Genomic DNA, 72089 nt, shown 5'->3' on the forward strand with positions numbered 1-72089 from the left:
TTACTGCTTTAGATTTTTAGGGGTTCCATCTCATCCCCCCTACCTCGTCAAAACTTCCCAGTGATACAAAAGAATTTAGCAATCCGAAATTTCTTAGAACAATTTAAAACAAAGAAAAAGAATAAAAAACAAACACAGTTTATAAGCATAAGTCAGGTGATAACACAGCTGGCAGGACAAGATGAGAACACCTCCATGAATCTCCGGTAGCACCCCCCCCACCCCCAAGCACAATAAAGTTGTTCACCCCCACCCCCTGTCCAGACAGTGTTGTTGAGTTTGCTTGCGTCTATGGTTTTAAGAGATAAGTTTGAATGAGTTGCAACATTTATATATATATATATATATATATATATATATATATATATATATATATATATATATATATATATATATAAAATTCCTATTTTTTCGGGTGCCTCCCCCATTCTGTCTGCCCCTTTTCCAAACTTTCTGGACGCACCCCTGCCTGGATGTAAGTTTGGGTACCAAAAGACTTCCATTTGTCTCTAAAACGGAGGTTTAGTGTTTTTAAAGCAAGAGGAGACAGAGAAAGAGAGAGAGGGAGGGAAAGAGAGAGAGAGAGAGAGAGAAAACAAGACAATTAAAAAGATTGACAGGTAGGCTCCTCTGTCAGGGGTGACGCTTGCGGAGAGGGGAGGAGTAAAAACTGTAGCAGGAAAAGCCACTCGATGCGTCTGTCTATCAGTTGAGACTGTCTGAAACAGCTTCCAGATCCACCGCGTTTCCCCCATTTTTTCCCACCTCCTCTCCTTTCGGGAGAGCGACCTCGGATCAGTCCCCTGGAGTTTCCTTCTTCTTCTTCTTCTTTCTAAAAGACGCATACGGTTTCTTTTTTTCTCCTGTCGATGTGATCCGATCAGATCGGATCTGATCCGAGTGTTTTATTTTTTACATATATATATATATACAGATATATATATATATATTTTGGGGGTGGGGGGGGGGAGCGAAGCTCGGATGCGTCTCTTCACCGCATGAAGCTGAGATCCTTAAAATAAAGAAAAGCCACACCGACTCTGTCCGAGATGAGGCGTGGAAATTATTCGCACCACTCTTAAAAGCGTAAGTACGAGAGAAACGAGAGTGCATGTCTCAGTTTATTGTTCCCCTGTTTCTCTTTTCCCTTCTTCTTTTTCTCTCAAATGGGAGAGGAGGGGAAGGGAAAAGTCTCCGCCGGACGGCTGACGCTGGATCCGGGCTGAGGTGGTGTGCAGGGGACGGGGTTGACATGAACCCATCTTAACGCCTTGCTCTCTGTCTGCTTTCTTCCTTTCTTTTTAGGAGTCTGGGTAAAGAAAAGAAGGAAACGGGAGCAGGAGTGGAGACTGCTCCCTCACATCGGACCTTATTTGTTTGGTGAAATCACCTTTTTTTAAAAAAAAAAAAAAATAAATATATATATATATATATATAGTTTTGGCGTGCGTAAAAAGGCGCAGCAAAACTATCTCTCTCCCCCTCCCCTTCAACCGGGACTAGAGATTATTATAGGGGGATTTATTTTTTGCACACACAAAAAAAAGGAGTGAACTGAAAACTTATTTTTATTTTTTGGTGCTTTATTTTTGTTTCTTATTATTAACACTGTAATTGTTTAATTTTTTTTTTATTGCCGGCCAAGGAGAGAAATGAAGGAAGATGATATTTGATGGACACGGAGGTTTCGGGAGCTGGCCGAACCCTCAGTTTCGCTGAAGCCGACCACCAGCCATCATCCACATCCAGCAGAGAAACGAGAAGCCTGGCGCTTTTTTTTTTCTTTTTTTGAGCCTCAGAAAAGGGATGATTCCTCAAATCTGATCAGACTTTGACTCTTCTTTTTTTTTTAATACATAAATTAAATAAATATACCTGCATGAGAAGCTCCGTGGAAGGTGACGGTCACTATGCCGAGGAGAAAGCAGCAAGAGCCGCGGCGATCAGCAGGTACAGCCCGCTCCTTCCCTTCTAAACGTTTCCTCTTTCTGAAACATGTCACTTTTCATTTTTGTTTCCACGTTTTAGTAGGTTATCAGTTGTTTTTTTTTTTAAAAAATCAAACAAAAAAAAAAAAAAAAAGAAAACACAACACATTTCTAATCCTTCCGTCTTGTCACCCGTGACTCACATTAGTTTGGATAAAGTGACCCAAACTGCGCAAAAGACGCACGGATCCGGCCACTTTTTCTCCCGACTGGAAACTTTTAAGAATAGTGAGATAAACTAAATGGTATGTTGTTGTGGGGGTAAAAGCGGGGGAGGAGAGTTTAGAGGTTTTGAGAGTGAGTGAGTAATGATGAATAATTGACACAGAGAGTCGGTTTTTGCCCCCCCTCTCTCTCTCTCTTTTTGGTTTTATTAGAAGATTGCCATCCTTGATTTGATGCGTGATTGATCGCCTGTCATGTGGCACTCTTTGATCTGTTCATCCCCGATAAACATCAATAAATCCCCTCCGTGAAGACTGCAGCGTTGGCCAACCAGACCCACGTGAAGCCCTTCTGTTTTATCGTCATCATTATTATTATTATTGCATGCATTTTATTATTTATTTATTTTTTATTTAGGTCAAAACAATTCGATAAAGTTGGGAATTTAGTCTAAAAAAAGAGGGCCAGAAGCATCAGCTGGTTTATTTTGACGTGCATGTGTAAGCGTAGGACTACTAACTGAACCACAGAGTGAAATAATTTTGCTACAGTCGCTCTGTTCATGTGAATATTTGTAATTTGGGGGACAGAAACAACAACAAAAATATTAAAATAGAAAAGCAGTAGAAAAAGTATCAGTGTAAATCACTGAGGTGCGATCTCAGTTAACGCAACATTAGATGAATCTGAAGGTGGCACGTGTGTACAAAAATAAAAGAAAATAACATTGGAGTCTGTTGTGGTCGTGGTTCTGCACTTTGATGGCCACAGGTAGGAAAGATCTCCTGTGGCGTTGTGTTGGTGCTTCTAAGTGGAATCATTCTTTCTCTCCTGTGATTGGCCAGCACATTGTACAGTAGGGTGTATGCACTACGTCTATTTTTTATTTTTTTTTCTTTCCAGACACAAATAAGAAATTTCTCTTCCGGATTTATCCCACGCTCCCCTCTAGAGCAGATATACCCGTATGCTGTGATGTTTAGCAAAGTGACCAGCTGACAGAAGCAGTTATTGGGGAAAAAAGGACCCCACAAGGTTGACATGTACTAGTTTGGATTTGGATCTGAACCCCCCCACCACCACCAACCATCACCCCCACCCACCCCCTCTGCAGCCTTTAAACAAATGTAAATGAGTGACAGGGGCTTTTCTACCTCTGTGCTAATGAGGCTGAGCCTTTGAAGTTAGGCATTAACAACTGCAGCGAACAAAAGACAGTTACAGAATTTTAAAGAGATTTTTTTATTTTTTTTAATATGAGGTGCAGAGCAGGTCGAACGGGAGGCCCGGCTGCCGAGGACTTTGAACTCAGCGGGTTTTATCATTGTGATGATGTTGACGAGGAGGAGGAGGAGGAAGAGAGGGACTGTGAGATGGAGACGATTCTCCAACCGAACAGTCTTCCTGGAATCGCCGGGCCACACTGGGAAGCGGGGGGATTCGGATTTCCACTTCCAGGGCTCACTGTGCTTTTCCGTGCGTTTTTTTTTCGAGGGTTATGAAGAGGGAGGCGTACGTGACATGACACTGCCGTGACCTCCCCGCCCTCTTCTTTTCCTCACCTCGAAAACGCACACACAAACGCCACCGATCCAGCTGAGCGTCCGCCGGGAGCCGCGAACATCACGACTCGTGACGGTCGATCAAACGGAGGGTCTTCCTCCGTTCTCCCAGGAAAACGAGAGTCCAGATAAGGACTTCCACTTGTACTTCACACACACACCCCGACACTCCCACACACACACACACACACACGCACACACACACTCTGTAGTTTGGCCTGATGCTCTACTGGGAGCTGCCACTGACCTGTAGCTTCCTCCCTGTGTGCCACATCTCAAACTGCTATCAGTGGCGAAAATCACACGTCACATGATTTAAAGAAAGAAACAAACAAAAAAAGAGTTTCGGTGCCGATTTCTATAAATTTCACACCTACCTAAATAATATTATGTTGGTATTTACATACAGAAAAGATTTTTAACATTTTACTGTCAAGTTGATGAAACTTTTATGAGTAGATACATTTACTACACTATGTTTTTCTGCGTTTTCTCTACAACTCAAATATAGTTTCTTACTAAATATCAAATAACAAGAAATTTGCATCACTTTTTTTTTTTTTTTGAAGAAATCTATATTTTTTACAAAACTTTTTGAAACATTCAGGGTTTGTGTCTCAACGCCTTGGAGTTAAAGGAAGGCGACACAAACCAACATGTGGGGCCTTTCGTTTTCGCCGGATCCAGTCGCAGGTTTTTACCGAACGCATTCCGTTACCTCTGTGACCCTCCGATCCCGGAAGTGTCGTCCTCCTGCTCCGCGTGACACCTTGCGGCCGTCCCTCCTTCCCCTCCCCTCGGTCTTTCCCTCCCTCTCCGGCGAACCACTTTGTCTGTGAGGCGGCGAAGACGAGGGACGAGCGGAGGACGGAAAAAGGAGTGGCTCTGCCTTTCATCCGAGGCGGTTCTCGGAACGGCTCGGATCAGATAGTCGCTGCTTCGTCTTTTGAAACACGCTGGTTAATTATAAGACAGACAAGCGTGTGTGTAGGGGTGTGTGTGTGTGTTCAGCTTGGAGGGTGGATAAGGGGTGCTTGTGGTGCTGCTGAGACGGAGGGAAGTAGAGGGATCTGTGTGTGTGTGTGTGTTTGGAGGGGGGGGGGTGTTGTTGGATGTAAGGTTGCTTCCTGTTGGCTTCATTAGAGAGAGCCCTAATTATCTGCGGAGCTGATGGATTTGTGACAGGCCCTAACGATTAATGCTGACAAATTCAGTAAGGTGTCAAGTCCGCAGCTGCCTTGATGAAATCAAGTTGATATTATACAGTCCCCGTAGCCCCTAGTGCAGCACCGACTCAATTTACCAGTGCAGGTGACAAATGGACTTTGCTACCTGACTAATCACGTCAGGAGACAATGCCAGTTAATGACCTCGGCGTGCCCCCCACCCGTCTTTTACTCCCACCGTTCTCATAAGGTCGTAATAAGAGAACCCGGACCTGCTCCGACATGTCCCGACCCTTTTTCCTGTTTGCACGTTAGATACGATTTTGTTTTTTCTTTCTTTAAATGCCGCGTCGATTTCCACAAAAATTCCCCCCTCGAAAAGTTCCTCTAAATCGCCATCGTGGACGTTTTCCATATTTATTGATATTATTATTTGTCAATGACACGGCACAGGCCGCTTGGTGTATCAGCTCGCCAAAGCGATCCTAAGAGTTGTGTTTTATGTTGTTGTTTTTTTTTTTCTTAAAGTTCTAGACATCCTGTGGGGGAGCGTTTACGTTTTTCACATGTGTTGCTTGTAAATCAAAACAGTTTCCATGTTCTTCAGCTGAACACACACACGCACAAGCTCCCTCTCTCCAGCCAGCTCGCTGAAGGCCTCCGGTTTATTCCGACCCGGAGAATCGCAGTGCCCAGGGATTAATGATTTTGCATGTTCGGGGCGGATCAGATTACATGGCGACCTTTGTGCTCCCGGTTGACGACGCTGTTATGTTATAGTCCTCCCCTCAAAATAATCAGCAGGTAGAGATTTATGCCCACCCACCCTATACACACACACACACACCACCTTTCTGATTTAATCCCTCTAAATACCTGTTTTTGTTTAGCTTTTTTTTTTATTTGACCAACTACTTCCTGTAACCATCTGAAAAGGAATCTGCAGGGACTTACAATTTCAAAGGCTTCACAGTGTCTGAGTCAACTGTTGGTGTTTGAGTTATGCCAGAATTAAAAAAAAGAGAGGAAAAGTGTGCGCATATGTGGGGGTGTGTGTGAAAGAAGCAGAAACAGCCGAGACCACGAGTGTGTGTGCCTCAGTGCTGACCGGTGTCAGCTTTCCTGGAATGAATAACTCAAACGAGCGCAGCGGTGACCACGCCAACTTAGTCATCCTCTTTAGCACGGCCAGCCTTCGCTTCTCATCCTCGCCCTCCCCCCTCCTGCCTCCAACCACCACTACCACCGCCGCCGCCGCCGCCTCATTGGAGCAGGAAAACGAGCTGGAACAGGGTCAGGGTTTTTTTCTCGTCTAGCATATTTTTAGCCATTTCCTATCAAAAGCCTTGAAAAAACTGGGAGCACCTATTGATCCCCCTGCTGCCTGTTCTGTTTGTAGGCTTCCGGTACCCTCTGAGTGTATACGTGGGTGGGCGTGTGTGTGTGTGTGTGTGTGTTTGGCACAGCGAGAGCTTGCGGCGCTGTAGTTAGCAGGTGGGCTTCAGCTGACCTGGTCAATAGCCTTTTTTTTTTTTTTTTTTTTGCTCCTGCACCGGCCTCTGAAAACGATAGTTTAAATTTACATCTGGGATTCTGGGAGGTCGGAGGTCAAACACGCTCAGCTTGCTCCTTTTTAATGCCTCAAGTAACCACATGTGCCTTTGCAAGCCGTGGACTAGAATGAGATCATGGCTGTGTGTCAACCTTGAGTAAAATTATCACAGTATCACAGCACTTACACAAAGATTTTATTTGAAGCAAATTGTTTTTACACCTGCTTAAATAATATAACATAGTGCTTATTAAAGTCATAATATAATACACTCATTGTTACCTTGATGTTTAAAGGCCACAGGCCTGCATTCCGCTGCTTTACAGATATGTAGCTCGTGTCTTGTCGGATGTTAGCAGAAGTGACAAACGACGGATTCTTTCCCACCAAATATGGTTCCGTTGTCGCCTCCTTTCGACAACGGAAAGGAGGCGATTACTGCTCCGTCCAGTTCGAGGAAAACTTCACGCTGACATCTCATTAGCAGGATTTTGAACTTTAGGAATGACGTAATGGAAAAATCAAAGCTAACTTTCTAGAACCTCGCTTTTAGTTGATAACAGGCCACTTCAGTTAACATTTGTCGGAGCTTTTCTTGTTAGCAAACCACTAAATTAAGGCTATTACATGCAGCGCGGCTACTAGCGAAAGATTTCAAGAACATTGCCTTGGCGAATGGTGATCAGCTTTCAGATGTATCTCAGAGGCGGCATTTATAGCAAATGTGTGGCCTTCATTGCCACAAAGTTCACCCTGTTTATGTGTAATTACACTTAAATGATGCATTGTTCTTTAGTCCTTCCAATCCCAATTGTTGCAGATAAAATGTCATATAATGTGTGACATTTTATCACACTTTTCTGTGAGGCAGCTGATCTTGTAGATTCAAAGAAAAAAAAAAAGGGGGGGGGAGTCAACGATGCAGTTTTGTTGCTATCTTCACCCATCCCAAGCTTTTAAACCTCAGAGGACTTTTCAATTCATCATCCAAAGATGGAGGATGACACAACTGGAAACCTACAGAGACAGGGAGAAAACTCCTGCACTTCCTCCTCGAAGTTATGGCATGTTGAAAAATGTTAGTGATTTTTCACAAACTTTATTTTATCGGTAATCGGCCCGTGTCTCACTCTAAGGCTTGCTTTTTTCATTCTAACCCAAAGTCAGCATAGATAAATAATCAAACGGGAAAAACAGCTAATCTTGAGGTTTCTCCGTTCACTTTAGTTTTCACTTTTTCATCTTAACACCAGATTTTGTCTTTTTTTCTTTTTCTATTCCTTTACAATTCTTTTTCGGGGTGTTCTCACTAAAAATCCTTTCCCCCCCCGGGCGGGCACGCTCCCGCCACCGCTCGCAGTCTGTTGCCCCTCGCCGCACTTTAAAAACACACATGCACACCGTGAACCATAAACACCGTCAGACACTCGCACACTCACAGACACACACCTATACCTAGTGCTTAAGTGCAGCCAGCATGTCTCTGTGGGAGGTCATAATGGAGGTGGCTTAGTATGATGGGAAATCATATCATTAAAGCAGCCAGATGTGCTTTGTTGCCTGCCTTGCAGCACATAAAAACAGCAGCAAGTCATGGGATCTGAAAAGGAAAAAAGAAAAAAAAAGAAAAGAAATCCAAGTCTGAGAAAATCAAGTCTGAAACAGATAGAAAGCAGCCCTCTGGGACTGGGGTTGACAAGCAGTCTTACTGCTGACTGCCGTAGAAAAACAATTTCCACCCAAATAAAGTATTTTTTTCCCCTCTTTCCGTTTTTTAAAAATATTGCAGCAGCAGAAACAAACTCTTCTCTGAACTTTTTTTGTTTTTTTTTGTTGAGAAATCCCGATAAGGAGTGAAAAAAAAAGCTTTGATAAATTGCTTCCTGTCACTGTTATCAGCTCTCCATGAAGTGTGCTTAATTACGATGTAATAGTGGTGTTGTGCTGAGTAATTACATTTTGTTAAGGGTCCACAGCGGGGATGTAAGACTTAAGAGCTCATTAATAGAAAACTGTTGATATGTTTTTTTTTTTTCTTTCCTTCCTCGTCTGGCACATAGTTGGAGATATGAGGAAGATAAGAGGGGAAATGTTCGCGAGAACTAGTCATGCAACATTTAAGGCTCAAAAATTGATATCTCAAATTTTCTTAAGTAAAGTATTACATTAGCTGTGGGTAAATTTGCTTTCTTGATCAGCGCCGTGCCTCCTCAAGAGGCTGCGAGAAAGTCTGCCAGAGCCAAATTTAACATGTTACTACTATCAATAAAAGATGAGCAATTACAGAATATTTTGTCTAATAAGTATCTGAGTTCCTCGGCGCTTGAAAAAAGCCCGGAAAAACCCCCCCCAAAAAACATGTAGCTTACCCACTCATTACATCAGTTAGCAGGGGGAGTGAGAGGCAGCCCTTTGATGCCAACAAACAAACAAGACAAACGAGACGGGGCCCTCTACAGAAGAACCAAAGCCCTATCCAGGGACACCATACCCCTGTTTACCCCTCCCTTCCCCCACTTCTTCTTCTTCTTCTTCTTCTACTTCGGATCCTCCTCACATCTCTGCCTCTCCATCTTTTTCACGTGTCTCCCGTTTCGTAGCGCTCCCTCTCCGCGTTCTTTCGCGCTTTCCTGCCTCTCATGCGCCTTTCTCTTCCCTCGGAACCAAAGAGAAACTTTACTTTTGAGCTTTTCGTTTACGGCAAAACACTTCCCGTTCCCTCCTGTGTCTCATCAGGCAGAAGTCGAGGCGAGATAGAGAGGGAGTTTCCGCTGGGCGGTCTTTTGAGTTTTAAGCTGCTTTTCCCTGCAAATAACAGATTATCCAAGCAATGTTTTGGTAACACTAAGCGATGAGTAAAATCTGGTTTTCATGATGTCAAGGTGCTCGGGAGTACCGGCTAAATGACGATCTTGGTGTGGTGTTTTTGTTTTTGTTTTTGTTTTTGTTTTTGCGTGGGAAGGAGGAGTGGTGGGGTGAGGCTTTTAGGAAGGATATTTAAGCTGACAGATGAACGGGACGATGGACAAATTCTTCCACAACAGCTGCGACTGCCGCCATTATCCTGACAGGTGTCAATTAAGAATTACTGCCTGGCCGGCCGAGCGCCCCTCCGGACTCACTCACACGTCCCTCCGTCCCTCTAGTGCGCCACCCCACCCCCTTTCCTAGGTCCAGCTGTCGACTTGTGAGAGAAATAACACTCGGATTCTCAGTTTCCCCATCTCTTGATCGATGGTAGCACCCAGGATCACGATTATTGTACATCTGTTGACGACCAGGGTGCTGGTATTACTGCTTGCTAAATACTTCCTGCTTTGCAACCTAAATAGACAGAACTGGTGACCCAAGAAGCAGTACCTTGCCTTACACCAGCTATTTTGAATATAAATCTTTCAGCTCTCTCAGACATGGCGGTTTAACAAGCCTCATTTCATCTCTGGTTGTGCTTGTATGAGTGCTTGGATCCATTTCGTGCATGATATGTGCTGCACTTGCCTTGCAAAGTACCGTCTACAGACTTACTGATTTGAGTTGTTGGTTCCCCCTCTGTTCACTGGCTTTCATCGAACAAGTTGATGGACATGCTTTTGCAAACTTTTTGCACATCTTGATGGCTCACTTTGGCAAAGCTACCAACTGACAAATGTGCTGTTGAGTATCGACAGCAAAGATGCTTCAATCAAGCCTTTTCCCTGCGACACCTATTGTGGTCTAACTTTGTAACCCTTAAAAGAGAAAAAATACACCACAGGTTCTTTGAAAGAGGCTAATATTTTTAATCCAATAGTGAGTTAAAGTATGGTAGGTATTTCCACATTTGATCTGTTGATCTTCAATAAACAGAAAATCTGTCTGATTCCGACGTCTGGTCGAGTGATCGGTGAATTTCTAGTCAACTGTCTCATGGTTTTACTACAAGAAAGTGAAACGCTAATTTATTTGGCATCTGCCTACCCACTTGTCTCAGTTTATGAGGGTCTTTAGTATGCAGTTGTACTTTTTTCTTTGATTGGAAAGCTTAGCGGAAATGGTTAAGTCAGCGGGACATTGATTCCTGCAGGCATGAGGAATAAAGAGGGAGAGCCTATATTTTCTACATACAGTATGGAATTTACCATCATGTTTACTGATTCTATGGTGATGTGTCATGCCGTTGACTCTGTACTTATTGCTCAGACTCTGTAATGAATGCAGTTTTCACTGCTGCCGCAGAGTAAACACGGGGAAGGCTTCAATCGGCTGAAGGAGGAAGCAAAAACAGCAACGCTTAAAAAGCAACATGAGAGTGAGCGAGTAAAAAAAAAAAAAAAAAAAAAAGCTCCCCAGGAACACACAGATGGATTTGCATGTTCACTTGGGAGTTAGACTTTTGGATTTTTTTTTTCTCCCTAGAAATCATTTGCCAAAAAAAATAACCGGGGAAGATAATATCACTGTTTTGTGTGTGTGTGTGTGTGTGTGTTTTCCTGCTTCTGCTTTATTTGCATATCACTTGTTTTAAATAAGAAAAACCCTCTGAGAGATTTCTCTCTCTCTCTATATATATATTTTTTCCTTTAGCTACGGTCGTTTTCATCATGACAAAACTATCATCTCTCCCGGCCTTTTCTCCCACCTTCTCTCCCCTCCTCACCTCTTCTTCTCCTCTTTTTATTTCATGCCTTCCTCAGGCCTGCCTCCATTCAGTCTCACTCCAGCATTATGCCGCTCCGAGCGATTATCAAACCTGAGAATATTTTTTTTTTCCCATCCCCATGCAAATCACCTCACCGTGTTCTCTTATCTGCCCCCGCCCCACCCCAGCCAACCCCCTTCCGAACCGTTTTGTGTAATCAAAGTAAACGGCAGCTAAAGCGAAAAGGGAAACGCTCTTTGTGGAGATGGATGGAGGGATTAAATATTAACCGGATGCAGCCGACTTAAGGCGAGTGTTTTACATAGCTGCTCCCGCCACGGATGCCGCACATTGATCCCCCCTCCGCCACCTCCTCCACTCAACCCCCTCGCCCCACCTCACCCCACTTCCCTTCGCCCCGGTGCCTTTACTTGTTTGGCCGCCTGCCGTTAATTTTTCACCATCAACTCGCCGGCTGGGTCTGGAGAACAGAAACGGAGCGGGTGGAGGAGAGGGAGGCCAACGAATGGTTCAGCCATCATCCACCCTCGCTCCCTCCCCACCCCCACCCCCACCACCCACTCCTCTGCTTTTAACAGGGGCAGGTGAGATGGATGATAGCAATTTGAAATTTTGTTTGTGCGTGTGATCATGGAGATTGTTTTCTGTATTACCATGGTGTAACAATTCCAGTGATTAATTGAGGCGAATGCCGGGTTCTGACTGGCTGAATGGGGCTTGGGATATTTGTATGTGCACTTGTGGAGGGGTGTGTGTGTGTGTGTGTGTGGTGGCTTTCAGAATGTCCACCATCCTGCAATCCTGACTCGTGAATGTAGTGTTTATCAGCTGACCTTGGCTACTCCCGGCCAAAAAAAACAAAAAGAAATCGGCCCATACAAACAGCGGATCCAGCCTGCCACACACTGCCCCTTCTGTCATATCGCTTCCTTCATTTCCTCCTTCCTCCTCTGCTCCAGCTGTCATTAAAAGTAGCAAAATCAAACCACTCAAGTCCAACTTTTTTTACACCAAAAAAAAGGGGGGATGCGGGGGAAAGACTAAACAAAAACAAAATGGCCACAGTGGCTTCATTATTTGCGCTTAAAGGACATCAGAGGTAGGAATGCTCCTCCAGCGGCGGCGGCGCTGCGGGTTCGCTCTCTGTTGTTTACATGTGTACAGCAATATCCTGTGGGTTACAGAGGCAGCTTGTTAACGAGGGAGGGAGAGGGGGCTCCGACCAGACCCGGTTCATCCCACCCGGCCCCCCGCCCCCAACACTCATCTCAGGCCAAATACACAGACACTCACAAACACGTACGTACACAAAGTTGTTACACCGGTGCTGGTGACAGCACAGTGAAGGCCCAATGGCATTTATAAATGTGTCCACCCTGCAGCAGAGAGAGACCCCCACCGCCAGCGGTCCCCTGTCCCTCCCTGCCTCTCCTGCATGCACCCTCCAGCCGGCGCACTCGTCTGACGAGGTCGTGGGCAGGTCGTGACCCCCAGGTGGCCGCAGTCTGGTCTACGCGGGTCCTTGTTTGCTCTCTTTTGTTGTTTCTCTGCCCTGCCGCAGAAATCCGGTGAAATTCCAGTTCAGACGGTCCTTCTAAAAAAAAATAATGTTAAAAAAAATATATATATAACACCTTTGTTTGACAGCTGGGAGGTTTCTGCATGCTGGTAATTCAACAGTTTTCATGCCACAAAACAGTGTAGTTTTTCTCCTTTATTTCCACAGAAAGTACCACAGTGTGGCTCTTCCTTAAATGCGTTTTACCGTACGTGTAATGGGGTACCACAATATTTCTCGTCTAAGCAATACTCATCTAGTGAAGCTTTTATCTGCATGAAAGTTTAGGCTATTATTATGAAACGTGTTATGTTCTGTATTTAACAACTCTTATTTTGATGTGAGAAAGGAAGGAGTTCTTGAGTTGCTCCTTTATGTTGCTAAAGGCAATAAATGATTATCGTTTTTAGACCAGTTCTTCTGATCCTTACATAATTGGCTGTTTGGTCGTTTTTAATAAGTTTGGATCACATTTGGTAATCTGTAGTTCAAAACAAATCAAATACAAAGTTTTAGTTTGATTTGAAAGGTGAAGTAAGGTGGTATGGCTGGATGGCTGGTGCTTTCAACCTGGGACACTTTATTTTGAAGTAAATAGCTCTACATATACTCTGGAAAAACTGAGAAAAATCTTTGTTTACTTGAGGTGGCAGGAATGTAGTTTGTTCCGGCCAGGACATTTTATACTTCACAACAAACTCAAGGACAGAACTCCTGGGAAGACCTTCCCACGGTAAAGCGAGAATAAAAACATCACTCCTTTTCTCTTTTTTTGTACGACCAAACCCATTTGAAATTTTCTGACCAATCACAGAACAGTTCTCTGATGCCAACGGAGAAAAACGTTCTGCCCAGCTGATGTGTCGAGAACAAGCACAACCAAGCACTAGGTTTCTCGGTCAATTCGTGCGGCGTATGTGTTTTAAGACAGGAAGAAGTTCTTGAGTTGCCCTGTTGCATTGCTCGTCGTGAGCGGCAACACAACAGGGCAACCTTCGGAATTCTGAAGACAAAAGAATTGCTGGCAAAATGAAGAGACAAGACACAAACGAGTTGTAAGCACTGTGAGGATAGACTGGCTAATTGTTAAGTGCTAACAATGCTAAAGTTAGCATCTACATCTTAGGTGACTATTAATTGTCAGACTAAAGGGTTGTTTCCCAGTTTTTAATGGGTCTGGATTGCATATGATCATCTTTAGGTCAGTATCTGAGACATTTAACTTGAACTTGTAAATTCCACAGTAAATACAGTTTTGATTTCCTGAATGCTTTATTCAGTTTAGGAAAACACAAAAACAGAGAGTTTTCGCATACATCTTTCATCTTTTTGGCATTTGGGACTTATGAGAAAATTACACAGGCTAGTAAAAAAAGACTAATATTGCACACTGATTACAGATTCTTTAAAAGACACTTTATTCTCACTATCATGTATCGTCCTCTACACCCCCATGTTACTAGCTACCGGTAACTCCCCCTCTGTCAGATCACAAACTTCTCCTGCCTCGCTATTCTGTATCCTTCCTAGAGCTCTCCTCCCTGTCTTTTCTGTGTCTCTGTCTCTTTTGCACGCCTTCAGTAAAAGTAGCCCTGGTCCCCATAGCAACACATGGTGAACTCTTACTCATTACCCTGTGTATGCAAGCTGCTGAATGGCATGAATCCTGCTCCTCATTGCTGTAATTTTATGCCAATGGGACTGTCATGATTTTATTTTCCCCTTTTTTGTTTTCCCCTTTTTCTCGTACTCTCTCTCTCCCACCTGACCACCTTGAGCAGAAAATGACGGAAATATTTAATCTCCAAAATGTTAGGTCAGTCGGTTTAGTGGATGCCATCCGTCCTTCGTGCTTCCTTTTCTTTCCTTCTTTTTTTTTCCTTTTCTTCTCGTCTTTTGACCGTTAAAGCTCCTGTGTGCTGATAACAGGTCAGCCGTTGAGGGCGAAACAAGAGGGTGAGGGAGGAGTGGTGAAAAGTGAAAGGGATACAGATGAAGGGAGGGCAGGCGAGGAGGGTGAAGAATCAGGATGTGATTATTGAGAGTAAGAAAGTGTGTAAGCAAGATGGGAGGGAGAAAAAAAGAAAAAGGGAAAGATTTTCTTTATGTTGGCTCACCCGTAGCGTAGGCGGTGCACGGAGTGGAAGAGGTCAATAGGATGCCGTGATAGGCTAATCTGCCAGGAAAGGGAGGGTTAGGGCAGGCCTCACGGGAGCAGCTCATTGGCTAGATTCATTTGCCCCTGTGAAATAAAATCTCACTGTGTCTTTGTGTTGCTTTCTTTCTCTCTCTTTCGCTCTCTCTCTCTCTCTTTCACCGCTCCAAGATTGATAGTGGAGGCATTTTGCTCTGAAAAGTTCCTTCTCGAGTGTGTGAATATTTAGCCGCTCACGTACATATCCCGTATCTGCTCGTTTGGCTGTGTGTGTGGCATACTTTTCTCAGTCCATCCCAGTTCCTGTGGGAGCGCGAGTGTGTGTCTGTGGGCGTGTACGCTCGACATTTCCAGAGCTCTGTGAGTGTGCGTGTGTGTGTGCTTCCCCTATTCCAGTCAGACACATGGATGACAGATGACCCAGTGGGAGACACCAGCCATCCTGCCCAACCGGAATCTCTCCACACTCCCTCCAGCCCCCCCTCCACCCTCTGCCCTCCTCCCTTTTGCCTATTAAAAAGTGTGCTCTTTGTTTACTTCCTCGGCTTTTTGCCATAAATCCCGGATCCACCTCCTATGTGGCGCTGCCCTCTTTTCCTCAGGTTATGGCTTTGAACGCGATCATAATGGGCTGCGTCACGGCGACTGTGTGTGCGTGCAAGAGGGAACAAACCAGCCGCAACCTGTCTACGTGCGAGCTCGTCTGTCGTTTTGTGTGTGTGTGTGTGGAGGGGGGCTCAGTGGACCAGAGGAAACCTAAATCCTTATATATAAAAAGGCCGTGCACTCAGCCCGGGCCGAGGGAATGGAGGGAGGGGAGAAGAAAGAAGGGGGACAGAATCCGAAGGAGAGAGGGAGAGGGAGAAGGGGAAAAAAGTTGATTTCCTTTTTCAGCAGAGCCATATATCACCGGGCCTCCCAGCTGCAGTGTCACAAGCTGACAGAATGACATGTGTCATTTATCAAAGGGGCCAGGCGGGGGCCTTGGGAAACGTGCACCACAAAGCCTGAGAGAGTTCATTCCAACACTCAACCCTCCCTTTTTCCTTCCCTCCCCTCATCTCCACTCCTTTAGCCCGCCCCCACTGTTCACTCTCCTCCTCGTTCACCCTCTCCCCCCCTCTCGACATCACCACCCACCCACTCGCTTCGCCTGGTGCTGGAAAAAAAAAAGGGCCCTGTAATATTTGCTGTCTTCACAGCAGCTGTGTCTCTGTGTGTATGCAGGGCTACCCCCACTGAGTTCAGAGCTGGGCTGCACCTTAGAGCCAAACTCTGCTCAACTTTGAGGCAGAGAAAAAGAGACGGGAAGAGGATCTTTGGTCGGTTAAGCGAGCGCTCATAAACACCTCGACCTGATGCACTAAATATCTTTCTGAAGCTGTTATAAATAAAAGCAATTACAGTGGGTTGCAAAAGTATTTATACCCCTTAAAATTCCTAAACGTTTGTTAGATTTGTAACCAAAACAACGTGTTTCGGTGCATTTTGCTGGTATTTTATGACAGATCAAAGTACATTAGTGCATAATTGTAACCTGGCCATCGCCTATTCCACCCAGTTCTAATCTCACTTCACAGCTCAGTCTGGGCTTTTTCCCGTTGAAGTGGATTCCTCTGGTAAAATTTCTACCGGGCCAACCAGCGAACAGAAGCAGTTGTGAACGATGTTGATTTTCTGCGCTGTTTTAGAATTGTAATCTGCCTGTAGTTTTAGCAATTCCAGCAAAGGAAGTGAATGAATATGATCAGTCCATGTTGGCCACATTTCCAAATATTGAATTAACATCAGCAGCCATTCGTTCAGCTGGGCTCTTCTCTCCCTTCAGTGGAGGTTGGTTGTTTACAGCGCAGGCAGTTTTTGGTAAGCTTCATAGCGTCAAATTGGCGCAGTGCATATGTCATGGGCAAATGTTAGCGATTGGGTAAGAAAATATTTTTGAAGTCTGGCATGCATTTGTATTCGTCTATCCTCAGCCAGTGTTTTGGACCACTTGTCTCTACCAGGTCTGCACACCTAGAGATGCAAAACAGCTTAACATCAATCAGATTGGTTGGCATTCATGAAGTTCAATGTTCAAGTCTTGCTATAGGTTTATATTTTACGTCTGGACATTGACATTCTAACACATGAATGTGCTTTTGAATGCTTAGGTTTATTCTTCTGCTAAAAGGTGAACCTCCACCTCAGGCTCAAGTCTTCCGTGATCCAGGATTTTCCGCCCTGTTGTTAACACTATCTCTGACCAGCTTGGGCCGCAATGTAATTTGCACAGCTATCAGTCATGTTGGCCAAAAAGTTCTGACCGGAACGTCTTCTTCCCACATGCTTTGTGGAAAACGGAACTCCTTATTTTGCTTTCTTGTTGCTGCTACTACTAGTTGTTTTGGCAACCAGATTTTTATATCTCTTCCAAAAGTTACTAAGGGCCTCTTGACTACTTCTCTCCTTAATGCTCTCCTTGCCAGTGGAAGTTGATGTCCAGGTTTTCAGACCTTGTTTTCACGATTCTGTGTTTTTCTCTGCTAAACCTGAGTCCCTCAAAGAACAGCTGGACTCATACTGAGATTAAATTTCACAGAAATGTGCTCTATTTACTAACCAGTTGACTTCTAATTGGGGTAAATGGGATTGAATACAAACACAAGTTACACTAAGAAAATACTTTTTTTTTCATTTCTTTCTACTCCAAAATTAAGAGCTGCTTTGTGTTTGTCTAGCACATAAATTCTCCCCCCAAAATACATTGAAATTTGTGGCTTTTAACATGACAAATAGTTGATACTTTTACATGGCTGTATACCAAAGCATTGATCTTAGCGCTCTGGCTGTTTCAGTTGTGGTTTCAGACTGTTTAAAAGAATCGCCGTTTGCATCCATCAGCCAAGAGTTACACACTGCAACTTAGAACAAAGTTACAAGAGTTTTTTTTTTGTTTTGTTTTTTCCCTGAGAGGCTGCAGCTTTCATGGTGTGTTAGATACCGCAGCCCCTGATTTAACAGCCCATTACGTCAATGAGCAGAGGAATGCATTTTGTATACAATGTGCCACATACAATATAAAGCAGCGTCAGTCCAGTCGTGGCATGTCTGTCTACCAGCCATTTTTTTTCCCTCCTCTTCTTCTTCTTCTTTTTTGCCGACGTCTTACCTCAGCGCACCGACTCCAAACCCGACTTCCTCTCATCCATCATCGGCTCACCTTTTATCCCGGGCCTTCATCCACCCCCACACCCGGCCTCAGCTGGGGTAGACTCCATTCTGGCCACTTCCTGAATGAATGACTTAACCTACCTGTATGCCCTTCACCACCATGAGCTCCCCCTTTGTTTGTTAATAGGCCTTGTTGTCGTTTCTGTTCTCTCTAATGTTGCTTCTTCCTTCACGGAAATATTCTTTGTGAATGTTGTCACCAGGTATGGGCATTATTTATTTATTTATTTAAAAAAAAAAAGATTTTAAGCATTGCTCAAAGCATACATACTGTTTTGCCATCTGTCTAGACGGGCTTGTGATGCTTTCTGATTAATTTTTAACCACGCTCACATGGCGTAATGTCACAACATACACCTTTTTTCTTTTCACTGAAATTGCAACACATAGCAGACTGCGATAAATAACTAGATAATTACTTGAATAGAAAGTTCAGAAGGTGACAGTAAGATTGCAGAATCAACACCTCTACAGGCTGGCTTTGTTAATAATCTATAGGGGTGTGTTAAGATTTTGTGGAACAGTAGGAAAAAAGCACCGTATTTGTTGTCAAAGTAAAGACTCCCTTGCTAAGCTGCTGTTAGCATTTGTCTTTGTCTTGTGACGCAAGTTTAAACAACCATCATGTGCTTTAATCTTGTCACATTGTGTAACTTTGAGATTCTTTTTTTGAGGGAAAAAAGGAAGCATTTGTTGATTTGGTGCCATGCTGACGGAGTCAGGTAATCAAGACATAGTCAGGCTAGCTAGCACATAGTCTGTGCAACGTTCAAAATGCTTATTTGGGAGCATTTAGAGAATTGAGTTAAAAATTGACATGGTGGCAGAATGATTGGCAAGAGATGACATAAGCACCAAGACTACCATGACTTTCTAACCCGAGCTGCTAACAGTGGAAAAGTTTGTTGTTCGCTTAGAGCTTTCTGCTAGCATTCAACAAAAGGGATATTTTGCTGTTTTTATTGGGTTTGAACTGCATTTAATAACTGCAAACTCAAGTAGATGATTTTTGGATGATTTTTGCACTGAAAAGAAATTCTTCAAGTCGCAGTTGTAGTTTTATGTTACTTGTGTTTGTGAAAACGGATAAACAGGAATTTCAATCCACTCAACTTTGTTTTTAATCATCCTCTGCCACATACATTTCTCCTTTATGTCGAAGATGTCGAAACTGTAAAGTTTGCTTTGGCTCCTTCTTCTTTTTGCTTGACCTTCATCCATCCATTGCCTTAACATTTCCAGAATTTAGATGCTGCCTCATGTTGACATTTTTTGGGGGGGGTTAGCTTGTGCTTCTTTCTTATTTTTTATTTTTTTCAGTCTCTTGACAGCTGCTGAACTATTTTGGTTAGAGTTTGTTTGAAGTTTTGTCACTAAGTAATACATTAAAGTCTTTTCACTTGGCTGAAAAAAAGCTGCACATTTGAAAGCTTAAGCCGCTTGTTACACCAAAATAGTGGAGTGACTGTTTACACCTGTGCATTACACATACTGCAGTAATTCTCCTGAACAGAAGGGGTCGCTGTTGAGGGCCCCACTACTGCTACACATAAGTAACTTTATCAGAAGAAGAGTCAGCAGGACGCAATCTCTACATTAAAACATACGTCAGAAATGCAAACTTATCTTTGCACTTCCGACATCAAATGTGAAAATCAAAATCGTTTCTACTGGGAACCTTAATCCACAATAGTACAGCTAACTTAAGCTGTTATACTTATATTTTAAATAAATCACAAGTTGTACAGCTTTTACCGGGATTATTACCACAAACATCTTGCAGCGACTTTCAGTATTGAATGCAGGGACATTTCTAAAGGTTAAGAAGAAGAACAATCAATGCAGCATGAACAGTCAGGGTGGGGGGCTTCCGATACAAACCGTCGAGATGCAGCTTGCAGGAATTCGTCCCCCCTTCCTCCCTTTTTATGCTACCTTGTGATGGCAATTGCAAACATTTATTCATCTCTAAACAGAAAGCACATCGTTTTGCGGTGCAGACAGCCTCATCCTGGCAGACCAGACAGCCTCAAGAAAAGCAGAGGAGCTCTCTCTGGGTGGAATTCTCCATTTAATTATTCAAAATCTAACACGGCGCAGATCGAGGTAGAGGAGGGGAGACAGGGAAAGTGAATGAGAGGTGAGAAAGAAGAAGAAGAAGAGGTGGGGGGCACCCTACTGACAGTATGACGCTTCTTTGCTCTCTCTGTGGGGGTTAAAAGACATGGTTGATCATTAAGGGGAATATTCAGCAGCTGCGTCACCGAGGAGTGACCCTTCAAACAGGTCGCGGATAGTTTGCTCTTTAGACACTTCCTCCCTTCCCCCCACTGTTCCTCTTTGCGTGCTGTAGAAGGTGTTTCCACTCGCACTGTGACAGATTTGAGGTCTTCGCTCGGTAACCAGCATTCAGACGCAAGTTGATTTCATGACTCAATTCTGGTTGTATGAGCAATCACCTAAAGTCATCTGCATTAATGTTGGTAGATTCTTTGTTTTGGCTCAACGTATTCATCCTCATCTCCGCTCCTCGCTTTATTTCGGACCGTCTTTATGCAATTTTCGTCTCATTCTGTGTGGGTAAACACCAGAAAAGTAGAAAGCAAAAGAAGAAAACCAGTTGTTTTTTTTAATCTGTCCCATATTCAGGTTTGCAGCTAAATATGAACTGACAGATATCACTCAATTGCTCAAAAACCATCATATCATGCCCTTTCCTCTGTCAGCACCTTTAGTCCATCAATTGCCCTTCCTCCCACCCAAACCAAGAGAGCACCTGAACATCTCCCCCACCACCAGCACCTTCTACCAATTCAGCATTTTAGGAGATGGATGCTTCTTTAAAGCAGAGATTGATTGTGGGTATCAGAGTTATGGTGCCATTCATCACAGTAGATATTATTCAGATGAGCAGCAATGAGCAGGGAAGTGAGACCCTAAGCCTATTGATGAGGTGGGGAAGTGGAAGTGGGGGTTGGGGGGCTGATGGATTCTAGATGAGTGCGCGTGAGTTTCTAGGGGCCCTTCCACAATTAGTACCTCCTTTTTGGGGCCTTTATAGTTTTATTTTGTGAATAATGAGCATAAATCCTCATAAAAATGCTCAAATCTCACCTATCATCTAAATGAAGTTTGTAGTATTTTCTGAAAGCTTTTGACTCCGCTCAGTTTCTGATCAGGCTTTTTCTAGTCCATTTTGATTTCCAGTCTTCCTTAAGGTCAGTACTGTCGATTCTGATTCGGACCTGTTCGTTTCTTCTTAGCAGAATTGCAGCACAAAATAGAAATCTGCAAGTTCCTAGATAGATGTGAAAGTACTGAATCCAGCTGAAGATAAAGAAGTATATATATATATATATACTGTATATGCTAAATTTGGTTGCAACAATATATTGCCTCTGAGTAAGAGTTGACTGGCAGACTGAACAAAACATCCATGATGGACCCGTCTCCTTAAGTTACCAAGCGACCAAAACTACAAAGCGACAAAATGACTTGGCACCTTATTTTAGGTGGCACATAGTTTTGCCTTTATTGTTGGTAATATTTCTGCATCTTGCTGTTAATTATATATATATATTCTCATCGGTGTGTGAGTGTGTCTGTCTGCATTGGTCTCCACTGATGCGATCTTTCTCCGTACCCTCTTCTCACCGGTCTCGGATTTACGGCTTCATTAGGATCCTTGCGCTACCTCCCATCCTTCCTCTCTTTTTTTGTACGCGTCTGCCTCCTTCTGTGCGGCCGCATTTGCAGACAAAACGCACAGCCAGCCGTACGGTCAACATGCCGCGCTCTCTCTTCAGGGAAAGCTGCAGCTAAAGTACTTTTCATTCTGGCACTTTGTATAGTTTGTTTCAGTTCTTGTTTGTCATCCTTATAAATAATCTGTCATTGTTCGTCAGGGCTTAGCACCTCATTGTGACTCGAGAGTTGAGGCGCTGCGGCGGTTTTTCGGAGGTGCTTCCCTGCCCCCAGGCAGCCCCACTCAGCTGAAAAGAGCCCCCTTATTGTGTGCGTCGTCTTTTATGGCGCTGTCTGAAAGAGAGGGATGCACTCCAGTCAGCATTCAAATGCACGTGGTGAAGCAGCCAGCAGAGCAGGACAAACACCACTGGTTGTAAAACGCTTTGAAAAGGAGTGTCTGCATTTGAGTGTGTGAAGGGGGTATGGATGCGTGCGTGGGGTGTGTGTGTGTGTGCGTGGGCGAGAGTGAGAGGGTGCAAGCTTGGAACTGAAAGGATTTCACTCACTTTACATCCACTTTTTTAGTTTCTTGATACAGCTTGTGTCCACCTGTCTCCTGTAATCGCCTGAAATGACTTTCTTCTTGCAGGACTAAGAAAAGAACCTTAAAGTTAGGGCTTTTCAAAGTTCCCCCTCCCCATCACCAACACTATTATCAGGAGTCAAGTCATGCAGAAACGTTAAAAAAAAAAAGAGAAGGTAATCACACTTTGTGCTGGTGCTTTTGTCGTCAGTCCGTGATGGAAATAGGTCTAAATATGAGATTAGAACCTGCCAGTGACTGATGCTATTAGGCAGATATGCCATAGACTTCACTATCTTCTGCGAAGGATTAACGCAAATTATACTGGGAGACGGGCTTGATTTCTCCTCTGCCTGGCTGGATGTGGGCATTTGAGGCACTCTAAGTTGACAGCGTCTGTCTCCGCTTAGTTCTCCGAGACAGGTTGTGTGACAGCTGATGCCAGCCGAGGGCTTAAAAAGTGTGTATACATGTGGGTGTCGATTTTTTTTTTGTGTGTGTGGGGGTGTGTGTGTGTTGGACGGCGTTTGGTCTGCTCGTGCGGCGAGTTTGTCTTTGCGTGTGTGCGTGAGCAGGAGAGTTATAAACTGACAGGCGAAAGCGTTTGAATGTGATTGCACGTCAATGACTTTTTCTCTTTCCTTGATGTTGGGAAACAGGTTCTCTTTGAGTCGGGTGACAATTGGGAAAGGCTAAATTTAAGCTTGGTGGCGTCCTCTTTATTTCTACACTTCATTTTCCAAGTGTTTGGTTAAATAACTCCAACGTCTGCAAGACTGTCCAGGTAAAGCTAGATGGGTGGTTTGGATAACTTTCATGTGATTATTTGAAGTGTAGTGCTGTTGATTCCCTTCAGGACTGCTTTAAGGTCTATGCAGATGCTCCCTGTTTTAGCCTGAGGGTTTCTTCTTGGTGCACTGATTTAAAAGGGGAACATGCTCTATAATGCTGTGTAGTAAGCTGGAGGGGTGGATGTATAGTCTGAATCCCTGTTTCTCCCCTGAGTAACTCTTGCCTCATCACCCTCATGATTATAACAAAGGTTCCACCTTAAATTAAACTTGGCCAAAGATTGGGCTCGAGATTCACCTTGAATCTTTAACCTTTTGTAATATCATGAATTGGGGGTCACGTTAGCTCTGGATTTAGACATGTTGGTAATCTTTTGGAAAGAGTCTATGTTCTACAGTCAGACCCTGTTGTCTCTACGGTTTGTAAAGCTAACCACAGTACTCAGTAAAAGAAGACACTTTGGTCAGTTTAAAATGTGAACTCCATAATGATTTTGTTTGTTGAAGATAATAACGAAACCCTGTTTTACCATGACTGCTCTCTTGAAAACATGCCTTGATCTCCGAATCCTGATTGCTGCACCTTTATCAATTAGTTTGACTGTCTACTGGGTAAAACATGGAGTTGGGTGACCAGCAGGCAAGCCTCCCATGGCTTCCCAACCGTAGGGCTTTGTTTCTACACTGCAGGTTATGAGGAGATTTCCACATAACTGTCCGTGTAGTTTATGACCAGAAATTTCGGATATCTTGAACTTTATGTCTTATATGCAGAGGAAAAGATCACTACCTTTCTCTCACCCAGATGGCCATCAGAGCACAGCAACTGCTGGGAGAGAGAGGCCTTGCGGTGCTGCTTTGGTTTTACATTTAGTTGGAGGAAATTGTGGTCACATCTGTGCCTTCTGTGGCATTTCACAAAAAGTACCTCAGACCGTGGGGGAGATGTGACAGAAGCTCTTCAGTGCTTTTCTTTCCTTTGTGCGTGACTTTTTTTAAAAACCTTAGTATATGACCCATGTCTAACGTAGACCTGCGGTGGGAATTGGCCACACAAAAAGCAAACAAAGAAGTTTCTTACAACAGAGGACAGTCGTTTGGGTTAAAAATAGAGACCTCAGTCCAACTACAGCCAAATCGGGACTTTTGAGCAAAAATGAACTAAATTCTGAAGTTCTATGGTACAAACTCTTCCTTTCTTCCGGCGTGTTTTGCTGTTTTCCTCCTTGAATTACTTGAGATTAAACTAGAGAAATCCAACCAAAACCACCTCAAACGTCTAGAAAACAATATTAACACCTTGAAGTAACTTTCAAAATATCGATCTCTACTGTGAGTCCTTCTTGTTCTAACTTCAGCTCCCTCCCCCCTGAGATTTCTGCCCCTTCCACCCACTCATCACAGTCCTCTCTCGTCTTCACCTCTCTCCTTCGTTTGTTCTGATGTACGGCCCGAAGCCCGCGCTTTGCTGCGTCAGCAGGACCGAGCGGGTCAAAATACAGAGTGACTCACATAAGGCTGCAAAGATATACCACATACTGTTAAGGCTGTAAGTCGGCCCACTTCTAATATAATGTCATTTTGACAGCTGCTAAGTGTGCACGGTTAGGAAGAGTTCCCTGACTGTCTGAATGTGGAGATTTCATTGTTTTCCCTTTCAAGGGTACTTTTGAAACAATCCAGCGGATGAAGCTGATCCTAGAAGAAGAACAGTAAATATTTCAACATTATAGAAATGATGTTAGCTGTCACTTAGGCACCCGAGAAACCCATATCTGTCTTCTTATATGTAGCATGTGCCAAATCAGTCTCTTCCTATCCTGGAAGGGGTTTGACTGATCCGTCCGAGGCACAGTTTGCTGCTGCCAACATGGGACTTGATGTTTCTCTATTTATTTCCACGGCCGATGCGTTTTTCCCCATATAAAGACAGACTATGTCTGACCGTGTCACCCCGTGATGGATTGCATAGTCCTCTTCTCTCAGGAAGAAAAGGGTGGGGGGAAGGGGAGGAGAAGGATGGAGTGGGGAGAAGAAGACGACGGGAAAGAATGAGCAAGAGAGGGAGCGGAGTGGTGCGGTACGGCAGTGAAGGACATGGCAGCTTAGTGCTGGCCAAAAAGACTGTGCTGAACACCTGCTTCTGTCTCCAACGCCCCTTCAACCTCCTCATTACCTGTCAATCTATCACAAGGCAGCCAGATCAAATGTCTGCAGCAGCCAGGACTCTCAGAGGGAGGGAGAGCAGGGGGTGGGAAGAAGAAGAGGAGGGGGGGCTTAAAAGAAAGAAGGGAAGGACTGGGACAGATTGCGTGTGTGGGAGAGCTGAAAATGAAGATGAAGTTATTAGAGCAGCTGCATGTGCATATATTGAGTTTGTCGGGGTAAACTTTCTTTGGGGCGTGATTATTTGAAACTTCTGGAGGGAGCTTGATGTGCTGCTGCTTTGCTGGCAGAACTTATAGAACGCTGTCGTCAAACCGTCCGACCAAGTGGGCAACGCATATTTTAAATAGCAGCGGGACACAACTTCTCACGTTCATGAGTAATTCAGTCCATGAATTAAAGGGTTAATACAGATACCTAAAACTTGTTTAAGATATTTTTATTTTTTTACTTTGAGCTTAAGCAGTATTTCACAAAGAAAAATACAAATAATAAAAAAAAAACGGTGAGAGTACAAGGCCTCGCTTACTGTTAGCAGCTAGCTTCGCTGAAATTGCAGTTTGCTTCATATTGCTTCGTCTCCACCCAAATTTCTGACATCTGGCACTATGATTAATCAGTAGGGAATTTAAAAAAGGAATGTGAGAGATGCAATACAAGTGATTACCGTAATTAAAAACTACGCTAATACAGTGACAGGCCTACTGTTAGCTGCTAACTATGCTAAAATTAGAGTCTGGTTCGTAGCTCCCTTTTGTCGCAGAAACAAAAGACAATTTCATAGCGTTTTTCACATTCAGCACATCAAAATTTACTCATGAAACAATAACAAACATTTTCACAATTTTATTTTTGATAATATTGCCTACCCTTCGTCCAGATCCTTATGGCAGTTCTTGAAAACTTATTTTAATATTTATGAGCTTAGTCTCATCAAAGTGAGAAACGTTTTGACAAACCAGGTTTTAGGCAACTCTCCACCATCTCATTCAAGTATGTTCTTGTATATCAGTCATAAAGGCCTACTGAACTGGTTAACAACCTTATGGTGGCTGAATCCCTTGATGCAGCACCCTCCAGAACTATTACCACCCCTACTAACGACGCATATAAAGTCTCAAAATAGATTAGTTCTCACTGCAGTGGCATAATCTCCCCCCCAATGCTGCAGTTCTCTTAACAGTGAGCTATGGAGATTTATTCCTAACCTGGCTCCTCTGTATCCTTGTTGTTGTGGATGGTGATGGTGAGATAAACTTGACTTCCTATCCCGCCATGTCTGTCACAGTTTCAGTTGCTTTAAACATTTTGATCCTAATTCTCTAGAAACGGCTGAGGGCCATTTGTATTTACTTAAAACCACCTCCCGACTTATGAAGATCAACACACATCTACGTTACCTGAACGGTGTGTTCCTTTGACTGTTCCGTTTTGACATTGTCATGTCATATTTATATCCCACAGATATAGCGGCAGATTGCTGCCGTAGTTTGGTGATTGACTTAATTTATGCGTTAAGGTTTATTAGAGTTGAAAATATTGTAAAGGTGCTGAAATCAAAGGTTTGATTTAGGTTTTCTGGCGTTTTAAGTGTGAAATTCTGTTACTCCAACAAAATATTTTATTTTTAGATGTTACTACAGAGATTTTTCCAGAGATACCAATACCTGTGGGGAGTGTTGTATGTTATTCTACATTTTGATGTTTTAGATGTGTTCCACACGATCTTCCTGTTTTCTTTTCTATGTGTCTTAGATTTGAATTATTTGTAAAAAAAACCAACAAAAAAAAGCACATCTGTTTCCAAGCGTGGCCTGTAGTCTCAGTGTGAAACGAATTGCACATATGTAAGCATGCGGTAATATGTGCATTTGTGCAGTCAACACTTAGCATCTGTGAGCTTTAAAAGACAGCTGAATTTCAGCTCATCAAAGTGCATTAGTGCACACATGACAAGTCCCAGCCCTCCAGTTCTGAGCTTTTTTTTCTTCCTGTCTTTACTCTCTCTCTCTCTCCTTGTTTTTTAACGCTCTCTCGGCCGTCTCTTGCCTTTAGTATGTGAGCTGCGGTGATTTACGGTAATTATCCATCGTAGGGTCATCTATCAGGCTTGCTGTTGCTAGGAGATGGAAGCAGCTGCTGCTTGCTGTTGTCTCGTCGGGGACGGTGCGCGTGTGCGTGGGGGTGTACGTACCTGTGTTTATGTGTGTTTCCTGTGACCTGAGCGGGGACGTGTGCACGGGGTGGAGTGTATTTATTGGCGGCGTGCGAGTGTGTGTTTGCCTTGATGCAGGGATTTAAAAGCACAGGTGGTAGGAGCAACACAGACCTGTTAGTCAATGGAGGTAAGGATTATCAGAAGGAGACAGACTTTGGCAAGGGCGGGGTCAGAGGTTGAAAGGGGCCAGGTGGAGTCTGAGTGTATGTTCTTTTTGGGGTGGGTAGGCGGGGGTGGGAGATGGGGGGCTTAAAAGGCACAGGTGTGGTGATAGACAGCGGAGCTGGATGATAAATTCATCCGGCCATATGGAAGTTTTAAGAAGTCGAACCTTGGGGGAGTAGTTTTTGCGGCAGTGAAAATTGCAAGATTTGGTTTCTCTCCTTGTGTGTGTGTGTGTGTGTGTGTGTGTACGTAGAAGAGCAAGCCGCATTTCCTACGGCTGGTTCAAATCCCTGCCGAGGGGGCCCGCTCCCTCTTCACTTTGCCATTGTAATCCGGCGGTAACCCATTGTGTTGACATCGTCTCAGGTTTCGTGTTCTACAAAAACCATTAGATATCAGCGCCCACACACACACACACACACACACACACACACACACACACACACACACACACAAGTAAGGACACACCAAAAGGTCAGCTGCAAATATTATGTCCTTACAGCGGTGTGCTTTTACTGGGAATCAGACAGGAAGTTTCAAAGAAGAGCAGGAAATTGTCACAGGTGACCTGGTTGAGGGTTTCCAGATGTGAAAGAGAGGTGGGATCAACAACAATAAATAACTTATTTACTAGAGCCGTAACAAGACCTTATAGTATTGAAATGGCCCTGCATTTTCCATTAAATCAAGTCTAGTTGCTGTCATCGTGTGACATCATCTGGTGAAGGAGGTTAAAGCTGTTATTCTGTTGTATTTATGTTTGACACTCTCATCCTACAGGAAGAGAGAAAGTAAATCTTGACTTGTTTTGACAGAGTTAGCTTGCTAACGCCTGCTTGACTGACTGGGAGAGACAACAGTTATAGAAGAATTGAGGGATCCTTCACCGTTCTTAAATTGTTTGGCATTTCTGGATTTTCAGCAGAAAACTGAAATTTTGACAGTGACTGACAGGTTAGGAAGAATCCGTGAGCTAGCAGCTAACAACTATAAAAGTGGCGTCTGCTTTGTGGCTTAAACTAAAAAGCTATTTCAACGTTTTTGTCTGGATTACGTTTGATCCTCTCGCTAAGCATGTCGCAAGTAGCAATAGCTCAGTTAATCGCTTGATAAATTAAAATGTGCTCGATAGTTTCCTTTATAATTATGGCAGTTTTGTTTAGAGTGATATCATAATTTATGTAAGGTTGTGTGTTGTTTTTATTTCTTTATTTTAATTGTTGTGTTTTACTTTGAAATTTTAACGTCTTACAGTTCCAATATGGAGCATAAAATTTAATTTACTAGAAGTAGAGAGAGCGTTATAATGACATTTTTATTATATTACTGGAAAACGGCTTCAAAACAACAATATTATTATTTATCGCAATAATTTGTGGGACAGTTTATCGTCCGGTAAGATTTGGTATCATGACAGGCCAACCTGTCGTTTTAAATCAAACCCGAAGTGGACAATTCTGGTCTGACCATAGATTTTTTTTAAAACACAGTTTTGAGATCTTAAAAACAGTTTAGGTTTTATTTGTAAAAACTGAAAACATAAGCATTTTGAGTGCATCAAAAAGCAAACTCTGGATAAATAAAACCTGGACTTTTTTTTTTGCAAAAGTATGTGGAGTTCAAAGTTTTTCCCAAAATATTGCCAAAATCTTCTCTCGTGTTGTTGTCATGAACCTAATGTAATGTCTCACGCTAACGCCACAGAGATGTACAACAAATACTACGGGTTAGGGTTGAGTATAACAAACTTAATCAAATAAAATCCTAAAGCTTTTGTCCTGAATATGCGCCTCAACTATTTGTTTTTTTCTTTTTTTAGCCTGTCGGTTTACGTAGGTTTTATTTGCTTAACCTGTCAGCAGATCTGAGGGAGGGAACCGAACGCGTCCATATGAGCCACAGCAACTGTAAATACAACCTCCACTCTCTGCTCCCCATACCAGCCTAATTAGCGCCAGTTAGCATTTGTCATTGCAGTTAGGGGTGAAGATTAAGAACACCTCTCAATTAATCTGCAATCAGCCTGTTTGTTAATTAGCTAACCTGTTCTAAGTGGCCTTCGGGGCTCTCGTGTAATTAGCTAAGCTGCTGAGAAGCGGGCTCGTGTGTTGACTTTGACCTAAAACGTACACACACACAAACAATGCACAAACACACACACACACACACACTTTTTTTTGCTCACATATATTAAATAAGACAAACACTTCACAAGGCATCTGCAGTCGCGTTCAAGTGGGACAAGAGTCGATGTAAATTACATGCAAACACAAACACGGGTTCTGCGTGTTCAGGAGAAGAAGAAGAAAAAAAAAAACAGTGCACACTCACACATATTTATTAGAAGTGCACTCAACTCCCATCCACGTATAAATATTTTCACATTGTCACGCCTGCGCTGATACGCTGATTATTTCCCTCCCTTCACTCCGAGGTAAAACCGCATCCCTCAAAAGCATTCTTAGATAAAGCCAAAGGAGGAAAAACTATACAGTACCCCCCCCCTTTCCCTTCTCTTCCAGTGCCCCCCCTCAACCCCCCCTCGTGCACGCACACCCTTTTGAACGTTTCATCCTTTTCAAGTGCAACAACATCCCAACCAAAAATGAACAGCTTCTTCGTTGCTGTGTCGAAGCGTTTTTTTTTGTTTTTTTTTCCCTTGCTCACTTCAAAGCCATTTGTTTACTCTGCTGCCTCCTGACATTGTCTGTGGTAATTAAAGGAGCGCGCTGAAATTTATGGTTTAATTATACGGGCCTTGTTATGCAGAGAGGACCAGGATAAGGTGATATGCTCAATAAAAATAAATAAATTCCGTACGGGTTTATTGAACTTTTTTTTTTTTTTTTTTATACGCAGAGGAGGCGTCCCTTTTAAGGCGCGTGTGTGTTCGTGTATTGCATGGTCGTGCTCGCGCGCCCTTATGTATGCAAATGCGTGTCCGTTTATTTATGCATTGCCCCGCAGGACAGCTGCAGCTCAGTGTGCAGCGTGTGAGAGTGAAATATGAAAAAATAAATAAATAAAGAGAGACAGATGAATTGCAATCGATTGGGCGCTGGTTCACTCTATTGATCCCCGAACATGTTAAAGCCTGCTGTACTCCATGAAGGCACTCTCAGTCAGAAAGCCCTCCACCCATTAACACATGCTTACGCTGTGCATACAGCGCGCTGGACGCGGAGGCTGCAGCTCATACAGGGGGCTCTAAGGGAGTGTGTGAGCGCGTTATTAGTGTGTGTGTTCGTGTGGGTTGTTGTGCGTGCTCGGTAATGGAGAGTGATCTTGGCTCTGGCCCACGAGCAGCTTCTCTGAACTGATCTTTGAGTTGGGTATAAATAGTGCTCACTCTATAAATAAAACAGCAGCACCTTTTAGTCACACACACATACACGCCCCCACACGTGCTCACGCCCTCTCTCTCCCTCTTTCTTTCTAACACACACACTCGGGTCAGGCCTTTGACTTATTGGCTCTCACACCTGTCCGGACGCGATCATGTAGACAAATGCTCCCGTCTATACTCTGCCATTCATCCCCGCGTCATTTTTCTAAAGGTCACCGAATCGCAAGTCTTCGGACGTATTGACGTGTTTACACGAGTGCGTGACCCAGACCGACCTTGTTCTGGTTGAGCAACAGATGTCTGACACAAGATTTCAAAATATGCTTTATGCCAGACGTGTCGCATCCTAATCACAAGCTTCTGTGTGTCTTACTGATAGACCCATTCAGTAAATCAGAATATTATTGAAAAGTCTGTTTATTTCAGGAACTTTGTCACTGGTTGAAGCACATTATACAGATGAACTACACAAAGTCTGGTGTGTGGTAGATGGATTTTCTGCTTAAGGTATTGCAAACATGACATTTAAAATTAGAATGTGACATTAGACCAATAACAAAAAAAAAAGCTTAATTCCAGCTTAAGGGTTATTTTCCAAGAGGCACTTCTCATATGACAAATGAGCCTCATCAGAAAGCACATCCAAATTTATTCAGTATGACTGAATTTGTTGTACTGAATAAGTTTATTCAGTACAACAACGTAGACCTGAAGCTTAGATATTTCAAATTTCGTACAAATGAAAATCTCAAAAGTGTGGTGTGCATTTGTATTTGGCAACTTTATTCCAAAACCCCAAAATAAAATCATGTGTCATCATATCCAGCTGTTCTGCGTAAGCCTTGGCGGTGTATTTGAGGAAAACAGGTCTGCTGTTTAGAGAGGTTTACATCTCAAAGCATCTACAAGATGCTTTGAAAATTACGTAAAATAATGCTCCAGCCATTATTTTACATTGAATAGCGTATGGCTCAATTTACAAACCTGCCAAGAGATTATAGTCCACCTAAAGTGACAGGAAGAGTAAAATCTGAAGAGGCAACGGTAGCTCAAGAGGTAGATGTTCGTCGTCTGTCCATCACAGTTGTTGTGTCACCGAGCAAGGCACATCAGTCGCCTAGCCTGGTTGTCACAGGGTCATATGGTTACGATTGTATGGCAGTCTGTTAGTCTGTCCCAGGAAATCAATGCTTGAATGGGTGTATGACTGATCCTCTGGATTGGATAAACCACTATTCAAGAATAGGCTGTGAACTGCTACCATGAACTCTCCATTCCCACCATAAAACAAGGTGGTGGCAGAATCATGCTGAGCTAAATCCAAGACACACCTGAAACGACACTTGTTAGAAAACCTGCCTGAGCTTTTTGTGAAACATTACTTAGATGCACAAAGCTGAAATTATGGCGAAAGGGGTGCTTGTCCAAGGTGTTGACTCGATGGGGCTGAATGCAAATGTATGCCACACTTTTCAGATTGAATGTGTCCTTTTTCTCCCTCTTCAGATTTATACTTCTTGTTGATCTACCATAAAGTATCCCAACAAAATACACTGAAGTTTGTGTAAATATTGCTAAAAAAGAGTTTTAACTACATTCAATCTGAAACCTATCTGTGAGGGACATTTGTGAAGTTTAAGCAATGGCAACTTCTACCCTCGACTTTCGTTGAATTTGCCGCTCCAGATTTGAAGCAAACTTCTACAGGCTGCTGCTGCCGCCTCGTCACCCTACCTGCTCGCGAGGCGAAAACACACAGTCTGCTGTCGGAAGCATCCGCAGCATGATTTTTCCATAATGCCACAGGCCAAGTGTAACTCGACATGACTTGAAGCGTTTGCATAGAGCCACCAGCGCGAACGATTACCAGGAAAGCCGGCGGTTAGCTCGCTGAATATCTGCCAATAAAATAGCATTTCCACACTAATCCTGTTTGCACAGCACTTATTCACTTTCACACCACTCTTTGCATCAGTCCATAATAGTAGCTGTGTGTCTGAGGAGCAACGTGTCCCATCCGCCGCCGTCTGCCCCGGCTCAAACTCGAGCTAGGGATGCTTTTTTTTTTTTTTTTGAAACAGCGGGGAGGGGTGGTGAGATAAATTGGTACAGCGAGCTGGAATGCTGCAGTAGTTATTTAAGGCCCTGTAGGTGCTGCCTAGGCCATATGCTCCCATTATTCCGCTTGGGAGGGGCCCATGTGGGCGAATGAGTGAGGCTGAACAGAGGAGGGGAGGGGGGGTTAGTGAAAAGGAGGAAGGTAGCTGAGGAATTATTTTAAGGAGAGCTCTCCTATGAAGCACACGGATGAGATTGAGAATGAATTAGCTGAGAAAGTAAATGATCACCTTCGATCTGCGTATCCGGCTCGCTCACTGTGGTCTTTGCATAATTCATCCGGACATAATGAGGTCCGGATGAAATCCTTCGTTATGAACTTTGTTGATACTTGTTGATATCCTGTGAACTTTTGTTTTCTTTTTTTCTTTTTTCTTTTTAGTGGTAGGGATGCACCGATCCATTTTTTTTTCCACTGGCAATACCGATCGATATATCTGAGGTTTTGTATCGGTCGATACCGATCCGATACAGAAAAACATTGCTGAATTGTCATCTTTTTAAACACATAGGTAACTGTACCGAAATACAAATTTATTTGATAACTCTGCACCAGTACAACACACTTCAATATACCAATATCTTCACAAGCTCGGTCAAACATGTAAAAACAACTTTTATTTGTTCAGTCAGTGCAGTGTCAGCCAATGTAAAATAAACAGTAAAGATACTGAAACTGACAGAAACAATAAGTTGAGTGCTTTGGTCAAACATGTAAAAAATAAACTGCAAGAAACTTTTCCAACGGTTCAGAAAGTCTGATTAGGAATTTTAAATATGATGCAAAATAAACAATAAATTATCACTCAGAGCACAAAATATAGAATTAGACTGTAAAGATCTGCCCCTTAGGGCACATTGTCATCAATACCCAATATGCACAATTTTTGTCAATATTGGGATTGATACAAATATTACAATCGGATCAATGCATCTCCATTTGAATTCTGACTGGGACGAAACTCCTGCTCTCCTTCAGTTCTGGATCATCAGACTAAACAGCTTCTCTGCTGCAAATAGCTCAATATTTATCCGTTCAGGAAAACAAGGCCCACACGCAGCTTTTTTGCAGTTTGATTCATATCTCTTTCTCTCCCCCTCTCTTTCTCTCACTCTCTCTCGCTCTCTTTATTTCTTCTTCTTCCTCCTATCTGCTCTGTCTCTTGTCAGGATGGGGCCCGCGTTCCTGATCAGGGGCATTGCTCTCATGTTAGCCGCTTCACGGGAAGCACATCCCAGCATTCCCTCTGACACGCCGGCAGCGGCATTACCATAATTGGCTTTTCTACATGACGGGACAGAGGAAATAATAATGTCATTTTATTTACAGCCCTCTTGTCCTGGCCCGAGAGCTATCAGCCCACCCCGCACCCCCCTCTTCCTCCCTTGGCCCCCCTCTCTGCTCTGCACCATGCGCTGACATACACCCTCCTCCTCCTCTTCCTCCTCCTTCTCCAGCCTCCGTCTCATCTCGCCCCGTGCCTGCGCCAGGCGTGGGCCGCGTTCTTCCACGGCGTGTAGGTCAAGCGATGGCTTTTTGATCAGCTCCTGTCCGAAGCCATCAGGGCTGAGAGGCACGTAATGGAGAGCGGGGTGACAAACAGAATCTGGGGAAGGAATAAGACTGCCAGTTTCCTATTAGGGGCCCGGCCTAAACGGCCTCGGCCCTCCCCAACCTGTACCCACCACCTTCCCCACTATCCCCTGCCACGGACCCACTCCTGCACTGCTTAAATCACATGAGTGAAGGGGTGCGTGATTGGACATTAGTGCCGCAAATGACTGCAGTGATTGCCCCCTCTTCCCGAACCCACATCAAATAAATAAAGAAATGTGTGTAAATAAATAGAAGGAGGGGGGGAATGTCGGGGAAACGGAGCCCCCGGAGGTGGAGGAGTGGGGGGGAAGCCGAATCGTTTCATCCCCTATCTCTCCCTCCTTCTCCCGTCTCATCGCCTTTCTGCCTTTCTTATCTGGTTTGTTTGGCTTTGACAGCGGCCAAATGGTGAAGCTCCTCGGGCCTGACAGAGAGTTATATTGATTTAACAACCAGCAGACTCTCAGCAAAGAAAAGGGAGAAGGCAACAGAGAAAAAATAAAGCCAAGGAGGACGGGGAGGATAGCGAAGTTTTGAAAAGGAGTGATATGTTTCTTGCCAAGAGGCTGACATGTCTGCTGGTTCTGTTCCATTCGGAGTGTTTACAAAATCCAAGACGTCCGATGAGTTACGGCGTGCGTGAGGAGGAGTGTTGCAGACAGGACCCGAACTGGATCGTGTTCCAGTGCGAGGTTCAGCCATTGGTTGAGACTCTAAGCCGTTCAGCATCGTCAAAAGCAAGCCGGCGAAGACGTTGGTACTCGCTGAACCTTTCCACGTTTCGTCTCACAACCAAAAACCTGCATGTTGATAAAGTTGCGTGTTATTGCAGAGTAGAAGAAAAGAGATTTTTTCAGACTTTTCAGCCATTAAAAATCTGATGATTAAATTCCAGTATGGAAAAAGAATGTTTCTTTGCCTACTTGCTCATCCGTCCTCGCTTTTGGTGGAAAACTATCATCCTGCCAATGGGGCAACATGGTGGTGGCAACATCTCGAATTGGGTTGCTTTTCTTCTGCAGAAACAGGGAACCTGGTCAGAGTTGCTAGGAAGACAAACGAAGGTAAAGACAGGGCAGTTCTGGAAGAAAAGATGTTAAGCAAAAGACTTGAGACTGGGCTGGAGGTTCCTCTTCTAGTAAAACAACAAACCTAAACATACAGCCAAAGCTACAATGGAATGGAGCATGTTTGCATCCAACTGAGAATGCATGGCAATGCTGAAAATGTCTGAATATCAATAAGAACTACGTTTTTATTTGTGAAAACAACATTGCACTTTACAATTATACACCTCCTTTGAAGTAGTCCTTCTGGAACACTTTCATTTATATAACAATAAAGACAGGACCCAAACACATACATGGATTCTTTTAAAAGTTCTTATCCAAGGTAGTAGGGTAGTAGGTGGCTGTATCGGTGTTATTCTATGTAGCTTGAGACATAGAAACCTTTGCAAGTCAGTGTTATTGTGTGGTAGGCTATTTTAAGACATCTCTATAGCATATTCAGCATACGTAGACCTTGACATTTTTCAAAAAGCTTCATGTGTTTTATTCAGATTTTATGTAATAGACCAACACAAAGTAGAGTGTCATTGTGAAGTGGAAGGAAGATGTACGCTTGCAACATCCATTTCAGTTTTTTTCCCCCCACAGATTCTCAACTGGTATTTGACTGGGTCTCAGTAACACATAGTTCTCTGCCATGAACCATTCCTTTGCGGTTCTGGCTGGATGTTTAGGGTTGTTCTGCTGGAGGGGAGAATTGCCTTCGATTTGCCTGCTTCAATCTGCCCATCAACTCTGATCAGCTTCACTGTCCCTGCTGAAGAAAAGTATCGCCACAGCACGATGCAGCCACCACCATGTTTCACTGTGGGGTTAAAGCTCCCACACACTTCCTCCGAAGTGTCGAAATGGACAAATTCATCAATTTTCAAGTGATGAAAATTGTCACTTTATTCGACATCAGACCTGGGTCAAACTATTTCCACAGACCTATGTGCAAAGTGTTGTGATTGGTCAGAAGATTGCTATTGTGTGTGTGTTGTTTTTTTTCCAGAAATACTCACGCACAGCAAAGTTCATATTTCTCTTAAACTAGTCAACTTCCACCATCCGGTTTTTGTATCTAGACATGAGTAATCTTGATGAATGTTTGTTTGACACAGTGAGCCATTTGTACGATTCTTATTTTTCACTAAATAACTACTATAATATTAAGAACGTCAAATGGCTAAAAACCCAGGATTAAAATTTAATCATTGTTGTGCTCAGAGAAGGTTGTCTGGAGAACAGTGTGGCAATACAAAAAGCAGAACAGAGGATCTAGGGAGAGACTGGGAAATCTTGTGGGTTAGGGTCGTGACTTATACTGAAACAAGGTGGAGGGTAGGGCGTCTCCTAGGTGATCTGCACTGTTGTGTGAAAGCTGTGCCCAAAAACAAACATGCCCAAACCGCGTTACCGTTTGTCGACTGTTCACCTTTGACTGAAGTACATAGGAACGTTTAGTCTTTTTAGGGTAATGAACTTTGCTTTGGATGTAGACCGCAGCTCTCCAACATTGGTCCTTGAGATCTACTGTCCTGCAGGGTTTAGACGTAGCTGAATCAAATGATTGCATTACCTTGTCAGCTATACCATGAAGTTTGGGCAAGGCCTTCTAACAAGCCATTAATTGATTCAGCTGTGTTGGAGCAGGGTTGCATCTAAACTAAGCAGTGCAGCAGATCTTGAGGACCTGGTTTGGAGGCCCCTGAGGTAGACGTCTTGTCCCGTGAGGTGGCAGAAACACCAAGGGCTGTGAGTACCTGTGCAAGAAACTCGGCTACAAAATAATTTGGTGTCGTTTTGTGTTCCTCTTTGTCAATAGAGCATTAGTAGTAGGTCAGTAAGAGAGGGGTGGTAATATGTATATATTTATGTATTTTCTGGGTGTGTGATGGTTCTGATCTGGCTTGGCTGGTGGCGGCCTTGATCGCTGCCGCTTCTGACAGCGATTCCGCCGTCCCGTCCTGGCCGCACTGCCGCCTGTCTACTTGACGCCGGCGTGTCCCCGAGCAAACGTGACAGGCGCTTTGGCGCCCGTGCAGATGGCCCTGCTCACAGGCATCACCCGCTCTGCAAACCAAACCATCAGGGACGGCCCCTGCCAGCCCCGTGCCCCTTCCCTGAGCCCCGTCCTCGTCGCTGCCGATGCTCGCTGTGCGTATGTGCGCCCAGAACCAGACAAGAAGGGGTGGGAGTGAGAAGCCTAATCTGCTCACCAGTCAGAAGCATGCATCTTCCAAGTTGCAGTGATTGAGCTGATGTGCAGCTTTTGATATTCTCTCTTCATCACGTGCCGGGTTTCATCGTCCCGTCCGAACAGATGCAGATGAAGCGATCAGGCTCACGCTAACCACATTTCATCACTAATATCGCTCGCTGGTGGCATGCAAAGCCGCCCACTTTGCTGCCTGTGATTCTTACAGATGTCGGTTGCTGCCAGTCTTTTGTCTGCATGCTTTTGATATCTCCTCTCTTTGTTGTTTCCATGACAACATGGCAGGACAGGAATTGATTGACAGGGATCGTCAAAGGGTTCCCTGGTGACCTGCTCATCGCTGCAAGCCCCTCCCTGGCGCATTCTGTTTTTTTTGTCACTCACCCAGGGATATTTCTGATCCGCTGCCTCTCAACCTGCTCTCTGTGTGTGTTAAACACTGCCAAATATTGGGTTTTAGCTTCTCTTTTTTTAATTATTTCTTTTTGGCTACAGCAGACATGAGTTGCTCACGTAGGTAATTCATATCGCATGTCTCCACTGTGCCGCCGAGCTCGTGAAGAGCGGACAGCCATTCTCCGGAATGCGTTTGTGTTTTGGGTTTTTTTTGTTTTGTTTTAAACGGCTGATGCGTATTGATAGCCCGCTTCTCTGGCAACGTGTTATGGGAGAGGAGAGGTGCTGGAACAGAAGACGCTCTGCAGATGTGTTGTAGGGAGAAGAGCACATAATGCTAATCTGCTGTGTTAGGGATTTTCAGGAGTTTTAGAAACTGTCTCGGTCTCAGTCTGTCAGTTGGATTGAAGCGCAGCCAGGTTCTCCTGTAGTGCTCTCATTTCACAGAAATCTTGTCAGGCGTTAGGGGAGTATGTTGCTCATTTGAGGGAGGGATGTATCACTGGGTACCCGGCGAACTCAGACTTATAGGCAACATTATGGCTGGTGGCTGCTGGGTTCGCGCTCTACAAGCAAACGTATGAAGTGTAAAAAGTGCATACACAGATATGCACGGGAAGGTAAACGTGCGGACAAACTCGCACTTACAAAGGCGCGCGCACACACACACATGCGCATCATCATCATCATGCAGTCACAGTTGATGGTGCAGCTGCTCACCTTCCCCCACCCTCCTCCTCCACCCATCTCCTCTCAGGCAGCAGTAAATGGTGCCAGTGTATATATATCAGGTATTATGTCCACTTAGATTATGATGTGACAGGTTAGCGTGCCGTTTGAAGTTGACAGCACATCTGTTTCATCAGGAGAGACTGATACTAGCATCTAGGACGCACATCTCACCATGCAGGAAGGAGATAAAGGAAGAAGCTAGGGGGCTGTCTTTCCTGTCTCCCTGCTTCACTCACTTACTCCTCTCCCTATGTTTTTTTTCTCTCCCTTCTACAGCCCTTCCCTCCACCACCTCCTCCTGCTCACTTTTCCTTTCTTCCCCACATCTTTTCATTCACTTATCCCTTCCTTACTCGCTCACTTTCTTGCTCTGTAGCTTACAGGATGCTTAGCTAACTACCACAAGCATGTGGGTGCACACGTTTTTTGCGGGGACGGGTTTTGTGGCCGATTTCCGGTTACAGAATTTACATTTTGAGCTATTTTTTAACATCTATGCTTTGCCTGATTAGCATTCACAACTCTTAGTCAGAGAAGTGTATCCTACCTTGACTCAGATGTAGGAGACTCATTCGACTCTTAAGACATTTTGAAGACTTAAAAGGATAAAACAGGACAAGTTTGTTGTTTTACTCTTACCCTTCTTGTCATCTGCTGATTAAGATGTCAGCACGTTCATTCTTACTTTTTTGTGCTTCATCTCACTTCATTTTAAAACTCCTCACTCATTCTAAAAATAACTAGTTTTGAGTCTCTTTCCCATAGTAACAACTTCCACCCAGAGGACCGTTGTTCATTCGCTTTACAACCGCAAAGCCTGACAACATGCAGGTATTCTGCATTCAGGATTAGCTTTAGAGACCAAGATTGTGTGTGCAAACAAGGAGTTTGACCTCAGTGTTCAAGCTCAGATTTACAAATCCAGACTTGTTTTCCTTGACCAGTTTTTTGTGAAACGTTAACCTGCAGATACAGATTTTAGCCAATTCTAGTTCTGGTTGTGGTAAAGGGTAGGCTAATCATTTGTGATGTCTCACCCCCTGTTTAAATCAAGATGAATTGTGAATGAGTGTATGAATTAGAAATAGCTGTCTTTCAAATGATTTCATACACATTTAACTTCTCCTGTTTTTGGTAAAAAAAAAAAGTAAAAGTGTGAGTCTCCACACCAGAGATTGTGCATCCTGGTAGAACTTGAGTAAAGTGCATTTACAGGTCAGCAAAAAAAAAAAAAAAAAAACTAGCTACGGGTCAGGGCAGATAAAGTGGAACATTTTCTAACTCACTTCTTGATACACCTGTAAAAATCAACTCAAAATTTGTGAATTACAAAAAGCTAGACTAGCTCCAAAGTAGAATTTTACTTATTTCAACTACCAATTTCTGATGGAACTTAAGTGTGTGAAGATGTGGACTTTATGAAACCTGATGAATAAAACGAAGTAAAATCATTGGAGAAGAGAGAAAGAATGGGGTGGGGGAGTGAAAGAGGAGTTGAGCATGCAGCTGAGCTAACAAGGCCAAACAGCCAGTGTCTTCCTGGGGAACATGAGACACGTGTGGAAGAATAGATAGCCGAGAAGGAAAAGGACAACTGTCAGAAGCACAGCGATTTATTTTTCCCTCGGAGGCTTTTTTCATCACTGCCTCTCAGAGCCACATGTGTGTAAAATACACACAAGCTCACGCCTGCATACAGTCACACACACAGACACTCTGGAAGAGAATAAAAGCCTGCATTTTCCATCATTGAGTATTCATTCCTTGTTATTTTGTCAGTGGTCCTGTTAGCGTGGCGTTAATTTTTAATTTCACCGAGCTGACCTCTTTTTTCTCTTTCTTTTCTGCATTCCAGCATACATGCCCGAGGATGAGCTTAAGGCAAGCACTCATGATGAGGAAGAGCACCTGCAGGATGATGGCCTCTCTTTAGATGGACAGGACACAGAGTTCCTGTGCAATGATGAAGAGGAGGATGCAGATGGAGGCCAGCCACCTAGCTACAGAGACTCTCCACTTAGCAATGGTACTAACCCGGACGCCGGATACGGGTCTCCACTCAGTGATGCTAGCGACAGACTTGCAGATATCAAGAGCACCTCTTCCAGGGATGGTCAGGAGAGGGAAGGCTCTGCTCCGCCCTACCGTCCCAACAACGGCCTGTCTTTCCAGGACAGCCTGGCACAGATGAAAGCCGTCTATGCAAACCTCATCTCAGATGCCTCTTGGTCTAGCATCACAATGGACATCATGAAATCAAAGCCTGCTGCAGCTGGCAGTGTCAACGCTGCCCACACGACTCCAGAGCCTGTCTCTGCTGTCTCTGTCTCGCCAACTACAACCACAAACAAGAGCAGTGTGGTGAACATGGCCAACAGTCACCACAATGGTAGAAGCTCCACCAACACTGTCAACCACACAGGCAACGTGAGTGCCAACACCAATGGTACGACAACTAGCTCCGCAAGTAGCCACAGTGCGACGAGCAGTAGTGGAAGCAGTGCCGGTGGAGCCAGCAACGGAAGTGGTGTAGCCTACGACTGGCACCAGGCAGCACTTGCCAAAACTCTTCAACAGACCCCATACCACCTTTTACCCGAGCCTAGCCTCTTCAGCACAGTGCAGCTCTACCGGCAGAACAACAAGCTCTATGGCTCTGTTTTTACTGGTGCAAGCAAGTTTCGCTGCAAAGACTGCAGTGCCGCTTATGACACGCTAGTGGGATTGACAGTCCACATGAATGAGACGGGCCACTATCGCGATGACAACAAGGACAAAGAGGAGGACCAGGGCAAGCGCTGGTCCAAACCACGTAAGCGATCCTTGATGGAAATGGAGGGGAAGGAGGATGCTCAGAAAGTACTGAAGTGTATGTACTGCGGCCACTCGTTTGAGTCCCTACAAGATCTCAGCGTACATATGATCAAGACCAAGCATTACCAGAAAGTGCCTCTCAAAGAACCCGTGCCAGCCCTGGCTACTAAGCTGGTGCCAACTTCAGCTAAAAAACGTGCTATTCAAGATGTTATAGTCTCTCCATGCTCCCCAGACTCCATCCATGCTGGTAGTGGTGGTGGTGGTTCTGTGTCTCTTGGGGATATGGGCAAAGACTCGAAAGCTACCGCTAACCCCTACGTGACGCCGAACAACCGCTATGGCTACCAAAATGGTGCCAGCTACACATGGCAGTTTGAGGCTCGCAAGGCGCAGATCCTTAAATGCATGGAGTGCGGGAGCTCGCATGACACACTCCAACAGCTGACTGCCCACATGATGGTTACAGGTCACTTTTTGAAGGTTACAAATTCTGCATCTAAGAAAGGCAAACAACTGGTCTTTGATCCAGTGGTAGAAGAAAAGATTCAGTCAATCCCACTACCACCAACCACCACCAGACTCCCTGTTCCCAGTACTGTAAAATCCCAACCAGTATCCCCTGCCCTCTCCTCTGGCTCCGAGGATAAAAGGGAGGGGTTTGAGGATGAAAAACTTGAAGGATGTGAGCCTATTGAGAAAAAAATCAAGGAGGAGAAAGATGACGCAAGTGAGAAATCAGAAACTGATACTACATCTTATAAATACCTTAGAGAAGAAGATCTGGAGGAAACGCCTAAAGAGGGTTTAGATATACTAAAGTCTCTTGAAAACACTGTATCCAGTGCCATCAGCAAGGCCCAGACGGGCACTCCCACATGGGGTGGCTATCCTAGCATTCATGCTGCCTACCAGCTGCAAGGTGCAATTAAAAGTTCAGCTACTGTTCTTCCCCCAACCGTCCAGAGCGTTCAGATGCAGCCAATGTTTAATAGTGGGCTACGAAGTCTTGTGAGTGACTCCAACTCCGTCATCCACTCCCCTCGTAGCCCTTCCTCCCCGACTCTCCTCAGGAGCAACGTCACTGCCATGGAGGAGCTTGTTGAGAAAGTGACAGGAAAAACTGCCACCGTGAAGAAAGAAAAGGAGGAAAAGCTGGTCAGTCTAGAGCGTTGTAGGCCACCGTCATTAGTAAAATCGCCCTCTCCTGCACTGAGAGAGCAGAAGGAACAATTACCGTCTCCAAACGACCTTTCTGTAGGTAAACTGTCCGGCCTGAGAAGTATCAGCCCGGGTAGTGTAGACTCTGAGCTTATTTGTAAGAAGGAGCCCAAAGAGAGTCTGTTGGATGGCCACAGCAACACTTCAAAAAATGGCTCAGAGGCATCCCAGTCTCCAGTAACAAATGGGAACAGTCTTGGCATCATCACGGACCACTCACCTGAAAGTCCTTTCATCAACCCTCTGAGTGCACTCCAGTCAATCATGAACACGCATCTGGGAAAGGCTTCTAAACCTGTGAGTCCAGCAGCGGATCCGTTGTCCATGCTTTACAAAATCAGCAACAGCATGATGGACAAACCAGCTTTTACCCCAACTCCTCAAAGCAAGGCGACTGAGCCCGTTAACCACTTTCAGCTGTATGAAAGTAACGACCAGCCCATAGACCTGAGTAAAAATAAGGGCACCACTCATAGCAGTAACAATACCAACAGCAGCAGCGTGTTGTTGACCAACAATAGTGTAAACGGCAACAAGCCCCTTATCTCCCTCCCTGAATCTGTCTCCTCTCCTCTGAGAGAGAATGCTCTAATGGACATTTCAGATATGGTGAAGAACCTCACAGGACGACTGACGCCCAAATCGTCAACTCCCTCCTCCATCTCAGAGAAGTCTGATGCCGATGGCAGTGCGTTCGAGGATGCCCTGGAGGACCTCTCGCCGGTACAGAAGAGGAAAGGGAGGCAGTCCAATTGGAATCCTCAGCATCTTCTCATCTTGCAAGCACAGTTTGCCTCTAGCCTGAGGGAGACCCCAGAGGGCCGTTACGCAATGACTGACCTGGGCCCTCAGGAAAGGGTCCACATCTGTAAATTCACAGGGCTCTCAATGACCACCATATCTCACTGGCTGGCAAATGTGAAGTATCAGCTGAGACGGACTGGGGGCACCAAGTTTCTCAAGAACATGGACTCATGCCAGCCCGTGTTCCTCTGTGGTGACTGTGCCTCTCAGTTCAGGACTCCCTCCTCCTACATCGGCCACCTGGAATCTCACCTGGGCTTTAGCCTGAAGGACCTGTCCAAACTGTCAGCGGAGCACCTACGGGAGCAGCAGGCTGCCTCAAAGGTGATTACAGACAAAATGACATTCGGCAGCCCACTGTCAGCCTTGACCACACCGGAGGACGACACGGGCTCTGTGTACCAGTGCAGACTTTGCAATCGGACATTCGTCAGCAAACACGCAGTCAAACTGCACCTCAGCAAGACCCATGGCAAGTCTCCAGAGGACCACCTGGTGTTTGTCACTGCTCTGGAGAAACTGGAGAAGCTCGACAAAATGGAAAAAGTTTAATCAAGCAAATCCATGAGCTGCTGAGGGAAAAGACTGACAGCTGTGGAACTGACTAGAATTTCATTGCACTAAAATGACATTGTTCACAGTTACTGCACTGGGCCGAACTGAGCCGCCAGAAGAAAGGATAAAAAAAAAAAAAAGCGCAAAAAAAAAATCAGTCTTACTATTTTTAGTTGACGACTGCCTGACTGGACCATTTCTTTCAATGTTGTTTTATTTGTTTTGTTTTGTTTTGCCAAGCTTTTTTACACTTATTTTGTAAAATATTTATATGCTATTTGTCTGACCTGTGCATGTATTTTAGTGAAACAAGGTTAAACATGAGATTTGAATCTGTTCATGGCAAAAATACAACTACTGCTTCGATGGCGAAAGTGGCATAAATTGGTGGAAGTCAGGACTGTGTAATACTTGATATCAAGAAGAGGGACATTAAATGTGTACGCCAAAAGAATGAAAGGAGGATATACCCTGAAAGACTGAAGTACAGTAGCACCTTAGACAGTTCAATTTGTGAAGAGGACGTGTTTTCAAATGTCTCGCATTTCTTAAAATCTGATTTGGAAAGATCCGAGGATTATCATTCCCACCTTCCCAACTCCTCTCCTTGTTATTATTATTTTTCTCCACTTTTTTTTTTTTTTTTTACCATTGAATAGCCTGCTCATAAATCTGTTGGTGTAGTTAAAGAAAAAAAAAAAAAAGATAATTTGGAAAATTAAAATGCTGCTTCTTGGTTACAAGTCAATCGGTGAAAGTGAACAGCCATCGGTATGCAAAGTTTGCTCTTGACAAAAAAAAGAAACTTTCCTTGCTGTGAAGCATCACTTTATAACAATTTTCCAGCTGTATGGTTTGTTACGAGTTTCTCTTTCTAAATTGTGTCGCTTTCTTCAGCTGTAAAGAGAACAGTCCGTTACATGTAAATGACCACCAGTGAAATGTCAGTGCTCCATGAGACATATCTTATACCATTTAAAAAGGCTCCACATTCTTTGTATCTTAAGGTGTGTGCATTCTCTAACTTTTATATTGTCATTTTATATAGAAAAATGATTAAAAAAAAATAGCATAAAAACAGATGGTGTACACAAATATATGCTGTAGAGCTACAAAATGTCATTTTTTAAAGAAAAATACGAATTAAGCTACTTTGGCTCGGTTTACAGAAATGATTTTAATTATACTTGCATCCAATTTGATGCATGAAATGGTGTGGAAAAATAAATACGCGATGCACAATGACTATACATTTCGATGTTTTATTGACAATATTGTAAAAAAGAAAAAGGGAAAAAAAAAGAAAAAAAAAAAAGAAGAAACAAAACAAACTTTTTAGCACCAGATAGTTTGTTTCCTTTTCTTTCTCAATTGTAAAATAAACCCCAAAGCAGTTGTTAACAGTCAGATATTTGTGGTTGTGTGTTCTTTTGGTAACGGTGGTGAAATAAATCTCAGCTTTGTAGACATTTGCTCTCGGGCAAATTAAAGCATTCACGTCCCATGTCAAATGCTAACCCAGTGTAACCGGATTTATTTTCATGGTTATTCAAAACACGGGCATTGCAGAGGTGCCATTTAAAATGGACCTCCACCCCCCCTCGCCCGTTTGCTGCCGCTTTTAACTTTTAGCCAGATTTTTTTCTTTTCTTTTTGTGGCTAGAATAATAAAAAAGAAAAGAAGAGGGGGAAGTCGTTAGTGTCATACTTCTAACTGATGACGGCGCTGCATCATACCGCCAATGATTATGATGATAAAAGTGAGGAGGATGATAAGCCTGTAAGGGGGCCTATTGTACTCTGAGAAACCCATGCTAGGCTTGTGACTGACTTTCAGAGGGCCATTCTGAATGAATCAGTGTTGTATTAATGAAAGCTGTGTACTTTTGCATTTCTTCTTAGAACAGAATCAGATGGGGTGTCTGCCTAAGACAGACTTGGCAATAAGGATGTTATTATTAAAGACGATCTCAACAAATACAGACGGAGTCGTTGGCACCCCTGTTACAGACATTAAAGTATTTTTTTTCTTCTTTTTTTTTTTAGCATAATCTCATTAAAAATAATAATAATAATAATAAAGAAAAATCCAGCTTGGTTCATCCAATAAAAGCATTTATATAGTAGGGGGGGGAAACATGTTTTTAGCTAAATCAGTGTTGGAAGAATTGTTTCTTTTGCAAGTAGTGATTATGCAAAATGTCACAATGTAAAAGCTACATAGAGAAGGATCTTTGCATAATCTCTCCAGAATTTCACTTCTTATGCTGTTCTGGACTGAGATTAATATGTATCCGAATGACAATATATGTGTCAATTTTACCATATCTATATGTTTATGAGAGATTTTTTTAGCTAAAATATTTTTTGTCTGCATCTGGAGACACTTAAATTCCCAGCAACTTCTAGGAAACACCACAAGTGTTTCCTAAAAACTTACAACTTAATATGTGAGTGATCACAACCTGACAATTCCCCCTTGCTTGGATCTAGTTTATGATTGGACTCTATTCTGTTTTTCATTGTTTTTTTTTTATTAATTAAATGCATCAAAAGTTTAAGGGAAATCAGATAAAGCTTGATACAGATGTATATGCTTAATGCATAAACTGGGACGATCTTGTGCCGCCTACATTTTCAGTTGGATTCAGAACTGCTACCTCTATCAAGGAACCATCTTTTATGCGTCATAGTCCTTAAAACAAACAAACCAACAACAAAATGTTCAAGGTCAACAAGTCCAAACTACAAACGACACTCACTGAATAAAGGTTCAGAAATGTTCAGTGTCCAATTACACAACTGTAACAAGCCACATTTAATTTAAACCTTGGTCCATGTCGCAACCTTGGGTGCCAACAGCTTTGTCTCTGTGCGATTTCATACTGCGTCATCAATAATCCGAGACAAATATCTGAATCATCAAAAAAAAAAAAAAAAAAGAAAGGAAGAAAGCTCCTTTGAAAAATTTCCTCAGAATTCCCAGATTGAGATCAATCCTTTCCGCCTCCTTGGGAGGGAAGCTATGCAAAGGTAAAGAAACGTCTGCACAAAGCGAAACCTGGAATCTGTTTTCCACTCAGTCTTTTTGTTTGGTCATAAGGTTTTTTATATCCCCCCCCACACACACCCACACACACACACACACACACTATTACTATATATTTTTTTAAATGCTGAAGGGATTAAATCCACATCGGGGCCTTTAACATTCAGCTGCTGTTTGAGCAGAAGGTATGCAGGGTGACCTCTATTTGCTCCCCCCGGCCAGAGAGCGGTACAGGCAGCCAGTCTCCCCTGTTCAGGTGAAGCGTCCACATCAGGAATGTGATCTCTCATCTCGCCCTTATGTCTCAGGTTCCTGACAGAGAACTTACAGTGCCGGCCTTTGTGCGGAGGAAGCCATGCCGCAGTGTTATGACTGCCATTCCTCGCGATCACAACACGGCCTCATGTCAGTCACAAGCTCGCGCGCGCGCTCTCTCTCGCGCATATTAGCATGAGAGTCTTTGTGCGGCAACCAAAACACCTCCTCAAATCTGGCTGCACCTCGCTGTGTTGGTACACGGCTTCGGTGACAAAGGAAACACAGGCAGAGGGGCAGATTAGCCCGGCTGAAGACGCAGCCTCCCCCGGAACGGAGGGGCCGCCCGACTCGGGCTCTAAAACAAACAAGGCAGAAAAACAAGCAACATTTTTGGCGGCAGAAGGGGGAGGGGGTAGTGTTCCCTGAACACCAGACACCTTGTAGGTTTAATACCCCACAGCTAAAACCTGTAATTTTGCTGCGCCGTCAGATAGCTCCTGAGCCGATAGAGGCTCCCCCTTTTTTTTTCTCTCCCCCTGCATTGTTAGAGATCAGCGCGCTGTTTCCTGCGCGTATTCTATGTAAATTACATGCGATAATCGCCACGCAAGGCACAATGCTGGTTCCCGTGGTGCAAGCGGAAACCGAGGGTAGATAAACGCAGGCTGGGTTAGATTTGCATAGCCTTTGTGTTTTGGGCGCCGGCGAACGTGAGCCCTGAGGATTGGTAGGGATTTCCTCTAGGTTTTGTATAAGTAAATGCCTGCTTCCTCCCTGGGTTGGGACCATTATGTACAGCAGACAGGGGCGGGTGGTGGAGGCAGAGGGCACGAACGGAATAGCAACGATCACCTGGGCTGGTGGTGGGAGCCACAACCTGCGTAAGTTGCTCCTGTCGAAGGTAGCGCCGTGGTGACGCCGGGGCGCGGACGTTAATTCGGGCGCTCTGATTCACTTCATTACGCCGAGAACAGGTGTTAGTCTGTTGGAGGCCGTGATGGAGAGGTGTCACCTTACAACTGGGGCTCACAGAGGAGCAGGGCTAAAAAAAGAAAAATGAGAGGGTGTGTTTACCTTGTGATGTTTGATCTCCTCTCTGAGGTCCCTCTTTAAAGGTTTGGTATTACCTCAGAAAGGACACCTTTCCCTAGAAGGTCTTTAGTTATGGGGTTTGTGTGATTTTGGTTGTTGTTTGTGGGTTATAGCTACGTGATAACGGCCTGGAAATCATTGTCAAGCAGAAAGACGAAAGCTCACTTTCGTGTCTGGGAAGCTTGGAAGGTAGCTACGGCTTAATACCCGTCCCAGAGAACCTCAGACTAAACAAACAGCGTCTGACAGAGAGTCAACACAAACCCAGCCTTTATTCCGGATCAGAAACTAAAGTCGTAGGAATCTGTTTCGCTCCTGATAAGATGCCTCATTGTGGAGATTGCCTTTCAGAAGGTATCAGCAGCCATTGTTTGGACTTTTTCAGTCTGTTTAAAAAAATAAAATTCAAGTAAGTTTATAGCACACCAGACCGGAAACCGCTGTTTTAAAACAACCCAATTTAATATGTCTTCGTAAAGCCTAAGCTGACTATGTTTGAGTGATATTATGATCTGATAATTATCAGCCACACTAATCTGACAGCAATTCAGTTCCACTTTCAAGTATCCAGCATCTGGAGGTGAGTAAACAGTCTGCATAGCATAGTATGGTGATAAGTAATGTTATCATTATTCCAGTGTTTAAGTCGTAATTTCATTGATTCTGCAGCAGCAGTGGTGGATGCGACATGTGAGAGCGTTGGCACCGTTGGCAGACATTTTTGAGCCTTTTAAAAAAAATCTGTCAGATTGGGTTGTAGTAATCAAATTGTCTTTGCAAAGGTATGAAATGCTTCTAGCGAAGTGTGTCCAGATTCTTAGTTTTTTTTTAAAACATGAAGGGAAAACGTCGGATAAGAGGGATGAGTTTACTAACTGGATGCAGGCATATCAAGACAGCAGGAGGAGGAACTGAATTGACTTATAATTTCTTCGAGGTTTTTATGGTTGTGTTGGTGACTTAGCCATTTTCTTTGTTATTTTTGATCATAGTATTGATTTTGATGTTGTTGTGCAGATTAATCTTCTTTTTTTTTCTTATTTCTCCGTACAAAAGTTGGCAGAAGACAAATGTAAACCTAGTATGGAAAATCAGGTACTACAGAAACACTGTACATAATATATAACACCATAACAAAATATTAACTGTATTGAATTTGTGACCAAGCTTTTGGCCAAAGTGTGAATGCTAACCACGGCTAGCATAGCTTATTCCGACCACTTCACAAATAAAAGGTCAAAAGTTAACTAACTTGTTCTCTAGTGTGACCTACTCTAGTGGCGTTAACAGAATTACACAGGTTAGTTTTAATCTGACCTGGTCTTATACCGTTGTACAAAGGATTAGCGATGTCTGATCAAGTTTTTCAAAATGGCTACCTGTGAAAAATTACGAGGTTCCTTCCGGTCTCCTCTCTTAACCCTTTGATTCAATGTTTGGCTAAAGCTAGCTTACTTCTGGTCCCGCAGTATAAACACAGAATTTGGGTGAAATGAATGACTCAGCAGTTATTTCTTTATAATATATAAATAAAATCTTTATTTATAGGAATGTTGCAAGGGAAGTCTTTCAAATTTGAGTCTGTACGCTTCTCCTCTCGGCTCCACAGAACCGCTGTATAATTGTGAGGCGACGTGACAACAGAAACACCATTGTGGGCGTCCTGTTCTGCTGTTCATTCTGTTATTACTCCAGTTTTACATTGTCAAAACAAAGTAAGGTCTGTCGGCTCCGTAGTGGCGGCGGAATTCGTCGTTAGCTTTATGTTGCTCGTAGCGTAGCTTTGATTAGAGCGAGATCCGTGGCTCCCAGCGCACTTTTTCACTTCCACAAGAACGCTTTTATTTTATTAAATATATTCTTCCTGTTCATCAGAGCCATGCCACATTGTTCCAGGCAGCACACTGTGATCCTCAGACAGCAGCACCCCAGCTGGTGTCAACCGCTGTGTATTTGTACTTGCCCCCCCCCCCCCCCCCCCCCCCCCCCCCCCCCCGTCCCTCTGTCTCTCTCTCTCTTTTTGATAGACATGCAGCAGTCTTTCATCAACGTGGGTTCATCTTGCTGTGGGACGGCTAATGTGACAGAGTTGTCTTTAGAGAGGGATGGTGTTTGACAGCGGCAGGCTAACGGATGTAGGAGATCATCTCAGTCTGCCGAGGCTTTAGTTATGATGTGGTGCCGGGTGCGATGTGCAGGTGTGTGTCGCCAGGCCCTTCATCCATCACAAGTCCGGACAAAGCATTGGGGGAATGAAATGTTTCTTCCATCCTGGCGGATGAGGGATGTGGTTTTACAAAACAAGATAGGATACCTATCCATTCTGTCCTTGCCCTGTCATTATTCTATCTTTTGGGGGGAAGAAGGATAAGGGGGTAGTCCAAATCTGTTTGTTGGTCTGTCAGTGTTTGTTTCTTAAAGAGAAACACTTCAAGAAAGCGTCTGCAAAGAGCGTGTTAAGAGAAAAGTGAATAGGCTCAAAATTACTTTAATAAGTTACAAGAGAAAGTGATAAAGTCTCTCCGGCTCTACAGACAAAGGAGGCGATGTGCTCAAGTAAAAGTACAGGAAATTTTACTTAAATATAAATGTAAAATATTAGTCAAATAAAATGAAAAATTGCCCCATCACATTTTAAGTGACAGTTGAGATTTTTTTTTTAAGTGTACTTGTGTTTAAAGTAGAAAATCCTATTTTATTCATCTATCGACATATAGGTTAACTTGATGCCAAATTTTTAAAAAGCAAAAGCAATTTCAGCGCATTTTATAACAACCATGTTTGCATTTAGTTAAGGCCACAAAGGTGTAAAAATAAATAATAATAAGAAGGACTTCAAGCATTAAAATACAAAACGGTCAGCAGGATGAAAACATAAAAAGAAGCACTTATTGCATTTGAACTCCAAATAATGGAGATCCTGTACTATAAAGTCAGTAGAATAAGATTAATTCAATTTATTAGCTGAATTCTGCTTTAAACATTTTAATTGCGATTTCATAATCCCCCCCCCCCCCCCCCCCCACATCTTAATCATGCTTAAACTAGCAGAAAAATAACATCAGTTGCATAAAATCAACACAGAGCGACAAAGCTTTCTACCAGACATGGGAATAGATGCTAGTCTTAATGTTTCTTCAAACATTTAGAGGCAAAGTGTTTGGCTTAAGAAGTACCAAAATATTTGGAGATGTTATATTTTTTATGGGTCATCATGAACACTAATGCTGTGAAATGACAAAGTCCAAAAAACTTTAAGTGTCCAAATCCTTGTTTACCATCTCTTTACTTGAAACACTTCCAAACTTCAGGCTCTTTAAAAACTTTAAAAGCCTCTAACCTGCTGCTGCATCCTGCTGAAACAAGACACACACTCTCTTACAAGAAAGACAAATTTGAGTGTTTGTTTATGGTTGGAAAAAAAATGTTCTAGAGACTGAAACAGTGTTATTAACCATTCGTATCGTTAAAACCACAAATAGCGATCTATTAGCTGCACGTCTGTAAAGCAGCAGACTGCAGGCTGGCTAACGGAGGAGATGAAATGTCCGATATCAGCCGGTTATTCTGCCGGTTATCACTTTACAGAGAGCAACACAGTAAAGATGTCCTGACTGATGAGTTATTGAAAATAACATGTACATGTAAATATGACATAAAAACACATGCAAATGTTATTATGTTTCCAAGTGTAGTAATTTCCTAATTATTGTTTTTGCTACATTGAAGGGTTTACTATTCTGTATTTTTGCTAAACTCCATTAATCAAAATCAAAATGAATATATATGGCACTAATATAACTGTAATATGCTATGTTATGCTTCATTTTAACAATTGTGGCGATATCTATCTATCTATCTATCTATCTATCTATCTATCTATCTATCTATCTATCTATCTATCTATCTATCTATCTATCTATCTATCTATCTATCTATCTATCTATCTATCTATCTATCTATCTATCTATCTATCTATCTATCTATCTATCTATCTATCTATCTATCTATCTATCTATCTATCTATCTATCTATAAATTCATGATATCATGTTATATTTACTTGCAGTTTTCTTGTGCCTACTTCCTGTATATGATCTTCTTTGCAGATCTTGTCTGTATTGCAGCTAATCCATCTCTATTTGTCTGCTCACCTGGGGACATGCCTATAGCCACAATAATAATCCACACATGAAAGATTAATGATATATTTCCCCCCCATATCCGCCCAACCCCAAATGCTGTCTGTAGATGTATGTGTTGTCTGCATGATTTAATCATTGACCTCTCAGGGATTTTCTTTTTCTTTTGTGCAAGAGAACAACTACCATGTTCCTGTCATTTCCTATTTCGAATCAAAGAGGTCAACGCAGAAAATGTCTCAAAACCAATTTGTGTTTCAAAAAGACCCTTGAGAAATAGTGGCTTGTGCTGCGTTTGATATGTACAAAGACACTTATCGCTTATCTATCTTTTCAGAGAGAATGAGAGAGAAGGAGAGAGAGAGAGAGGGATGGATGGAGGGAGAAGTGCTCCAGGAATCAGTGCTGCCTCCATGAGATATGATGCTGCTCGATTTTGATCATTGACATTTGCTTTTTCATGCATCCCGACAAAAAAAGAGGGAAAAAAAAACAAAACAAGGCCTTCCATTAAGGAATTATTCAAATGACCTTCAACAGTGCATGTTTTCGTACAGTTTTGTTGTGAGAATATGAGAACACATACTGACATCTCAATTACTTATGCAAGGCTCAGAGTGGGCCCAGTGGATGCAATCACCGTGTGTGCAATCCTCAGTCACTCCAAATCACCAAAGCTCCCGGACAGACACACATAATTCAGACAAGTCAGACAGGATTTGCATACAAAGACTACCACAAAAAAAAGGAGGGCATAAATAAAAAATGCACCGTCTTGGGTAGGAAGAGAACACAGGAAGGTGAGGAATACCGGAAAAATTGAAAAAAAAAAGAAGAAAGATCTTGCTTAAACTTGTTAAAGCAACATGAGAACGTATCGATATGCTTCGACCGTCATATCTTGTCACGGTTCAGCAACGAATTTCAGCGTATTTCATTTGGATCTTATGTCAGAGGCTAACAGAAAGAGACAATATCGATCCATGGTTTAAAAAAAAAAAAGTGGCGTCTATATGTACTTTGCCTTCTTTGCAGATTCATTTGGGTCCCACAACACGTGGAAAAAGGAGTTCCGGTCGGAAGTCGGCAAAAGTTCAACTTTTGGCCCATTTATAAAAGGCATTTCACTTTGTGCGAAACGTGGGGGTGGCATCATCACGTCATCAGGGCTGATGGGCGGTTGGATCGTGGCCCGATAAAATAAAGAATGAGTGGCAATGCTTGAAAACCGATGTTCATAGAAACTTTCCATTCAGTATAACTGAGCTTATAGTAACTATAATGATTAAAAAAAAATCTTTAGATGTTCAAAGCAGGTTGAGGGATGTTAGGGATTTTATTAGTAACACATCTTTAATTTCAATTTTTCTTCCTCTAAACCATTACCTAATACGTTGTGTTAATCTATAACATAAGATCCCCAAATATACATACATTTATGATCTGTATAATAATAATAACAATAATAATAATAATACATAAGTTAAACTTAATTTAAAGCGAAATTAAGTTTTGAAAGTGGAAATAATGCTTGACATGACAAAGTAGAAAGTCATAATCTCTTATTTTCAAAATTCCCCAAAAGGCCCTCAACGGCCATCCATCCCAGATTCACACATATAGGACCAAAAACACTGTTGTCCCTCTTTACATTTTTTTTTTTTTAAAACCAGCATTTTTTTTCTTCTTCTCCTTCTTTTTTCATTCCAATCTTTTGCCCTTCTTGGAGGTGACACACTGTCTTACGGCGGATGACGGGTTGTGGGGGCGGGGGAGGTAGTAAGGGGCTGAGAGAGGGGTTGGAGTTGTAGGGGCATGCAAAAAAGCTGGGGTGGAGGGCTAACCCGGCATCCCGTCATTAGCGTCGCGCGGCGGAGATGCAGGGGCACCCTGACACATGTCACGGACAGCCACCCGAGAGCCCACGTATGAAGCTGACACGCCGCGCATAATTTATCCCGTGACACGATCTGCATGTCGAGTTGTTGATCTGTTGTGTTTGGTTTGGACATGGGCGCTCTCTGGCAGGGGAAGACAGAAGGGGCTGTTATTATGCAGGTGGGGCTGGGGGGGGATGGAGGGCTGCGGAGTATCAGGGCAGGAGGAGGAGAGCGAGGGCGAAGAGGTGTGTTGTTTTCAAGGGACGACCGAGGGGTTAGGGTGGTGGTGGTAGTGGAGGGGGATGAAGTAGCATCTTGGTGTAGCACACACTGAAGGGGCGACACATTTGTCATGTCCACTGTGGAGCAACATATACATAACAAGTGCATTCAAATTCACTAATGCAGACAGCCAGACTGTCTCTATCTCTCTATCACATGAACACGCAGGCCGCCCCTCCTATCGCCGCCCCCCCGTTCACTTCACGCTTTGCTGACATGCACATTGAGCCATCTTGAAATCGCAGCGATAATCTCGCCCCTTAAGACATCTGTTCATGAGTGAAAATGACTAATACAGTTGAGCTGACCCTGCGTCGTTCGGTTGGACGCGAGTGTTTCCCGGGCGCCACCGATGCTACGTCTCATCGAGCTAAAGCTGCAGGTTGAAACTTTTACAGAAATATGTTTTGTTTTCTTTTCTTTTTTACATATTTGTCTAAACCGTCACTTTGTGGTGACAGTGTGAGACAGATAATGTGTGTAAAAACCAATCAGGCTCCTTCACTTTCTCCCCCGGTGCTACTGTTACCCTCTGCAGAAATGCACCGCTGCCGGTTCAAAACAGCCAATCAGAGCCAGGAGTGTGGTTTTAGCAATATCAATCATCCCCATGTACACGTTCCTAAATGTGCTCATGGCAGAGAAACGACTTGCCACTGTAGGAAAACTGTGTATTTGCTATCATTGGTTTCCATGCTAACTAGCTTTAGCATTGATAGCAGGCCCTGTGGTGGGAAAGAGCAAGGGGGAGGATGTGGGTAACACATACAGGAGAATGATTGACAGTGCCAAGACCCTCCTCTTGGCTCTGATTGGTTGTTTCTGGGAGTAGGTAGAGCAGCTTTATTTATTTATTTTTTTGTCATAGATTATCTGTCTCATAACATGCTGTTAACATGCTATGTTTATGTTTATTTCAGATAAATAATGCAATTTGTAAGTACATCCGTTTTTATTTTTTAGGACTCTTCCAGTTATTTGATTTATAGGTGATCTAACATTTCCACTGATTAAAACAATTTTTTGGGGGCAGCATCAAGAGACGACCGGGACATGCACGTGACTTCAGGTGTGACTGAAGTCACGTGAACGGTAAAAAGGGGCGCGTGCGTCGGTGCGCAGCGGCCCAACAGGTGAGACGCACCTGCTATCAATGCTAAAGCTAGTTAGCAAGGCCACCGATGACAGCAGACACACAGTTTTCCTCCAGCGGTAAGAACGGCCAGGTCCAGGCGGCGAGACGAATCCCTTTAAGGACGTTAAATAGACAAACATGAAATGAAAGAAAAAATACTAAAAGGCTGAGTTTGCCCTCCTGCAACACGGGTCTCGGATCAGGAACTGTTGGGAGTTTTCCGTCCAGGTAGACATCGCCAGGTATGAAACGCCAACGAGTGGGGAAAAAACCCAACGCTCTCGGTGAGATTCTGAACTGTCTAATTTTTTGTGGTATCATAATTCTTTTTCCTAATCTTTTTGAGGGGATTTTGCTCTTTTGGAGTTTTCATTTTGGATAGAGAAGTTTTTTTTGTTTTCTGTTTGTCTTTTCTTTTTTTCAGCATATGAGACTATGGATTTTCTTTCTGATTTAAATCAACTGGATCTGGGTCACGTTTTGCTGACATAAACCGAGTTACGTAAATTTAAGCTGATCATATTTTGAGAGATTTCTGCTCCTGCTCCGTTTATTCTTCAGCACAATCATATATTCTTACTACTATTATCAGCATGAATCTTTGAATAACTCTATTGTTAGATTTCTATACGAGGTATTTTAATATTTATTTTGTCAACAATTTAAGAGTGATAATCAAATTTTTGCCTGGGCTTTAAGCTGAACGTTACACTGTCATAGGGACAGTTTGAAGAAATATGTCTAAAAAAGAGAAGACATTTTTACATGCTGGAATTGAACATATACTTGTACATCAATACTGTTCAGCCATAAAACGCCACACAAGTACAAGGTTATGTCCTGTAACAGCATTTACAAATGGGCGCGTTTAACTAACTTGTGAGTAAACCTCATGCTGACTGGTGAACAGTAGTGAGGTGTGTGTCCTCTGAATGTTCTCCTCAACTTCTCCTCCATCTCCATCCACTGTCCCCATCGCAGTTCTTTACACGAATTATGCATATGACTAGTCTGTTAGAAGGCCCCTCCCTTATCACGCTCTATAATCCCTGTTGTTGCCATGGTAACCAGATTAGACGTGACTGTGATGTACAGTACAGGCCCTCGAGGCCTTTCGTTTTTCTCCTTCTTTTTTCCTGGACAAGTCCTCATTTGTGCGGCAGGCGGGGATGGGGGTCCAGGAGTCCCGCCCCCCCCGTGGGTCACCTGTCCGGTTATATTACCATGATGGTGCTGGTGTCTGACGGAAAACAAGCGTTTCAGTCTACTACTCTGTGGCAGCGAACCTCAGATTTCACTTGAGTAAAGAATGCAAGAACCCACATGTAAACATGAAAAAGAAAAACTAGCGATTAAATCCGTCGGGTTTCAGATTCAACCAATTGGGAAAGTGATTTCAAAATGATCCCACCATACATGGAAATGGGCATCCAAAAAAAAAAAACAGGAGGATTTTGGATCTTTTAGGGGTTTCAAGACACTCGAGGACAGTGTTGTTGCCAGACTGGGCGGGTTTCCACCCAGATGGGCTTCTTTTTTGAACATGTTGGACTGGGGAAAAAATATTTACGCTGCTTTTCACAACATTTGACGGGTTTCTAGAAAGTTTTCACTGGAAAATTCTGGCAAATAATTGTTATTGTGTGACAGAAAAGTAAAAATAAAACAAAACCATGCACACATTTTATTAGTTCATCTATTTTAAAAAAGCAAAACGCGTTCGAACAAAGACATCAATAATGTTTAATAGTCATTAGTTAATCAAGTGACGGAATAATAATAGTCACTTGGAAGCTTGTAGGTTTGATTCCAGCTTCAGTTGATTCAGTTCATCTACTTATAAAACAATAGTTCACAGACATGTAGCACATCATCACAATGATGTAGAGGCAAAGTGGGCCTCTACTTCACCAGTGTTAATAATCTTTGGAGAATAATTTCACATGTAAACAGCACACAGAGATTCATTGGGGTTTTTTTTATCTGTTTTACTAATTGGTGTAGATTGGATTGAAAATAATCTCCAAAACAAAAAATCCCCTTTCTTTCCTGAAAATAAAATTTTAAAAAATATATACAACTTTCCAGCCGCTCGTCTCCCGTCTACGTGGCTTTTGGTCGAGTCCGGAGGTCCAGTGCCGGGTGAGAAAGGACGGAGCCGGTACCTTGAATAAACCAACCGGTCTGCTGGTTTTAACCAGGTTGCTGCGACAGAGTAGAGCAGAGCTTCGTCCCTGACACAGACATTTCATTTAGGCCTTAGACAACAGAAATAAATAATTTAAAAGAGAGGATTATGGTTCTCCTTTACTGCAAAGGGGGGATGTGGCTGTTAAGGTACCGAGAGTGGAAATGCAGAGACAGGCTGTCAAATCAGCATTTACAGAAACTGATGCACAGGAGAGAGAGAGGGGCTCTGCCAACATATGTGGACGTATAGTGATGTTTATTTTATCACAGGATCATGCTTCTCATACCTTTTATTAAAAGACGTTTTGCAAGTGCAATATGTCATGACATCCACATTTATTTGCAGCCCTAAAAAAATAGTAAAAAGTTATAAAACCAGCTTATGTGAAACTGAAATATATTCTGCAGTTTTCTGTGGGAGATCTTCAGATTTCATTGTTTCATGCTCTCTAATAGTTTTCCTAAAGCTTTTGAAAGGGGATCAGTCCCACAGCATCACAGATCCTCCACTTTACTTAATGGTGAAAATGCCAAAACCACCCTGGAGGATTTGTAGCAGAAAAAGTTTCTCTTTAAACTCTTTGTTTCAGACTTTAAATGTGTGGAGATTTATCTGTGCAGATGCTTACATTTTATTTGGTTTATAGGATATTGATTTCATCGTCACTGACGTGAAATATTTAGCAAAACGGACATTTTCAATTGCCTTAGTTGAATATCATTGTTTTCCCTCCTTCCCTTTTCTGAAGCATGACAAAAGGAGGCACTTGGTCCAGATCTAAAATTTCAGGAAAACAAACGAGTAAAATTCCTAATTAAAAGTTCTCAGACTCGCTGGTCAACTTTTAAAAGATAATAACATCAAAATGAGTTTCCCGATGCTTTTAGTTTCCTGAAATTGTTGGGCTGTGCCTCTTAATTGTTTCTGCTGAGATTTTGTAAAGAAAAATTTCTTCTCCCTTCCTAACTAAAAAGAGTAGTTTATTAAAAGTTGAATTTTACCAAAGAAATAAAGAAAGAATGTGATAATAGGCTCCAGCAATAAAAGTTTTTTTTTTTTTTTTTTAAGACACCAGCTTGAATTGCATTTAAATCTAAGAAATTTCCCTCTGATGAAACTCCTGTTCATGCTGCTAACTCCATCTTAACTATTGCTCCAGTTTGCTCTCCAGTTGATAAAGGGACAACTGTTTTCTTGTGATGACTCCATAAACATCGAACACCAAAATAGACGTCGGCGTATAAAAACCAAGACGTTGACACAGAAACTTGCACGACTGCGAATAAACACCATCTGATCTCTTCTGGGCCTTAATTCATCCCCTCTCCGCAACTATTCAAAATGTCTTCCCTAATATTCCTTTGAGATCAAATGTGAGGCCACATAAATAACCCCCACTTTAGTGAGGGGATTTAATATTTCTGGGGGTCCAACAAAGAAATTATTTACTGAAGAAGCTTAGTGTTCTTTAAAAGTCAGACGGCTGTTCGTGGGAACGCCGTTAAACGACTGCCGCCGCAGGATTTAGAGGGTACCTATTGTACATTCATCCTCTGTCATTAATGTTCAACCATGGGTTGTTTTTTTTTTAAAAATTTTTATTTTTTATGGAGGCTGTGTTCCCACATGGCCCACCCCCAGCTCAATTACTGCTCCCTTGTGATCCTTATTACCATTATTCATTCAAGTTTTTACATGTCAACGGAATAAAAGAGAGAATAATAATAAAAAAAAAAAAACTGTATTGAAAGCAAATATATTCTTTTTAGCTCCGTGTACAGATCTGGTGGGGCGTTCAGGCTGAGTGAAATAGTGAACCGGGTATTAGAATACATTTCGTCCACGTTCATGCAGTACGTTGCAGAAATGTCTTCAATTGTCATGTGACGACGGCAAACTTCATAATTTTACATTTGGATATCATGTGACATTTCTACACAAAGAAACAAACAAAAAAAATCAAAGTTTTTTTTCTTTCTGTTTTTGCTAAAAACTTCTCAGAGAGAAAGTTGGGGAGACGCTTAGCTTAAAGTTTTGCTAGGTTTAAAAAAAAAAAAATGGAATGGGAAAACGGAACTTAAAATGTCTACAAATTATCAATGACCTAGTCAAAGTTTGGATTTAAATCAGGTCGATAAACTGATATTCCTGCACGCTCTACATCCAATCTGACTGAGTTTGTAGCTGTTTCGCAAAGATGAATGGACAAAGAAAAAAAAAAAGTCTCGGCCTGTGTAGGCGTGCACAGCTGGGAGAAACATACAACATACCCAATCAAAAGTAATTCCATAAAAAACAGACTCTACATAAATCACAAATATGTACCTCTGTTTGCAAGCATTTATTTGGTAAACAAATGATACCAATGTTAATTTTTAAATTCTTTGCAATTATTTGATACTCTACGTACTTTCTAAATGAGACATGGCAAAATGTGGAACACATCAAGAGAATAATACTGATGAAAAAAGAAGGGAACATAAAATCATGCGCATTTATTAGACAACACATTTTTATTCCCTGTGTGTGTGTGTGTGTATATATAATATATATATGTGTGTGTGTGTGTGTATAAAAACAATTGCATTCGGGCCATCTAATCTTAGAATGCAGTTTGTGTTTATGATTTACACCTAAAATTCCCCATTGCTTCTCCTGAAGGAGGGATGAGTGAAAGCTTTGGTGTGGAGAATACAGATTGGCAGTCACCCCAGTTAATGACCACCATAGCAGTACTAAGGTAGGAAGCTGCAGTTGGGTGTTGAGTTAATGGACAGCCTGTCACTTCCTTGTCACTTCACCAAGATAATTTTACCCTTCTCATTGTTCCCATTGCATGCACTGTATGTGCAATGAATTGTACCGGTTGCAAAGTATTCCAAAGTCAATCTCACTGGGAATTTTTTTTTTTTTTTTTTTTTGCTCCTGCAGTGGTTGGTTTAGGAGAATGAATGCTGCTTTGGTTTATTTTCTCCATATGTTCTGAGCACAGTAATAACACTAAGAAGAAAGGAGCTTTTTGACAGCGTTTCCAGAGCGGCCCTGCAGAGCTTTTCTCTGACACAAAATCATGTGATACGTTTCCTTAAAACGTTTTGTGAAAAATGGCTCAAGGCAAGTTTTTTTTACAATTTTTTTATAAAAGGCCTTCCCCATACCTAATTCCTGACGAGAGAGAGAAATGACTGCTGCTTCTTGGCACTTGCTGACAATGGGAGGTTTGAAGGGTTTATCTTTTTTTTTTATTATTATTATTGCTGTGCTGAACACAAATGAACAACTAGAGAAACTGAAAAGATTAGATCTAAAATTAACCAAACCTGCAGGAATGCGGCTTACTATTGAAAGATAATGGCTAATTGTGCAATTGCAAACTCATCACAGGCTTATGTGTCATAATGCCTTTGGTCCCTTATCTATTTTTTTATTTCTCCAAGATAAAGCAATTATAAAAACATAAGATTTTTTTTTAACAAGAACTGGTTTCACAGGTCTCAGCTTATGTTTTTATTTTATTTTTTATCTATGCAGGTTTAAATATACACGCTGCTGTTCTACTATCTTCACCAGCTTTAGCATTGGTTGTTTCTCCCCTGTCCTAACAAATCTAACAATTTTTATTATATTTATTTTTTTCACATTTTGAGTCATGTACTCACCAAAGCAATTTCTTTATTGGGTAACACAGGATAGCATTATGCTTCTGCAACTTCCACAATCTTACCCCTGTGGAAATGTACACAAAAAGCTTAACGGTTAGCCCTGTACCTGAAAAACAACCAGCAATTTCAATTCACTCAACCATTTTTTTTTAGAAGAGTTGTTAAATATCCAGCCAGAAAGAATCCAGAAGCTTTTTGTTGTCAACAAAAAAGCTTCTGGATTATTTTTTATGTATTTACAACTTATTAATAGAACAAACTACCAGGAAACTGCAAAGATGCTGAAACTCTAAGCTCCTTTAGAATAGCTCAGAGTTTTAAACCCTGTGACTCATAATATCTGGAACATTGATTGATATACATTTGCTTGCCGATTTTGATGATGGCATTGGGCAAAATGTCATGTCTGTTGCTTGTTTCACAATTGGTTACTATATTTTGTTTTTAAGCTGTAAAGCATTTTGAACATCCTTGTTGCTGGAATGTGTTATACAAACAAACCTGACTTTGTCCAATTAGTGGCCTCCCACTACAGTCCCAAGGAACCACCACCTTGCAATGTCTAGACTCATCTGTGACTCATGGCCAGGTGTTTGTAGGACTTGATTACGCTCTAAGGAGGTAATTTAGCCCATAACTAAAGTCCATCAGTTGGGTTGCATCAGGCTCAGAAACAATGCTTATCGGCTTGGCCTGGGTTGAGTTGGATTTTTGTTTTTGTCTAAATTCTATCCCAGATTGAGAATAAAAAAACAGAGCGGCTCAAGCGTCATTAAAAGCCCAGGATTTCTTTTTCAGCAATGCCCGCACTGATTACTTACACCGGTACGTTTCCACTGAATCTGCATTCTGCTTCCTGTTCCTGATGCATGGATGGAGGCGAGACCATGTGACTGCGCTGCCATCACATTTTCTCCACGGCTAGCCCCACCCAGCCTCTGACAGCCAGCACACCACCACACCACCCTCCTCACCTTCGCCCACCCACACCCTTCTCCACCTCACCTCCCCACCCTCTCCTTTGTTAAGCCAAGCTCAGAGTGCCATAGACACAAATGAAGGCGTGGAGAAAACACATGCCAAAGAGGCCCCCCTGCCACTCTCACTCTTGCACAGCGACAATGATAGGCTGTCATCACACAGCGATCAGCACCGTCACCCACAACATTGCGGTGCACAAATAACACGCGTGTATACAAGCGCACGCTGGCGCACAGGCTGCTGCGGACGCGCACGCGCGGGGCGGCGGGGAGGGGACCCATGGCTGTGAAAATCCGCACCAGCCTCGACAACACTGACAACCAAGTCATTTCTGTCACTTCAGTTATTTTTACACCGGGGCCTGACAACACATCAGAAATCCCTCTCTCTATGGGAACAACATGAGACCACTGCATCAAGCCCATTAGACGCCACGTGTCACATCAAATATCTAATTATCTGCTATTCAATATTCCCAATTAAGTTGGAAATGTTTACTCCTGCACATTCGCACAAATCATTTAGTGCGGCGTTGTGTATGCAAAGTGAGATGATAAGCCCGGCCTGGCTGTTAAGAGGAGAGACAAGAGAGGGAAAGAAAAACAGCTGCATGGCTGTCCTGGTGACAGTGAGGAGGCTGAGGAGTGTCCTGGAGAGTGATCGCTTGCTGCGGTTCAGCCTTGCTTCCAGCAAATAAAATCTGACCGAGAAATTTTTGTGTGTGTTTGTGTCCAGACTGGCGGAGTAAGAGTTAACTTTTTTGGCCCCGGTTGCTGTCAGGAAGCAGAAGGCAGCTACATGATGAGTCTGATTGGCGACCGATAGCTGCGAGATCAGTGGCAGGGCTGTGAGATGGATGCCATCTTGGCCGGCTTGTGATGTGCAGTTTGTTGCCCGGGCTTCACGAGGAAGCAAAGCCTTGAAAAATACTGCTGGCTGTCACTCAAAGAGAAATGTGCTGAATTTCCAAAACATACACTCACCAAAAAGAAAGAAAGAGAGCGCAGCCCTTCACCAAATACCTTTAGATTCTCTCTCCCTGCCACTTGGATATGAGTGTTATAGTTATACGTATTTACATAAAAGAAACAGAATAATGTTCACTGTCGATTGAAGTCAGAAGGATAGAAAACTGACATTTACAAAATAATGCATTTAACAAAATCCATATTGAACATTTTGACCGGACAAGCCCCCAGATGTCAGAATTTCTCACCCACCACATCCTCAAAATCCAACATGGGTGCCATGCATGAAAATGTGTTTTAGCTTTTACAATCCCAAAGACTTCAGAGTTCATCATCAAAGATCAAAATATCAGTGGAAATGAGTAAAACATTGGGCAGTTATTATGCTATCAAAGACCTTTTCACTGATTATGGAGGAAGGTATAAATAATATCTGGTTTTCCACAAGCCTTTTTCAGTCAAATGTAAACTTTTTTTCCCCAAAATGATCCCCTTTTAACAGTATTTTATTTAATTTTTTTCAGAGATTCCTGTCTCAACTCCTATCAGAAATACCATCATTTGTTTAACGGATTGTTTTAGAGCTAAACATATTAGGTGTGTGAAAATGTTTCCGTCTTAACTGTAAATACATAAAAGCAAATCCAATAAAAAAATTCAAACTGTTTTAGTTATTTTAAAAAGTAAATCACTCTTGAGGCTTATAAGGACTTTCAGCTTGACAATTTTGGGCCACCTGGGAAAAAAAGGTTCAGACAGCACTGGTATAAATCGTGTTGGCAGAAGTAATCAAGTCATGGCAAGTAAAATTACACCCTAAAAATGTCTAAAACTTTATAGATATTCAAGAAACATGGAAAAGTTACAGCATGATTATACAAATATTATTTTAAACAAGATTATTTTAACTTGATGGACTGTTAAAGAAATTTTATTTAACTAGAGGATAATGACAGATAAAATAGTTTCCAGTGACTAAGAATGACTAGGACCTATCTAGGGTGAACCCCGCCTTGTGGCTTCTGATTGGTGGAGGTAGGTGCTAACCTCCCACAGCCCTACAAGGAGTAAGCCGATGAGGAAAGATGACATTTTTACATTACATTTCCACTGAAGAGTGAATGATCTCCTTATTTTACTGAGTGGAGAATGCAAACAGCAACGCAAACCAGTCAACATATTCCCAACACCTCAGGGAAAACCTTCCCAGCGACCCCAACGTGTTGCCTCCCTTTTCCCCGTTTAGCCCCTCGTTGGCCATGACAGCGTGGGATTAAGCACAGCGGATAATGCTCCACTTCGGAGCATCTCCCTTTTTAAAGTTAGTGACAAAACGGGCAAATTAAGCCCTTGCCCCCTTGTAGCTTTTCTTCCTCCCCGCCCCCTTTCCAGATCCATCCATTCCACCCTGGTATGTTTGTAGCCCGAAGCCAAGATCTGCGCCGCATCACAGACAGTCGGAAGAGAACAGTGGGGTCAGCTTTGCCCCCAGGCATGGAGGCCCACTCAGAACCGCAGCCGCTTCTCATTTCGACTCACCAGCAACATGTACAGAAAGTGCGGCAGTGGCTGCGTCTGCTGACCGGGAACTAACACAATAATGTCAGCAGACCAGTGCAGAGAAACTGTGAATGTGAAAGAGGTTACGTTATCATTAACCTAAGTTGACATGTGAAGGGATATTTGTGACTTTTAAGAAATATCTGGTAACATTTAAGGATATTGCTCATTTGGGCGGTAGGAGTGAGAGCAGCACAGGACACGGACGTAAGTCACTAGTTCAAGGTTTCTGCGGGTTTCACCAACCCAATTTTAAAATCCTTTTTAATACCATTATGAGTAAAATGTATGACTTAATATCAGGATCATGGATTGTTCTGAGTTTGTGGTTTTTTGGGGTTCGTAGTTCTAATTTATTATCTTTTCTCATTCATTTTGATTAGATCGACCTGTTTGTTGTTTGTTTTTATTTTAATTCTGTCCTTTAGTTATTTTTTGCTACAGTTGGATTCAATTTCCTAATTCCCCTGTTTGTACTCTCCTCCCCCCCCTGTCCAATTTCTTTTGCTCTCTCACCTCAGCCTCTCCCCTCACACCTGTAACCCATTAGCTAATCAGTCTTTTGTTCCAGCACTCACTCTACTACTCCACATTACGCTCAACACTCTACTTGCACACCTCTTCTGGCTGGTTTCTCATGATACCCAGTTATGTTCCTCCATGTACCTAGCGCCTTGTGTTCCTGCGTGTTTGTGTTCTTATTTTATTACCATATTTCAGAAAAATTTCATCATCTACTGTACTCAATACCTCTGGTGCATTTGGGTCCAACTTCACCTCGGCACAATCATGGTACCCATATCACCAAAGAAATGTACAAACGTCATCCAGCAAGCTGGTGATAACAATGCACTTACCCATGATAGATCCTCAAAATGCTAGCTAGCGAGCTAGCTACCATGAGGTAGCTAGTGTGATAGCTAGCCAGCTAGTGTGGTAGCTAGCAAGGGTACACAGAACACAGTGAAGATATCTGTATGTGACTCAGTCTGACCGAACGGTTCCATAAGAAAAAAAAAATATGATTAACTAGTAGAGAAAAATGAAAGACCTGTGGTCACATTTTAAAATGAATTTAAGACATTATGAGCCCTTAATTTAGACAGCTTAGTAGTTCCTTCATAAAAGCAACATAAGTTTTGTATTTTAATTGTCATTGTTTTCAATAGTTTTTCTTTCCTGAGGAGTGTCTCTGATGTCCATGCCGTTAAATCAGTGACGCACTTGTCTGGTTATGTCAAGAGTGCAAAATTAGGTTCTTCTATTAAGCTCTGCTGCCAAGTTTAACAAAAAATATGTCGCTCATTAGAGTATCTTTTGTCCAGTTGATGACATTTCTGTTCACCAGTTTTATTTTTTTTAATGTTTTTGCATAATCTGACCAGGTTGAACCACACTTCTTCCCCATTTGGGTGCTGGAGACAGGAACCAGCCTCCGTGGAAACAGTAGTTCAGGTATGTATGCATTTTCTTCACATGTTGTAACCTTTTTTAGGATTTTGTGGATTTTGTTTTTATCTGTTACACTACACTTAAACACTGACATAACTATTCTTAAGATCTCCACACTCAATAGTACTTTCATAACTTCAAACACGTATAGTTCCCTGAACTTCAGGGTGTGTCACCACAAGCTTTTCTCATATAAAGACTGAAACTGCTGTGCATTGTGAACATTCATCTCAGTCTTGTCAGATTTTCACCCAGATTTAGGAATGTACTTTAACTGGGCCGTTCTAACACACGAGTAAGTTTTGATCAAAATCATTTCACAGTTTCTCTGGCTGGATGTTTAAGGTTGTGTCAAGTCCTTCCCATCTAACATTTTATTTTACACTTGCTTTACATTCACCTCCCCATCAACTTTGAATGCTTTCCCTGTACCAGCCGCATGGGATGAGCCACCACCGTGTTTTATGTTGAGAATTAACGTGCAAAACAAACGGATTTCTCCCACCTGAGCTGCGAATCTCTGCAGCTCACCCAGAGCTAGCTGCTTATAATGGAACTCTCTTTGCCCAGCTTCAGTTTGTAGTTGTGGCAGATGCTTTCCACTTGTCCATTACTTTCTTCCAGGCTGCTGTGTTCTTTATGATGTGATTTATTCACTAAAGATTAAATAACAAACAGGTGGATTCTATTAACTAATCACTTGGTTTTATTTTGGGGCATCACAGTAATGAGTACACTTATGTATCAGTCTCCTCCCACTTTGCAGGATCTATTTTGTGTAATCCTACTTAAGGGGGATGAATACAAATCTATGTCACATTTTCAGATTTTATTTTTATCTATACAAATTTTAAAACTGCACCACCCAATTCAGAAAAACTTTATGTTGCTTTATCACATAAAATTCTAAAAAAGAAAGTAAATTGATGTTTGTGGTTGTAGCATAACCCAAAGTGAAAAGGTTCAAGTCATGCGTATACTTTGGTGGGGCACAGTATGTTAAATACAAGCACAAAATAAAAGCCTCCAAAATAATGTGCGCTAAACTTTCACCTCACGATAAATCTGGTTAATATATTTCTTATATTAACCAATAAGCAAGTGATTATATTCTACTTTTTCCAGTCATTGTTTTGTTGTTTCACTCTGTGTAATGCGAAATAAAATGAAGGGCAGATCTATAGGACGTTGGTCCTTAATGAGGCCTGTTTAAGCTTTGTAAAAAAAAATAAAATCAAGATGAGGTCCTTATCAGACGTCGTCTTCCCTGGGGATTGTCACCCTTTCCGGAACACGTTTCCACGTAAGAGATTTCCCTGACACAAAGGCATCTCTCATCTATCTGCAAAGCTTCTTGAAGTGTTTATCCACCAGAACTGACAGAGAGCTGACTTTAATTAGCACCATCTCCCTTTTCTTTTACCCCCACCCACCACCGCCGCCGCCGCCGCTCTCCACTCCTCTTCGTTAGATTGCGTAACTTCGAACAGAGTAGTGCGTTAGGCTTTATTCACTGATGTTTTTGAAGGACCGGTTCACAGAGAGAAGGCGAGCGAGTTGGCTGCTCTCCTCATTTATGGCATGTAATTAAAACTAAATGACAATTCCACTCTGCTATTTAATTAACCACTTTAGATAAATGCAAACACACATACAGTACGGAGCAGGAAGGCACATACACATCACTCAGAGAGGCACAAATGAGTAATTCCACTCGGATACCAACCAAATCCACAAGGCAGACACACACACACACTCTCTCAACCCATTGCACCGAGGCAGGTCACACCCCCACAAGTCTTATTAAAACCCATAATATTTCAATCTGGGGCTTTACTGACTTTGATAATGTTTAAAAAAGGAAAGCCGCCCCTCCCAAGACTCCGGTTTTTCCCCCCCTAGCGGGGGAGTGTCAGTCAAGTTGACACCCTGTAAATACTCTTTCAAGCTCCCCGTTTCAGCTATCCCCCCTCCGTCCAATCATTTGAGAGGTTTTTTTCTCAGTGTTAATGATGAAGGGTTTAATTCATCATAACAGTATTCGCACAACCTCTAATTAGCGGCAACACTCGTACAACAATGCCAGCGTTATCTCCTCATGCAAATGAGCTCTCAGTGTGTTGCGTTTGCTAATTTTATGAAACGGTAGGGCGATAACTACGCAGGCTGTGCTAATCTTCCCTGCGTTTAACCCTGGTTTTTCTTTTTAATCCGCCATCCATAGCAAACACACAACAAACAACAATAATCCTATTATCGGCTTGATGATTCTTCTTCTTATTGCTTTTTTTTTTTTTATTCTCTAATTTAATCTCAATTATGGAGTGAAAAAACATTGATAAGCACTTTCTGTGTACATTCCGATTTTTGCTTAAGATGAGCTTACCGAGTTCATCAATGAAATTCCCATGGTAATTCCACCCAAACAGTTTTGTTTCTATGAAAAATGAGTGATTAAGCATTTGTACTGCTACAGAGTTTGGAGTGTGAGTGATGAAATTCAATTAGTATCAGACTCTGGGAAGCAGCAGCTTGGAAGTTGCCACATTTTGTCACAATACGATGGGAAAATAACTATTTTTGTATTTTCATGGGATTTTAAGTGAGACAAACAAGCAAAAGTGCAAAGTTCTGAAGAGGAAGGAAAATTATATACTTTTTACCAATAAAAATTGACCAATGTATTTTGGTACCCTTTAATAAAATGTAGTGCAATCAAGCTTTTTATTCAAGTTTGGTAAATCATCAAACTACTGAATTTTTAGGGGGTTTTGTGGCTTTTGCTAAAATTATTTATTTATTTTTTGGTAAAAACCTAGGACATAATTTGGACAGTGTTTGTGTCTGCAAAATACTTTGATAACATATTGACGTCATACTCAGGAACAATAGAAAAACCAAGCAGATTTGTGTACATTTTTTCCTTCAAAACAAAATCTTCTCTGAAGTAGAGGATAGGAAACTACAATATCAGAAAAATAGAATAAAACGTCCAGAGAAAATATAAACTAAAGTATCTATCTTACCATATTAGTGTCGATCTGACACTGATGCCAATTTGGTATCAATATTATCGATATCTTGGATCAATCTGTCTATCTCTGCTAACCAGACAGAAGCCACACATGCCCAGGAAGAAAATGTGAATTTCATCCATCATCCAGGCCAGGATTGAAACCCTGGACCTTCTTACTTGCGAGGCAGCGTCATGCAGCCATCACAGTGTTGTGCTTAAAACGATATTTCCAAGCAATGAACTTCTCATGGAGCGCAGTGAAAATCATCAACCCAACAACAATAAAACCAAGAAGCCGCAACTGTTCACCTAAACTGTCCGGATGGACAACGAGAGCATTACTCAAGAACTCATCCAATTGGCCCCTGATAACTCTGGAGGAGCTCCCATCTACTGACAGAGCATCTATTAATCATACAAATCTGGTATTTATAGACACTTGACTGCAATGCCATTGTTAAAAGAGAGATTCGAATCCTGTTTGCAGTTTGACTGAAGCCTTTCAGAAAACTAGCATCGGACATTACCTGACAGGAGCATCTCTACCGAGAAAGATTGTGGCAAAAGTTTTCTTTAGCAGAGATGGGGAAGAATCTTTTGGGTGATGAGATGGATGGAGGTAAACACTGGAGTACCTCGAAGGGAAACCTGTTGGAGGCTTTATGTGATGAGAGACGAAGCAGGGAGTTTCAAGCCTTTCAGTCAGGAAAGTAATCCTGAAAACACAACCAAGCTGTGCTTAGATCAATGGATGTTTATGTTGGAAAACAAAACAAAAAAACCCCAAATCAATAATCATCTATCGACCGATACGAAACACTTATATCGCAATATGTTTTTCAGTTGTGTCCAGCCCCACTTATTTACTTCCTCTTGTTGGTCTAACACATAAAGTCCCAATAACTTGCATTAAATTTTGAGTCCATACGCGACAAAATGTGAAAACGTTTAGGGGAGAATTCATGCTTTTGCCGCGCCCAGTGTAAAACATTCACATTGATCTAAACTTTTCAAGTATTTTAAAAATCACATTCATTATATACGGTCCACGCCGGGTGCTCTGCTGCCAACGTGCTGTTTGTATTTATGTGGATGCAGAGTGTGCATGTTGTGGTGGGTGGTAGGGGTCTAGCTTGTTATGACCCCGAGTTCAGTAACCTTGTCCGTATTGACAGCTCCTGCTATTTGGGGCCATAACTGTGAGGGATCCCTGTGGTTAGATTAGTGAGAGATGAATGCTCTTTGCCTGTATGGGAACATGAGAGGCGGTCTGTGTGAATACTATGTCTGTTGCTCATTACCCACTTTACCTGTCGTCTCTGTGGGGGGTGAGGAGGACTTCGGATACTGTCTCATTTCCCTCAGTGTCACGGGAACGGAAGAAAAGGCGTCTACGGTAGTTTACGCTCCAATTTAGACATTTTGCAATCTGATTAATTCACTGTGTAATGCCTTTAGTTCATTGTTTATGGTAGTTTCATAATTTCCAGAGTGCATGCGTGGCTGTGTGGGCAGAAAACCCCTTCCCACTGTCACAGGATACATAGATCTGTCCACAATAACTCAGAGATTTTGCAAAACTGAGATTTTTCTGCTGTGTTTGCACCTCACATCCAAACACAAGATTTGGAGACAAAAACTGAAGTTTTTAAACACTTTTTTTTTATTGGTTGTGAATCCATTCACTTTATGCACATTGTAAAATTTTGTAGGATAGAAAGCTGAACAACATCTGAGCCCAAACTGTGTGTGTCCATTACTGCATCTGTTAACCATGAACTTCATTTGAATTTTGATGTACAGTAGTTCATGTCAATATTGCTATAACCTACAGGCATCCAAAATGGTAGAACAGCATTTTTGATTCAAATCCCAGTCATAACTTGTCTTTCCATAAACAGTTGTAACGAAACATTCAGCTCAAAAAGACGTGACAGTGTGACAAGTTTTGGATTCTTGAG

General features: G+C 42.6%; 1 protein-coding gene across 1 annotated transcript; it reads left to right on the plus strand.

Annotated features, from left to right (window-relative positions):
• Positions 1 to 581: 581 nt before the first annotated feature.
• tshz1 (teashirt zinc finger homeobox 1) lies at positions 582 to 45868 on the plus strand. The gene is made up of 3 exons (XM_023330606.1): positions 582 to 1086; positions 1306 to 1950; positions 40923 to 45868. Exons 2-3 carry the CDS (start codon positions 1911 to 1913, stop codon positions 44456 to 44458), a joined length of 3576 nt encoding a protein of 1191 aa, XP_023186374.1. The 5' UTR covers positions 582 to 1086; positions 1306 to 1910; the 3' UTR covers positions 44459 to 45868.
• The last annotated feature ends 26221 nt before the right edge of the window (positions 45869 to 72089 follow it).

This window comes from Xiphophorus maculatus, chromosome 3 (genome assembly GCF_002775205.1).
Source record: "Xiphophorus maculatus strain JP 163 A chromosome 3, X_maculatus-5.0-male, whole genome shotgun sequence".
Classification (NCBI taxonomy): Eukaryota; Metazoa; Chordata; class Actinopteri; order Cyprinodontiformes; family Poeciliidae; genus Xiphophorus; species Xiphophorus maculatus.

Bases quoted from the DNA above. Each gene is read 5' to 3' on its own strand.
- tshz1 (XM_023330606.1), top strand. From the start codon at position 1,911: ATGCCGAGGAGAAAGCAGCAAGAGCCGCGGCGATCAGCAG. The intron at 1,951-40,922 runs GTACAGCCCGCT...TCTGCATTCCAG, and splicing joins AGAGCCGCGGCGATCAGCAG to CATACATGCCCGAGGATGAG.